General features: G+C 37.3%; 2 protein-coding genes across 4 annotated transcripts; one reads left to right on the top strand and one right to left on the bottom strand.

Moving 5' to 3' along the window:
• The first annotated feature begins 31,514 nt into the window (after window positions 1-31,514).
• Window positions 31,515-37,083, top strand: LOC145123928 (methyl-CpG-binding domain-containing protein 2-like). 3 transcript variants are annotated; one of them, XM_079059111.1, is made up of 8 exons: window positions 31,515-31,721; window positions 32,975-33,031; window positions 33,103-33,185; window positions 34,018-34,676; window positions 35,099-35,152; window positions 35,912-36,033; window positions 36,490-36,540; window positions 36,636-37,083. In XM_079059111.1, the coding sequence occupies exons 4-8, from the start codon at window positions 34,039-34,041 to the stop codon at window positions 36,722-36,724; spliced, it is 954 nt and encodes a 317-aa protein (XP_078915237.1). In that variant the 5' UTR covers window positions 31,515-31,721; window positions 32,975-33,031; window positions 33,103-33,185; window positions 34,018-34,038; the 3' UTR covers window positions 36,725-37,083. The 3 variants fall into 3 exon arrangements, with proteins under 3 accessions (XP_078915237.1, XP_078915238.1, XP_078915239.1); XM_079059112.1 differs by having other exon boundaries at window positions 31,515-31,743; XM_079059113.1 differs by having other exon boundaries at window positions 31,516-31,721; window positions 36,639-37,083.
• Window positions 37,084-40,670: 3,587 nt separating this feature from the next.
• On the bottom strand, window positions 40,671-43,026 carry LOC145123927 (uncharacterized). The gene is made up of 4 exons (XM_079059110.1): window positions 42,809-43,026; window positions 42,676-42,717; window positions 41,912-42,445; window positions 40,671-41,804 (listed from the first exon to the last, which is right to left on the bottom strand). The coding sequence occupies exons 1-4, from the start codon at window positions 42,830-42,832 to the stop codon at window positions 40,797-40,799; spliced, it is 1,608 nt and encodes a 535-aa protein (XP_078915236.1). The 5' UTR covers window positions 42,833-43,026; the 3' UTR covers window positions 40,671-40,796.
• Window positions 43,027-72,089: the final 29,063 nt, after the last annotated feature.

The raw sequence follows: 72,089 nt of genomic DNA, 5'->3' as shown, positions 1-72,089 counted from the left end.
TATTCAAATCTAATATTAACCCGCTACTAAGCAATAAAGAATAAACTCCAATCTTGGTGACAGGTGAAGCTTTCATATTCCCCATGATCAAGTTTATCTTCCCGTGATCCACATCCTCACTTCTTTTTAGGCCCTGCAAATCAGAACAAATGTGAATTCCACACCCTGTATCAAGGACCCAATAATTAGTATGTGGTGAGTTATTAGACAATGTAGTGTAAATACCTGCATGGGTGGGTTTTACTTTCCCATCCTTTACATCCTGCAAATACTTGGGGCAACTTCGCTTCCAGTGCCCTTTTTCCTGACAGTAGAAGCATTGTGCATCCTTTGGGTTGGAAGAAGGAGTGGCAGAACCAACTTTGGTTCCACTCGAAGAGGAGCCATCAAAAGACTTTACATTGGTACCCTTTGAAGGGGTCTTCCTCTTCTTCCCTTTACCTTTCCCGATTGCCAGAACAGGGGCGGTGGTAGGAGTAGTAACAACGACTTTACCTTTGAGACTAGTTTCGGCTGTCCTCAAAAGTCCTTGAAGTTTGCTAAGTGTGACCTCCTCCTTGTTCATATAATAGGTCATACAGAACTGATCATAACATGGATGTAAGGAGTGCAATATCATATCAATAGCCAACTCCTTAGGGAAGTTCACATTCAAATTTAGCAATCGGTCCACAAACATTTGCATCTTCTGCAAGTGGCCCATGATGGGTTCACCATCCTTCATCCTGGTTGTTATCATGGAAGAGATGATTTCATACCTCTCTTGACGAGCACTCTGATGGTATCTTTCCATCTGAACCTGGTGCATCTCATAAGGGTAGAAATCTTCATAGGATTTCTGGAGTTCTGCTGTCATGGTAGCCAACATGATACAAGACACCTTAGTAGCATCCTTCTCATGGCTAGTGTACTCAACAATCTCCTCTGGAGTAGCAGAAGACTCATCGATTTCCTTTAGCTCCTTGTCTAGGACATATTCCTTATCCTCATAACGAGTGACCGTCCTGATGTTCCTATTCCAATCATTGAAGTTGGAACCATCAAAGATGACTCTCCCATAAAGGTTCATGAGAGAGAAGGAGCCAGAAGGGTTTGAGCCAGAAGCATTGTTGGAAGACATCTGAATAGGAAGAAAGACAAGTTTAGATTAGATAAAGAGTCCTTAATAAGACACCCAAATGAAATATTAAGGCTAGGACCCAACACAATATTTTATAACTTGGAAGAGGGATGTCGTAATCCAAGCTACAAAATATTTGAAGGTAGGTAAATGACGATTTACCAATTTCCACCATGAAAAACGAAATAGATTATTAGGTTTTAATTGGATTGAAACTCCTAGATCTTTTGAGATTCATTGAACAATTCAATGGCATGTTTAAATCTCGATTATGCCCTTCAAGTTTGTGACTGGGATACCGAGGATCACAAACAAGGTGTGAATAACCATGCAAATTAACTTGGTACTCTTAATTTTATCACCTAATCGATGTGCCGGTTAACCACACATGCTCCACCGATCTATGATAAACCTTAAGCCACCCTTTGCCACCCTTGTTAGTCCAAGTTAGTGTGCCGGTTAACCACATACGCTCCACTAACGACTTAGCAAGGTGCAAAGTGTAATTTCATGGGTTAGCATCAATTTCACATTTTCCTAAAGTAACTAAGATTGGGAATTTGTAAAATGTTTAGTTACTTTATATTTATCATTATACTTTTAATGAGAATTATAGTCTTTGTCCTACCCGTTCGGCTAACGACCCTCCACCAGTCAAGGAAGCGGTGGGTGAGAGTGGACACCCATTAAGCTGCCATTTTATAGGCAACAACCTTATAGCCCCTTATAGACCGGCTTCGTGAATGAGGCCTACTAACGGTAAGACTGACTTGATCTTATACATATATATATTATTAACTTATAATACTATAAAGTATAAGGGTTGAATTTTAAACTTTTAAAATTCTAGGGTTTGGAATTAAAGTTTTCTAAAGTGACTTTACAAATTCCAAAACTTGAGGGCAAGTTTTGAAACTATTCAAAACCTTTCATTTCTATAACTTATGAGTTTTAATGATTTTAATGGAAAAGACTCTTGGAATTCCATAACTTGAGGACAAGTTATGAAGTCCATTATAAATCATTTAGATCAACAATTAAACTAACAAGCATGTCAAATAATTTCTATGATCTAACAAAACTCATAAGCATGCATAATTCATATCAACAATTTTCAAGAATCATATGAACTTAATATAAAACTTGAAACTTTGACAATTATCTTTGAAATTGGATAAGCACAATCATTACCACATCAAAAACAGGTCTAACAATCTAAAAACAGTTTAGGGTAATGATCCTAGTCCAATTCCAGCATTGAAACTCGAAATTCTGCACTCTGGGCCTCCAACTCGTCGAGTGCATGAACCAACTCGACGAGTTGGATGAATTTCAACATGGACTCGTCGAGTCCCCCCAATGGACTCGGCGAGTTCACTGAATAGTGAGCAGAAAATCGATTTTAAAGCAAGTAGCATCAAGTATAATTGAAAACAAGCCTAGTCTCTGATACCACTGTTGGGATTTGAGCATTCTAACACTCCTATGGTGTGCATGCAACCCTAGAAACCTTCGATCTATGTTTTCTCTATTATACATGAAAACTTTCATTTTTCCCAAAGTTCCATCCTAACTAGCATATCATGAGGTATATGTAATATAAAAACTAGTAGAATGACATACCTTTGTTGTAGCTTGGATTCCTTAAGACCTTGTGAGCCTAGCACCCCTAATGTGATGCCTTAAATGCTTCACACAACACCACCAACAGATTGGAATAACTTGAGAGAAGATTATATTGCACCAAAATCGGCTAGCCCTCACTTGTGTATCTTTAAGTGCCAATTTCCAAGCTTATGGGGTCCTTTATATAGTGTAATGCAATTAGGGTTACACCATGTAACTCATGCATTTCCACATTCCTCATGATCCATAGGTTTTAACCTCCATGGAATGTCCATGGGTCACCACATGGGTTTAGCCCATCATGAAGAACTATGGATCATAAGCCCACTATACAAGAATGAATGATTTACCAAATTAATCCCCATTTATTCAATTAGTCTCTTTTGATCACAAAATTAATTCAAACTAATTCTTGATCAATACTAATTGATGAGAATAAATCTCAGATCGATTAGATCTTTCACAGGTAAAAGATAAAGATCAAACAAAACAAACACAATAACAGAATCAACAATATGCTTATGATTCAAATATAGTCACGCCTCAACAGAGCTCTATGAAGAACTTCCACTGTAGAGGCGGGCTAGGGTTTACAATACTCAAAAAGAATAAAAAGCAAAGCGTATTTACAAAGACTGCATGCATGCAGCTTAAATACTAAACCCTAGAGAAAACATGCACGGTTGGACAGGCCCAAACCGGAAATCAAAATTGGGCTAAGGAGCGAGCCCATGACGCAACACTATAAGCCCAACAATCTCCCCCTTTGCGTCGAATGAGGCGAGAGATCAATTTCTTTGAGTAGGCTTCACAGTCTTGACAACCTTGAACAGCCGAGGGATGACTGCAAGAAGTGTTTGCCGAAACTGAATGTACCATCGTATCATGTCAGTAAACAGCTTCTTATCGGCTGTAGAATTCTGATTGCACTTGTGGATAATCTCCAAGATATGTTCCAAGCAAGCAGTTGAGAATAAGTGCTTATCACACAGAGCGAAGATACATTTTTGCTTTTCGCCTCTGACAAACATTACTGTGTGAGACAGTGGGTCGATTCTACCCTTGACCATAACATTCACATCGCCCATTCTGCCGGAAGGTTTGATCGTTGGACGCTTGTGAATGGCAGCGCCGATCTCTTGGTCCATTTTCGCCACTTCGTGAATGTAGCATACAAGCATTCGCTTGATATGGTCTATGATCGGCTGGTACTCCTGTGGATTTGACATCAGGATGTTGTTGAGAAGTATCCAGTCGTGGGGATTGAGGTTCGGTAGATCAGCAAGGGGGAAGTTATGAACCGAGCCTTCAGAGCCTCGAGTCACTTTGAATTTCACATTGACAAACTTCCCTGCTGAGTAAGGCTTCAGAACCTTGACAGTAGTAATCTTCTGTAAGCTCCATGTCAGGTGTTGTGGCTGAGCAAACTCCAGATAGAACTCCAAAAGATCCCGATCAACCTTCGGGTCTGGAGAGGGAATAGAAACAGTTGAGTTAAAGCAGTGAAAGATGAATGCCTTTCGCGTGATCGGCATGTCAAACTGTGCATCCTTGGAGTTTTCAAGCCCAAACGACATCACAGGCTCAAGCCACAGTGTACAAGGTTCATCGATAACACACTTTTGAAGCGAATCAAGAGTCCACACAGGAAAAATGGACTTCTTCTTTTCCAGGAGCTCTTTTTCTTTAAGCTCTTTTTCAAGCTCTATCGATTCCTTCATCAATTTTTCTTCAAGTTCCTTATCAGATGCCTTTGTTTTCTGAAAAGGATTAGAGGGATCTGGTTTAAAAATATCTTCAATATCATCATCAGTATCATCATCTTCACCAATTTTCTTCTTCTTCTTGCATCTATCACTGACCGAAGCTTCATTAACCTTCTTCTTCTCTCCCCTTGTTTCGGTTGGACACCAGGCACCGGAACACCCTCAATACGACTAAGAATGGCCAGTGCAGGTCGAAGTTTATCAGCCAAATGCCTGCGAGTGGTGATGGTGATGATAGGATCATGGGCTTCAAGGAGGTGAAGTAAGATGGAGTGAACATCAACAGCTGAGCCTCGAAGAACTTCCCTCTCAGACTTCAAGTCATTGAGTTCAGCTATTGCAGTGCGAAGTTTGAGATTCTGGATTTTTAGTTGAGAGGTTCGCTTGTCGAGTTCATCCATGACTCGATTTTCAACTGCCAATTCTGCCTCCAGTTGAGTTAAGCGATCATTGACTTTATCATGCAGATTGACATTTGCAGCTTCAATGGCTTTTCGGGCAACTTCAAGATTAGCTCGTTCGAGTACTAGAGAACGCTGAAGATTTGCAACCGAATCATTTACTGTCTTAGCATTCTTTTGAGCAGCAGCCTGCAATGAATCTAGAAATAGGTTAGCCTCAGAAATTAGTTTGTCGACTTTTGCGGTCGCCTCTCTGCATTCTTTAGAGGAGGACTCGACTGCAAGCGAGGCCTTTTGACACTGGGAAGTAGAGGCGTCGATAGCCTTGGCTGCAGCAGAAAGGGATGCGCCATGTTCTTTTACAATAGAAGAAAATAATGCTTTGAGAGCAGCATATGAATAAGCCCCAGAGGAAGAAGAGGAAATAAGTTGATCAAGTTTATCATTGACTGCTTTGAGATGACGCTTGGTTACAGGTGCATCTTCATCTTCATCACTCTGGACACGGTAAGGACTGAAATAGGTGGAATCAAATTCCAAGTCCTCACCTCCAAGAACAGGGGTGGTGTCTGTAGATGGGGTAGGTGATAAGGGTTTGGTTGTGACAGGAGGTTCAGTGGTAACATGTGGGATAGGAGCTGAAGAATGAGCTTGTGTAGTAGTGGTGGTAGTGGTAGTGTTGGTAAAGATTGGATTAGGGATGGGAGTAGTGTTAGATGGTTGAGATGTAGAGATGGGAAATATAGGAGGTATGGATACTGGGACAGAAACGGGTGGAGGAGAAGGAGGGAGGGAGCGAACTGGAATTTCGGGGGTAGGAGAGCGAGGCGGGGTATTACAACGACCCGAAGCTTCCTCGTCAGAGCTTTCGCTTTCAGATTCAGAAGGAGGAGCAGATGTGTGTTTGGGAGGGACATACTCTGAGTCTGAATCACTTGAAGATTGGAGTATGAGTCTCCGAGCGGGCTTTTTCTGCTTCTTGGGTTCAGGCTGGGACAGAGCGGCCTTGTCTGACCTTCGCTTCGTAGGGGTTTGCCCCTTGGTTGTTTTAGCAACCTTCGTCTCCTTCTGAGTCGCAGCTTTCTTTCCCCTCTTGACTGGCTTGTCAGCTTCTTCAATGGATCGAACCATGGCTAGGGTTAGTTCCCGTGGACCCGAAGAAGGAAACTCCCTGTATTGTTGCAGAAGTTTACTTGCTTCAGGCAGACAAGCAAGCATGGTGTCAGGGATGGATCCAGTGAAAGAATACTTGGTGGGATCCGTGACAATTATCTTCGTTGTGTGAAAAGTAGCAATAGAGGAGAGAAGAGAGTCTGCCATGATTGGAACGTGAAGGCGATCCATTACCCACTTGGTGATGATTGACCAGTACCGTCCACACGAGATTTCGGAGTGTCTTGAGGAATAACTCAAGCTTTGGATCAGTTGTTGCCAGATGATTGTACCATAGTCCAGATCAATCCCGTGATATAGACCGTAAAGCACAGTCATAAAGGACTTGCTTGATCCATCTGAGTCGGCGCTGCGCTCAGAGAGTCCTTTGAACAGTAGAGTGAATAAGCCATTCCATGGATGAGGAAGGCAAGACTTCTTGAACTTGGTGATGGTGGTTAGGGTTTCAGTGTACCCCATTTGATAAAACATGGAGAACAACTGACCAGTAGTGATCGATTCAGGGTTTACTTTGGTTGGTTCTTGAGAGAGACCAATTAGGGCACATAAGCGGTTCTTGGAGATGGAGGACTTCTCATTGTGGAGTTCAAAGTGAATCCTTTCAGCGGCTTTGTCGTAGTAAGCAGTGGAGTAGATTAGTGAGAGGCATGCCATGGGAACAACTTCGACTCTTGACAGAGCGTCGACTAAAGGCCAGTATTTAAGACACTCAACAACATACATCATGTAGGGTTCATAGACAAAGGGTGTGAGATCGATGATCAGGTTTTGTTGAGGTTTGATAGTGAGAAGGATTGGGTGAACAGAGGTATCTTGAACTGAAGAAGATTCTGCCATTGTAGAAACTTGGAGAAGAAGATGAACAGTAAGATGAATCGCCTTTGTTCTTCGAGAGTTTTGAAAGTGATAAAAGGGTAAAGAGCAGCGTGCCAAATCCTTTTATACGTACAAGTAGGAGAGAGAAAAATTCGGCTGATATCTTGGAGTTATTTGAACTGGCGCCTGATTTGACGGATGAACAGTAGTCATACCCAGTGATGACGCATGAAAGAGAAAGGACGTTTCCTTTGTACACGCCATTCCATAAAAAGCACTTTTGCAAATTATCTTAACGGTTGGAGAAATGCTGAGTCAGCCTTAACTCTATCCCAATCGTCACCCCATATTTCACATGAATCGTCATCGCTTTTTAAGTTTATCGATCATTGAAGCACCATTAATAGAACTAGTTTTTGGAAAAAAAATTCGTGCATAGAGTGTAAAAGATAAAGAAATAAAGCGACTTGTGCAAGATAATTTGTGATGTCTTAAAAAAAACATAAAACAACTGATTTTGGGCACGAATCTCTTCCTTCAAAGTCAAGAGAGACCTTAAAGTGTTTGTATGGCTTCCCATTAAATAACGATCAAATACTTGTTAAGAAGTATTGAAAGGCATCTTTTAAATCTAAGGCTCATAACAGGTGGCTTTCGCTTCAATTCATGAATTCGAGACTTGATATAAGACTGAAACTGAATGAAGTACTTGTTAGATCAATGTAATCTATTGAACAAGTAGGTAGGGAACATATTCAGTGACTTGTTGAAATCGTAATTGGAAGAAAAAAAATTAAAACATGGATCCATTTGGAAGAAAAGCTTTGGTAATAAGCACTTTCATTAGGATCGCGCAAAACGAAAAATGAGATTTCATAGAAGTGCATAATATAGATCAAACGTTAAAGTATTCACCGTCAATTCAGTAAGGGAGTTGGATTTTGGGTTTTACTTAAGTCGTGGTGAACGAACTTAAGATCATCAACACAGAATTGGTATAACCATAAACCTCAGTGGTTATGGCTGAGAGTCTCAAGGGTTACAAAATGTGAAACGAATCAGTGATGGAGAAAAATATGGTGGGTAAAAGAAACGAAAGTGCCTCTGCTAGAACTGATTGACAAAGCAGAAAACCTCTTAACTCAATTTGAGAGGAGTATGGCAGCTCATGATTAGAGTAAATGTTATAGCCTGATTGGTGAGACAAGATTTGTATTTATCAAGTCCTTAAGGCTTTACTCAGAATCGTTCGAGGCTTTGGTCAACATACAACAGCATGCTTCTAGGGACACTTAACTAGTACTGAAGGAAAGAAATATACCTGCCTTAGTTCCATATTCTAATTTACTGGTTCTCTTATTACCTAATAAGAACAAAGAAACACACCACACAAACCAACAAACAAAGAAACAGAAATATTTTTGAATTTTTGGAAGGTTTCTGAAAAGAAATAAAAACAGAAAGATAAAATATTTTTGGAATTTTTAAAAAAATAGTATACAAAAGAATACAAACAAAACGCCTTGATATGAGAAGAAGCAGACGAGTTCAGATGGACCGAACCCGAAATAGACCGAACGCTCGGTTCATTTCGGTTCATGGTCGACCCGAACCCGAAATAGACCGAACCCGAAATAGACCGAACGCTCGGTTCATTTCGGTTCACTCTATTTCGCCTCTTACCTTTATTGAAGCGAAGGCGATTTTGGTACTGACTCCGATTCCATCATGCCTAGGCCTTGCAAAATCTTGTTGAAACTTGCTTCAGGAAGAGCCTTAGTGAATATATCTGCCAGTTGATCAGTTGTCCTTACAAAGTGAATTTCGACGTTGCCATCTTCCACGTGATCTTTAATGAAGTGATACCTCAGTGCGATATGTTTAGTCTTTGAGTGTTGCACTGGGTTGTGACAGATCCTAATTGCACTTTCAGAGTCGCAATATAGTGGGATTTTCTTCATATTTAGCCCGTAATCTCTAAGCTGACTCTGTATCCATATCACCTGAGATGTGCATGAGGCAGCAGCGATGTATTCAGCTTCAGCCGTGGAAAGAGAAACACAGGTTTGTTTCTTCGATTGCCAGCTGACCAATTTACCGTCTAGAAATTGGCATCCTCCAGTGGTGCTTTTACGATCTAATCCACATCCGCCCAAGTCAGCGTCTGAGAACGCTTGAACAAAGAATCCTGAATTGGCCGGATACCAAAGACCGAGAAAGGAGGTTCGCTTCAGATATCGAAAGATATTTTTCACAGCTTGCAAATGAGGTTCGCGTGGGTTAGCTTGAAATCTGGCACAATAGCAAACTGAGAACATGATGTCAGGTCTGCTGGCCGTGAGATACATCAGTGAGCCAATCATTTGTCGATAAAGCGTCATGTGAGCGGCTGGCTTCTCCAATGAAGGTGTAAGCTTTGTCCCAAAAGCCATTGGAACTTTAACTCTGGAGTCTCCTATCATTCCAAACTTAGCAAGCAGTGTCTTGGTGTATGCCTCCTGGTTAATAAAGATGCCTTCGGGTCCCTGTCTAATGTTTAAGCCAAGGAAAAAGTTAATTGGACCCATTGAGCTCATCTCAAATTTAGTTTCCATCAACTTCCTGAATTCAGCTGTTAAGCTAGGATTCGTGGAGTCGAAGATGATGTCATCAACATAAATTTGGACTATCATAAGGTGGTTACCCGCTTTCTTTCGAAAGAAGGTTGGGTCAACCGAGCCTTGTTTGAATCTAGACATTTTTAAGAACCGAGTGAGAGTTTCATACCATGCTCTGGGAGCCTGCTTTAAGCCATATACCGCTTTGTCAAGTATGTAGCAGTGACCTGGATACTTGTCGTTCACGAAGCCCGGCGGTTGTTCAACATACACAGTTTCTTCAAGTTCACCGTTGAGAAAGGCACACTTGACGTCCATCTGATAGACTTCAAAGTTTTTGTGTGCAGCATAGGCAAGAAAGATACGAACATACTCTAATCTAGCAACTGGAGCGAAAGTCTCTTCATAATCGATACCTTCTTCTTGACAGTAGCCTTTCACCACTAAACGAGCTTTGTTGCGAATCACGTTCCCCTCCTTATCCATCTTATTTCTGAATACCCATTTGAGACCGACAACCGAAGCATCCTTTGGAGTTGGAATAAGACGCCATACTTTGTTTCTTTCAAACTCATTCAACTCATCTTGCATGGCTTGAACCCAGTCAGAATGATCAAGTGCTGAGCAAACGGTCTTCGGTTCAACTTTGGAAACAAAGGAGTTGAACATGCAAAACTCTACTTGAGAAAAGAGTGCAGCTTGTTTCGCTTTGATCTGTGATCGAGTTAACACCGTTTCTGAAGATTCTCCAATAATTTGACTCTGAGGATGATCTTTGGTCCATTTAATAAGTGGAGGATAATTTGGATCACAAGAGGGATCCAATTCTGCATTGATTTCTTCTTCCAATTCTGATAAAGTATCATCATTGACATGTGTACTCTCCCCCTCGAATGATGACACGAATTCTGGATCAGAATGCTCCCCTTCGTTTGGACTTTCGGTTAAGCCAAATGATTGTGACGTTGAATTCTCCCCTGGAATGAAGGACCTTGATCTTGTTGTGGATTCGGACCCTCCCCCTGGACTGAAGGGCGGTCATTTGAAGGTTCACCTTCGACTGGCCTCTCGGTTGCTTTAGGATGATCAGCAGCCATCTTTTGAGTAGCATCATCAATGATTTGCTTTAGACTGTCAACCTTGTTGTCTTTCGCTGTTGATTCAGAATTAATTGTCGTTTGAGGCTCATCAAAAAGAAGCATGTATTGCTCGAAAAGATTTGAAATTGGGGCTGTTACGTGACCAGTCTTTGGAAAGATTTCCTGAGTTGTACTTTCGGTTGCCTTCATCTTCTTAACGTATCTATCGTCAAAAGTGACATAGTATGTTTCTTCAATCTTCTTAGAACACTTGTTCAGAACTCTGTATGCCTTAGAATTCAGGGAGTAACCTAGGAATATACCTTCATCAGCCTTAGCATCGAACTTATTTCACTTCTCTTTAGAATTGAAGACGAAGCACCTGGAACCAAACACATGGAAGAATTTCACATTCGGTTTGCGATGGTTTAAGATCTCGTAAGGAGTGTGAGAGAATCGCTTGTTTAGATATGATCGGTTCTGAGTGTAACAAGCGGCAGCGATAGCATCAGCCCAGAAATACAGAGGCAATGAAGCGAAGCTTAGCATAGTGCGAGCTACTTCGCACAGAGATCGGTTTCTTCTTTCAACAATTCCATTCTGCTGTGGAGTATATGGGGCTGAAAAATTATGAGTCGTTCCCTTCTCAGCAATAAAATCTTCGAAATCTTTGTTTTTGAATTCCAAGCCGTTGTCGCTTCTTACGTTTCGAACAACTTTCCTTAGTTGAATTTCAGCCTGCTTTATGAAGAGCTTGAGCCTTGGAGTAGCCTCAGATTTTTGCTTCAAGAAAAATACCCATGTGAAGCGAGAGAAGTCGTCGACAATGACCAAAATGTACTTATTTCCACCAATGCTTTCAATGGAAGAGGGACCACACAGATCGATGTGCAATAATTCCAATGGCTCTATCACTTTTGTATTGATAATGGAGGGATGACTTTGTCTACTCTGTTTTCCCAATTCACAGGTTGCACATAAATGTTCTTTGTCGAATTTGAGAACTGGAAGACCTCGAACATGATCTCCTAAAACCAGTTTGTTTATATCCTTGAAATTAAGATGAGAGAGACGTCGATGCCATAACCAGCTTTCATCTGAATGAGCCTTCGTGAGTAAGCAAACTGCTGGTTTACCTCGAATTGGATTGAGGTTTAAAGGGTACATTTCCCCTTTTCGCTTCGATTTCAGTAGAATGTTATTTGACTTCTTCTCGACTATCTCTGAGCCTTCATCATCAAATGATACCTTCAATCCAGTCCCAACGACTAGCTGTGATACGCTGATAAGGTTATGTTGAAGCCCTTCAACATATGCGACCTTTCTAATTGAGAAATCACCATTCGTAATCATTCCATAGCCTTTAATAGTTCCAAACGAGTTTTTGCCGTACTTCACAATACCACCATCCTTGAGAGACCGAAACTCCCTCAGTTCTTCCTTCCTGCCTGTCATGTGACGTGAGCAGCCACTGTCAATATACCATTCTTCGTCAAACTGCTCGTCACGCATAACCTGCAAAATATTAAGCAGATTTAGGAACCCAAAGTTTCTTGGGTCCTTGTGAGCCTTTTACAGGAAAGGGAATAGTAAGAGAAATATCAACCAAATAAGTACGTTTAATTAAAGTTGTTTCATCTTTTCTTTTTATAGTGAAAACTTTAATTTTGTTTGACTTAAATTCGACAGGCGTACGATTTGAGGTGTTGACGTCTGCATTCTTTTGGATTTCTTTTGGACGTCTGTCATCTTCTGGAAAGAGATTTCCTTTCCCCTTTAAATCCTTGAAAGAATTAGAACGAGAAGAGTTAGGTTTAGAAGTGACATCGGATCTTCTGTTCATTTGATTGGTCTTGCAGGGTTGAGAAACGTAACCGCTCTTTCGGTTGCTATTGAGTTGAGGACCGAAACCGTTCTTTCGGTTGTTATTGGGTTGAGGACCGAAACCGTTCTTTCGGTTGATGTGGTTCTGAGAACCGAAGCTCTCCCTTCGGTTCATTTCAGTCGAGGGACCGAAACCACCCTTTCGGTTCCTTACTTCCTGCGAACCGGTGCTTTCCTTTTTGTTCCTTACCTCTTTTTGTTTAGAAGGTTTTTCATAGCGAACATAATTAGGATTTTGAGATCTCCAGAACAGCTTCCTTTCGGTAAGGTTTTTCTTGTACCTCACATTTCTTTGATGCTTTCTGTCTCTCACCTGTTTTGGGTTTCTGTGAATGTTAGCCTTTTTCTCAGAACTTTGAATATTAGCTTTGCACTTAGGTGAATTGGTTTCGCTTGAAATAACCACTTGCTCATCTGAAGACTTTTTAGTCCCACTTGTGCTCGGCTCATCAAAACGAGTAGGATCATTAAGTGGTTCGGCTATATATCTGCCTCTCACTCTCCATGTGGTCTTCTGTGACAAACCTACTGTTTTATCAGCATTGTCAATAGGTGCTGACCAGAAGAATTCATCACATCCGTCAACATTCTCTTCTGCTACTATCGCCGTCAGTTCGGCTGTTTGTTGCTGAGTTACTCCATTAACCTTGTATACTTGATTTGGAGTTGATTGTAGCTTTTGATACACAACCGCTTTTTCTTTAAGGACTTTGGTCGTGTCTTTGGATAGTCGAGCGTATTCAACTGAATTTTCAGAAATCAGATTTTTGTGGGTTTTAGGTTCGCTCTTGACAAACTCAGAACAGTCCACCACATCCTCTACAGAGATTTCACTCAGATCATCGTCCTCATTAAGTTCAGATGCACTTTCAACATTAATTTTATTTTCTGAACTTAATTTGGCATTCAACGAGTCAAATTTCTGTACAGTTTCGGCTCTTAACTTCAATCTATCATTCTCATCTAACAGATTTTTGAGCATGTCCTTATGGTCCTTGGACTTTATGTAGGATTCAATTTTGTCAAGACCGATTTTGTATGTAGGTGAGATCTCATCAGAGGATACAACACTTTCACAGATGTAAGCTTCAGCATCGATTTCATCCTCCTTTAACTCAAGGAAGGGCAAAATCATGCGATGTATCTGTTGGGTTATGAGCATTCTAACACTCCTAAGTGTACATGCAACCCTAAATACCTTGGATCTATGTTTTCTCTATTATACATACAATTATGAACATCCAAGGTATTATCCTAATCTAGCATACAAAATAATAAATGTAACAAGATAGAATACATACCTCTTTGATGTAGAATGTCTTCATGAAGCTTGAGTGCCTAGTGCCCCAAGTGTGATACCTCAAATGGTTCACACAACACCAAATACACTTGGAATAACTTGAGAGAAACTTGAACACTCCTTGAAATCGTCTAGCCCTCACACTCACACACTAGTGCACGATTTCTTGAGCCATGGGATTCTTTTATATGGTGGCTATTAGGGTTACACCATGTAACTCATAACTTTACCCATTCCTTATGCTCCATGGATTTTAACCTCCATGGAGTATCCATGGGTCACCCCATGGACTTAGTCCAACATAAGGAATCTTGGATCACAAGCCCACATATATAAGAATGAATGATTTACACAATCAACCCATATATTTAATTAGTCTCCTTTTGATCACTTAATTAATTCCAAATTAATTCTTGATCAATACTAATTAAATAACCTTATTAATATATTAGAACTTATAATATATTAACCAACCTTAAGTGTTATTTCTCTCATTATAGTCTATCCAAATGCATGATGCCATGCAACCCAAATGGACCATGTCGGGTCGGGTCAAGTCTTACCAATTATAGTTATGGACTTAGACATTAATCCAACAGTCTCCCACTTGGATAAGTCTAAAACTATTATTGCGTATGACTTCAGGAACCGATCAGCAATCGTAGCTCTCAAAAGCTTCTGTCGAACTCTGACCTTGTCGATGAACTCTGACCTTTATCAATGACTTGTCCATTAGATAAGGGATCATATATTCCTCCATTCTAGATATCATATGGACTGAGACATGGATTATCAATCATTCTCTCTGTCCATTTGTTGTTTCCCGATTTCCGATTCATGATGACTGACTGATTGAACAAATCAAATCAGTCCTGGCTTGGCCAAGCACTCACATGTGTCATCTTTAAATCATCGAGGGGCCCACAGATATCACTTTTATCCTGAAGGTAAAAGGAATGGATAAACTTCGACTCATATGGCTTGTTCTACTACTTGTTGAATCATACACAAAGGCACGTTTTATAACATCGAGTTACCAATGCGTTTTCGTGCAATCAATGTATAACCAACTCATAGTAACAACTCATATCTCTAGGTTTGAAGAATATAAGATATTATCGTCTCATGATCACTCGTGATAAAATCCATGAAGTGATTCAAATGAGCGCAGGTTGAATCCAATACTCAGAACTTATAAGCACTCATGAGTGTTGTAGAACCACTTTGTCCACCAACTTGGACCTCTACAAACCAACCCATGACAGTCTTGATTCATATCTACTTCCAACATATGACCGACTGTGGATGGTTTGAATAACTTAATCATTCAGGAAGAGTGACTTAGTTATTCTGGAAGTCAAAACATGCAAAGTGAAACACAAGAATAAATGAATCAAATATGGTATCAAACCCTATGAATATAAATAAACACTTTTATTTATCACCATACTGATTACTCATTATTCATTGTTTCGGTTTTATCAACTTTATACTTGAATTTAAAACAATAGTTGTCCCATGCTCCAAGCATGTACACTATGTTTTCTAAACACTAGTCATGCCATACACCAAGTATGCATACTATGTTTGTCTATGATCTTTACTTTGTAAAATAGATCAATTGAACATCACTCCAATGATCCTCTTTTCACAGTCCCAAATCCTTACTGCAAATGCAAGAATTCCAAATTCATGCCATTTACTGAAATCTGTTAGATTCTAAACTTACATGCATTGATCCTCTTAATGATTATGCACAAAGTCAGAAAGACTTGACAACAATCATTACAGAGCATTCCAAAGGAGATCAGCTCCTTGGAAACATCCTTCTTTCATTAAGTTTCCTAATCTTACACAGATTGAATAATTTCTAACTTTGAAACATTTCCATATTCCATTTTGACTATCACTTCTGAACAAGAGTTGCCTCCTTACAGATTATGTCAATATGGTCCTTCCAGAATTAACATTATACTTCCAACTGTCCTTGAGCAACCAATCTTTGGTAAACCTTAGATTGTCCTCGACAATTGCTTAATCATTTTAGTCATATCCAATTCTAGACCTTTTCCCTTCATAATGCCCCAGGCATTTGGAAAATTTTAGAAAGGATGAATATAGCACATGTAATCGATCCTATATCCGAAGCATATGGGACACGATTCATGATGTCTCACATAAAGACTAAACCAATCTTTTGCTATAATATTTCCATTTCAATTTGCCAAGTTCTCAAAATTCAGATTATGAAAAGGGATGTCGTAATCATAATCGAATTTTAGAACGCAAATAATGGACCCATATATAGAATTTCCTTATGTTGAGCCATTCCAACATGAAATTCATATATATATATATATATATATATATATATATATCCTTGATTAAATACGATTAAAATCTCAATCTAAGCTTTTAGAATTGAAATGAAGTATAATTTCCTCTCCCTTAATTATAGCAAAACAACTTTTTCAACCCCTGCAACCTCACGAATTGAAACTTTTGTTTTCTATAATTAACATTGCTAACTTGCAACCTTTGTCATAATTATCATGCTCCCACTAACATGATGATTATTAGCATAACACTTATGCTCCCACTAGCTTTGACATGTACTCAGAAATCAGCTGACTTTCTTACCAAAGTTCAGATTTCTGATACTAGATTGTTTTGATAAAACTTTATCAAAATCATACACCTCTCTTAGATAGCTCACATGTGTGTCTAAACAATTTTAGAACTATGAAAAGGGATGCCGTAATCATAGTCTCAATTTTTTAGACCTTTGCCACTTCTCACAAGTCCATGTTAGTGTGCCGGTAAACCATACACGCTCCACTAACGACTTTGAGAATGCAAATATCACAATTGCTATGTAGCTAAAATCTACTTAGTGAAAGTGTTTCCTCACCATCATTTTCATGAATCGGAGAGAAACCTTATGACACTTAGATTTAATAGTGTATGTGTTCTTATCCATGTGAATTTGTCAAAACCATAATCACAAGACAAGGTTAGTGACAAATCCAAACTCATATTGATTAAACTTGTGCAATCTTAAATTCTTGCCATTTGGCAGCTCAGGTTCCTGCCATTGCTTCCAAGTAGTTGTGCAACCAATTGAGAACTCTCAGAACTCCTATGCAAAGCCAACTTGAATAGGCACAAAAATTTCAACACGATAGGTTATAAACCTCAAGTCGTGTGCTAGTGAAGGACTTTAGGTTTTATTCTTGATTAAGTCTTGAAACTTTCAAGAGCTTTAAGACTCCCACTGTCCTCTTGACATATAAGACTCCCTTGTCAAATATTCAAGAGATAGTGCGGATTCTTTATCAAGATTAACACTTTACACAATTGGCCTAAGTTGGTCTCTGTTTTATCCAAAACATCACAACTTACCAATTTCAAATGTACAAGAGTAGATAACCTTTTACTCTTACATTTGACTAGTGTTAACAAACCCTCTTTAAGATATGTCACTCAAGTTACAATCTTGGAGTATGACTCTAAGAATTGTTTTGGAACGAAGTATGACTCATCTTTTTTATTTAACCATTTCAACAATTCATGACTCCTCTTCTTAGTCATAAGAATGCACTAAGATGACTTTAGAGGACCAATTGTGATATAGTATCTTAATCATTAAGATGATCATAAACATGATACTAAAGTACTCTCCCATCTTTTCAGATTTGAGAAACTTTTATCTTTCTGCCATACTTTGATTCTTCTTATTCGTTCTGTCTCATATTGAAACTTCTCCAATGCTACAGACTTATACTTAAACTTATAAGTATAACCATATTTACTGAACTTAAGTAAATCATGACGAATAGTCTTCTTGATCTTTTGTGGTGGACTTGACCAGTGCACAAGAATGTGTACTCGATCCCTTAGTCCTTTCCTTATTCACATAAGGAATTAGTCTTAATTTTCCAAGCTGAAAGTTCTCATTCATCATACTATACAACTTGCATGATTCCAAGTTTCGGTCCAATTGAACCTTGGGTGATGAGAATCTTTCCTTATTTGGTAATATTAGACACTACCACAACCGAAAGAATCAAATCCATTTTCCAATATTGCTATCAATGGAATCTTATAAGCAACAACTTTTCACAAATGCCATTTTTAGGATACTTAAAATAAATAAAATCAAAGCCTTTTTCTTTTATTATAAACTTTGCGGAAAAACTTATCCTTACAATCCATATGAAAACCTTGTTGTTATCTATTCCTAAGCAATATAAATATCATAACTCTTAAGTAATAGCCCAAAATTCTGATCACCGAACCATGCGATTGAAATCCATCTTCGCGATCAGAATCAACATGTACTTAATAGAGTTAGACAATGGACTTTACCTGAAGTAGAGCCAAACTTATTGACTTTAACATCCTTAGGTAAATTTGGCAGCTTCGTAACCAATGCCCCTTCCTTTGGCAATAGTTACCTATGGACCCTTGATAATGGGACTATCTCAGACTTCGCCTCTCTCTTTACCATTGGGTCAACCGAGTTGACTATGGCCGATCCCTTTCCATTGGGAAGAGAGAGCTTTACTGGATATCCAATGTCATCATTGTCAATGTCCATAGCGTTTTAGGAAGTTGATCTTAGCAATAGATAAGATCATTAAGGGTCTTGTCTTAGTCTGTTTCATAGGATTCCCAAAAGAACTCACTATGTGACTTAGAAAGTAGTTGAGCCACCAACTTTCTCAAGACTTTGACACCCAACTCTCCCGGCTTGTCAATATGTGACTACATCTCCAAGATATGATCACACCTGGACCTTGCCTTGCCAATAGGGCTTGAGTGACCTTAAACTTTTTAGGAACTTGTGGGTTAGGGAGAATAATTGGAGGAGGTGAAAGAAGTATGATATCCATGGGACATCATCTTCATTTAGGAAAGTTTGTTTCAAGAGATTTGGGAAGATCATAAATGTCTAGACCAGACATCTTTTTGGGAGATATTCAAGATAGTTGATTTAAAGTCCTTAATATAACACCCAATATGAAATATTAAGGCTAGGATCCAACAACCTATTTATAACTGGAAGAGGGATGCCGTAATCCGAGTTATAAAATAGTTGAAGGTAGGTAAATGACGATTTACCAATTTCCACCATGAAAAACGAAATAATGTAATTAGGTTTTTAATTGGATTTGAAACTCCTAGATCTTTTGAGATTCATTGAACTTTTCAATGGCATGTTTCAATCTCGAGTGTGCCCTTCAGGTTTTGTGACTGGGATGTCGAGGATCACAAAACAAGGTGTGAAGTAACCATGCAAATATACTTGGTACCCTTAATATTTACCCCTCAATCGATGTGCCGGTTAACCACACGAGCTCCACCGATACTATGATAAATATTAAGTTACCCTTTGCCTACTTTGTTAAATCCAGGTTAGTGTGCCGGTTAACCACACACGCTCCACTAACGGCTTAAACAAAGTGCAAAGTGTAATTTCATGGATTAGCACCTTATTCACATTTTCCTAAGTAACTAAGATTGGGAATTTATAAGTGTTTAGTTACTTAGTATTTATCATTAATACTTTTAATGAAGGGAGAATTATAGTCCTTGTCCTACCCGTTCGGCTAACGACCCTCCACCAGTCAAGGAAGCGGTGGGTGAGAGTGGACACCCATTAAACTGCCATTTTATAGGCAGTAACCTTATACCCCCCTTATAGACCGGCTTCGTGAATGAGGCCTACTAACGGTAAGACTGACTTGCTCTTATACATATATTTATTATTAACTTATAATACTATAAAGTATAAGGGTTGAATTTTAACTTTTAAAATTCTAAGGGCTAACTTGGAATTAAAGTATTCATGGGGAAAACTTTACAAATTCCAAAACTTGAAGGCAAGTTTTGAAAATATTCAAAACTAATTAATTCCATAACTTATGTGTTTAAAGTAGTTTTAATTAAAAAAAAACTCTCCAAGTTCCATAACTTGAGGACAAGTTATGGAAGACTTTAAACTAATAAAAGAATGTAACTTTTCTTTATTTTTGTAACTTATGGAACTAATTAAGGTTACACATTTTATCATTTAATGAAGTGACTCTTGAACCTCCATAACTTGAGGACAAGTTATGGAGTCATAAAACCATTTAATGAGGACAAGACTCTTCATTTTTGTAACCATTGCCAACTTTTTATGAGTTTTATGAAACTTAAATGTGACTTTTCATATAACTTGAGGACAAGTTACAAAAACACATTTTAGAATCAACTCTTAGATTAAAATGGATTGAAAACACATAATCAATTAACTTTTCTATTAATCTAATAAACTCATATGAACAAAGATAATTCACATCAAATTTTTTTCAAGTAATTAGCATAACTTTTAAACTAATACAATTCGATTTTTCAGCTAATTTTGCAAGTATAACAAGAAAACAAGCCTTGGCTCTGATACCACTGATGGGTTATGAGCATTCTAACACTCCTAAGTGTACATGCAACCCTAAATACCTTGGATCTATGTTTTCTCTATTATACATACAATTATGAACATCCAAGGTATTATCCTAATCTAGCATACAAATAATAAATGTAACAAGATAGAATACATACCTCTTTGATGTAGAATGTCTTCATGAAGCTTGAGTGCCTAGTGCCCCAAGTGTGATACCTCAAATGGTTCACACAACACCAAATACACTTGGAATAACTTGAGAGAAACTTGAACACTCCTTGAAATCGTCTAGCCCTCACACTCACACACTAGTGCACGATTTCTTGATCCATGGGATTCTTTTATATGGTGGCTATTAGGGTTACACCATGTAACTCATAACTTTACCCATTCCTTATGCTCCATGGATTTTAACCTCCATGGAGTATCCATGGGTCACCCCATGGACTTAGTCCAACATAAGGAATCTTGGATCACAAGCCCACATATATAAGAATGAATGATTTACACAATCAACCCATATATTTAATTAGTCTCCTTTTGATCACTTAATTAATTCCAAATTAATTCTTGATCAATACTAATTAAATAACCTTATTAATATATTAGAACTTATAATATATTAACCAATCTTAAGTGTTATTTCTCTCATTATAGTCTATCCAAATGCATGATGCCATGCAACCCAAATGGACCATGTCGGGTCGGGTCAAGTCTTACCAATTATAGTTATGGACTTAGACATTAATCCAACAGTATCTTCTTTCCTATTTCACAATCGAGATGCAACTGTGTGATATTAAAATAAAGTCTTTTAGCAATCAAACAAACACATTTTGTTGTTTTAACAGTTTAAGATTGTCTCTTTGCAAATAAATCGACTCATCCTTAGACCTAATCAACTCTTTTTCCTTCAGCTCAATCCACATCCTCCTTTCCTCACTCTTCGACGATACCCTGCTAATTTGATCAGTCAGGTTAGAGTTTGTGACACGGGTTTGGGAAAGACTACTACTTATACTAGAAAATTTAGATTTTAAGCTATTCAGTTCCTTTTCATAGTTAGTAACAGGTATTTTTAGAGAAGCAAGAATATTTTGTACCTTCTTGATCAACTCATCACATTCATTGATCTGTGTACTAACAGGTTTTGTAGCAAAACACCTGTCCTCTCGCTCCTTCTCACCTTCTATTCCTCCATCAGTTGTATATCCTCTCATCTGGGATACACCTTCGGTCACCATGAAACACCTTCCAGCAGTGTGTTCTTCTTTTACCAGCATCGCCTTGCCATGAGTGGGTTTTCTTACTTCTTCGTCCTCTGAGTTTGTGGACCATACTTCCACGCCACCGAATTCATCACGGTAGTCTGTATCCTGTACAATCAAAGCATTCATAGATTTATTGTTAGCAGCAGACTTTCTTTTCTTGATATCCTCCAGTCGTCTCATGAGGCTCGCTTCCTCATCATCATCATCCGTCTTTTCTGCCCTCTTTTTCAGCATGCAGTCCTTGGCAAAGTGATTCTTGCCTCCATAGTAATGGCAATCAAATCCTGAGTCTCCACCAATTTTCACTTCTTTCTTGGACTCTTCTGACTTCGACGCTATCTTCGGTTCCTCCTTAACCTTTTCAGCGCTGTAACTTCCCTGCCAATTTCGGTTTTTGTTGGCTGGGAACTTCCTTTTAATGAACTTTCTAGGATTAGAGACCATCAGGGCATACTATTCACTGGTTAGATCATAGTCAGAAAGATCTAATTCCTCCTCTTCTTCAACAGAACTTTTTCCTTTAGAAACAAGGGCTAACGAACCCAAGCTAGACACCACACTCGTTTCCTTAGTCAGAGCACTTTCATGGGATTTCAGAATTCCCACCAGTTTCGCCAGAGAATACGATTTAAACTGTTCATGTGCCTTTACTGTTGACACAACTGCCATCCATTCGGGTCTAAGACCGTTCATGAAGGTAACTTTCTGTTCAATAACTTTCCTTTCGATCCCATGCTTTATCATCTTACTCAAGAGATGATTAAAACGATCAAAAGCCTGAACCAGTTTCTCTTCGGGCTTTTGTTTGAAATCACCAAACTCTGAAAGCAAAAGAGTTTGAATCGAATGTTCCAGATCTGCGTCGGTGGAATACAATTCTTTTAGCCTGTCCCATATCTCTTTAGCTGTAGTGCAAGAATTCACCAACCGAAATGTATCTGACTGCAATGCAAACCTAATCATTCTTAAGGCTTTAATGTTACATTTAAACTTATCTTTCTTGTCTTGAGGAATGTCTTTCACATCACTCACAAGCTGATTGTACTCCTTTTGAGTTTTGACAATCCTTGAGCTGTTTGTATGAGCAAACGGGCCAACAGTGATAGCTTCCCAGATCAAGTACCCATCATCTTCTGAGCCAATCACATAATCTTCGAAGTGATGTGTCCAAACCTCATAATCTTGAGTGTACAAGATTGGAATCCTAGTCGTTGATCCGATACTATTGGAGATGTTGATTGGATTGGTTTGCGAATCATCCATGGACATTGTGATGAAGTTTGATCGATAACCTGTTTAAGATCAGACTTGTAATTTATCGTTAGGGTAAGATCGACAATTAATGAGACACGCCAATATGGAATGACGGCTCAATTAATATCAATCAATGCGGAAAAACCCTGATAACTTCTTCAACAGAAGAGATGTGTATGAATTACACAGTCTCCTGCTCTGATACCAATTGATGAGAATAAATCTCAGATCGATTAGATCTTTCACAGGTAAAAGATAAAGATCAAACAAAACAAACACAATAACAGAATCAACAATATGCTTATGATTCAAATATAGTCACGCCTCAGCAGAGCTCTATGAAGAACTTCCACTGTAGAGGCGAGCTAGGGTTTACAATACTCAAAAAGAATAAAAAGCAAAGCGTATTTACAAAGACTGCATGCATGTAGCTTAAATACTAAACCCTAGAGAAAACATGCACGGTTGGACAGGCCCAAACCGGCAATCAAAATTGGGCTAAGGACCGAGCCCATGACGCAACACTATAAGCCCAACACTAATTAAATAATTCATATTAATATATTAGAACTTATAATATATTAATAAACCATAAATATCCTCTTCTCACAAAAGTCTATCAAAATTGTTCCGATGCCATGCAACCCAAATGGACCATGCTAAATCGGGTCAAGTACATACCAAATATAGTTATGGACTTAGACACCTTATACAACAATTTTGTCCATAGAAAACCCTAATCTCTTGCATGTTCATTTTGAGCTTGAAAGTGTGTGGTTTGGTGTCCTTGAAGCAAAGAGAAGATTGAAGAACCACCTTGGAAGATCATGACTATTTAGATCTAGAAACACCTCACCTCCAAGGTTCATTTTTGAGGTATAAAGCTCTGAACTTGGTCCAGGATCTTGTTGCTATCTCACCCATCGAACCGAGACCACCAGCTGTAGCTTGGGACTTCATACTTGGGATCAGATGCTGGAAGCTTAAAGGGGTATGTGATCAAGGCCAGGTAGTTTTCATGAAGAATTATGCATGCAATACTAACAACTGTAGGATATACTATAGCAATGGATGTTCTTAGCCTTGCGGTCACTACCACCGAGAGGATCACACTTGATCATGTTTGAACCGTTAGGATGAAGCACTGGTGCTTGTCCCCGAGTAGAATCCATATCCGGTCTCTTTACATCACCATGTTCTTTTTGCGATTTACTTAGGATTTTAGAGAGTCTTTTAGCCCACATTTGGGCATTTTCTTTATTTTTGAAAAATCACAAGTTTAAAAAGGAGCTTGCATATTTATGCTCCACACATGGTCATTTTCACACTTAGACCATTCGATTATTATCGTTACTCCCTCGGTTCCACTTACATAATTTTGGGAACCAAATTTTGAGTCAAAAAGTTTTCTTGATAAAAGCAAAAATTCAATATGTTAGTGCATTACATTCAAGTTCTAGTTAAAAAAAAAAGGCTGCAATAATCTTAGATAGGTGACCGGTTCAATTATTGAACAAATTTTCCTACATTTTGGTCACCCGACGTTTCATATTCATTTATTTAGGTTTGTCTTATTGTATATAGATCGAGTTGTTTCTTTTCGCAAATTGGTGATGTTAGAGAGACTGTTGAGTGGGATACTACGGGAGGTTTGGGCCAACACTAAGTGAACTGATTCCTACAACGATGCCCAAGCGATGAAACCCAATCACATTTGAGAGTGACCGACAGACGTGAGATCACACAACTTTTGTGATAAGAGTGTACACTTAAAGAAGAGCTCCACACGAGCCCATCCAGCTGCTTTCTCCCTACTACAGATGTTCTTCATTGTATGCATGTTCCATTGGGGATGTGAAAGAACCCCTTTCTAAACTTTCATATTTCTGAAAGACCCAAAGTTTCATACTTGACAATATAGTTACTCCAAAACATGCTATTTGCATATTCATAAAAACAATATTTACATTGATAAAGTGATTACAAACGACTGGATACAAACCGACTATTACAAAGTGTTATATATTACACAACTACCCAGGATATTATACTTTTATACATACATGATCCCTAAATACAAAAGTAATATTACAACTATTCTAAACCTTTCAACAGTATATGACTACACTGGTTACTTATCTCCTGCAAATTTGTTAAACAATGAGAGGGTACGCGGTGACGCTTAGTGAGTTCAATAATAGATACAATATAAAGTTATGCCATATATATACTTCAATATGGCAGAAGCAAAGAGGAACAAGGAACAACAAAGGCATATGTGAATCATGTGACAAACTTTCCATACTTGATATATAATCAATAAAGTTTCAGCACAAGTGGCACAGAAAATACTCAGGAATATCATTTTGCTAGAATATTCAGGCTTTCAGCCTTATCTTAGCATACTGCCGAAGCCAAAGTGATGCATATGTCATACACTTCATGGTCAACGGTACATACCAATACCCAAGTGATGCCTATGTCATACACTTCGTGGTCAGAGGTATAGCCTTGCTATAAAAATAGCGGAAATAATAACACGAGATGATAACATGGAAAAGCACATAGCACATATAACACATAACATACAATTGTTCCTATATATTAAACTCACCTTGAATTAACCGGGGGTCAAAATAATAATTTGTGCAGCATTTCGGCTCTAAATATGACTTTATTTGTTGAAAACCGGGAGATTTATTAAAAAAAACCGGACTCTGTGAAGGTAGAGCTTCAAACCGAAAAGATAAATTTTTCGGGCTTCTCGGGAACTTCGGAACGTATTTCGGGCTTTAAAAATGATACCGGGGCTTCGGGGGAAGTCAAAATAATAAAAATATTGAAAAATGGGTGAAAAATGACAATTTTGGAATTCTACCCGGGAGATCTCGCAGGTCTTCTATTTATAGGGGCGAAGGTCGGCCGAGATCAGACGCGTGGCAGCAGGAGAGGCGAGGCGTGTGGCAGCAGCGAGGGGCTCCGGGTGGCTTCGCATGCGAGGGGCCAGTGAGGCTCGGATGGACACGCGGCTCGTGCGAGAGCTCGCCACCGAAGCTATACGTGTAGTCAGCAGATTGGACCGCAACTCGGACTCAGAAGGATCGCGACACGCGTCGGACACGAAGCAGGTGACTCACCGAGATCGGATGACGTGGCCTATTCCGGGTCTTATCCATGCGAAAATTCTCGGAAATTGTGCCCAAACTTGTAAAATCCATAACTTTCTCATACAGACTCCGTTTTTTACGTTCTTTATATGCACGCGTAGGGAAAATTATGTTCTACAACTTTCGTTTAGACTTCGTCGGATAATTTTGACTTTATTTTAATATTATTATTTTTAACAGACCGGGACTGGTAAATCCGTTAAAAATTCATAACTTCTTCATCTGACGTCCGTTTTCGTCAGACTTTTTACCGTTGTACTGCTAATGACGAGACCTTTAATTCTCGTTTAGGTTGTGTTGGCTAAAAATCACTCGATCTAAAATTCGAGTTTTTAGCTGTCTACTGCTAAGCTGAAACTTAGAAAAATCATAACTTCCTCATACGAAGTCAGATTTTGGCATTTTTTTATGAAAATTCTCGGTTTAACAAATACTACGACTTTCATTTAGATCACTAAGGCTAAAAAGTAGTTTATCAAAAACTTACTTTTTACGTCATTCGGCGCCGTGCCGGTTTTGTCGCGGATCTTCGATTGGTCATAACTTCTTCGTTATAACTCGGATTTCGACGAGGTTTTCGCCTAAATGTTTCTAACGAGATTATTTACAACTTTAAATAATAAAATTTTACTTATTTCAAATTTTATATTTTCTCTAAATTTCACTATTTGGCTTTTAATTGGAATCTCATAAGACTTCCAATATTTTATGAGTGATTCTAAACATAGTTTTACTTCATTTCTAGTAAAAACTATCTGTTAGAACTCAACACTCAATTTCACATAATATTTCATAATATAATTAACTTTTCAAATTACATAACATGATTTCAAAACATGTATGTTACAAACTTTATGAGTGCTTAATAACAACAATCTTAAGTGCTTAATACCATTGAGAGTCATAAAGTTTCCAACTTTATGACTTTGCATGCCCATTAAGTGCTTAGTAACAACAATCTTAACTTCTTAACACCAAAATACCTTCTAGAGCATGCATAGGGAAGAACTAAGCATCAAGATCTCATTTTTATGACTAAAGACCCCTCATTGGGTCTGAAAGGACGACTTATTTGGTTAAGAGCATGCCATGCTCAAGAATCACAAAGGTTGGGACCAAAAATGCGCTAAATAAAGGAATATCTAGATCTATAAGAAAATATGATCAAGGTTGGAGCTTTTTACCTCCTGAAGGTTACGAGCAAGGTGAGAATCCCAAATCCAAACTTCTTCCAAGCTCCAATGTCCTTCTTCTTCTTCTTCTTCAAGAACACCACCAAAACACACATATGAACTCAAGGTGTACTCTTCACACTTAACGTTAGCTAGAGAGACAATTTTTAGGTGGAGGCTAATGATGGTGAAGGTCTTGGGGCTATAAATGGGATTATATAGGGTGAAAACCCTCAAAACTAGGGTTTTGGCTGAACAACGTACGTGCGGTGTACCTGCTGAGTACGCCCGATGTACGCGTGTGAGTCCCGTTTTTCTCATGCATGAGTACGTCATGTGTACACACCGAGTACGCACGACGTACGGACCAGAAACGCAACTTAAACAAATTTAAGTTTAGAAATAAACCTTCTCGGAACGGGTGCTACAATTTCTCTAAAGAAAACTATCAAAAAGTCCTTAAACTTTGATTTTATTTACGAAAAAGCTATGTTTATTTTTTTGATAGTAAATAGGGAAATCTACAGAAAAGCCCCAAACTTTTGGATAAATTTTAAAAAAGTCCTTTTTTTAACAGAAAAATCCTATTATTTTGAGAAGATCATATAATATGTCTTTGATGTTCAAATATAAAAAATGACTTTTTCGTTAATTTGGGCAAAATGTTAAATAATCGAGACTTTTCTGTTTAATTTTTTTTAGGACTTTATTGAAACTTTTCCAAAAAGTTTGGAACTTTTCTATAGATTTCCCTAGTAAATATCATAATTTGTTGAAATTTTTGTAGAATTAAGATTTTGACCTGAAATAGCAGCAGGTCATAGGGGTGTGTATGGGGCGGTTTGATTCGATTTTCAACTAAAACCGAACCATAATCATTATAAGTGGTTAATGCATTTTTATAGCCATTAGGTATTGGTTAATATTGGTTTTGGTTAATGGTTTTTATCGGTTAATGGTTATGGTTAATGGTTAATATTGGTTAATCATAATGGTCAAAATTGAGATAAAAAAATACTTTGCTATAAAAACTGAAAAATATAAAGTACATTGTTATAAAAAATAAACGATTCGGTTCTTATAACCTTATTAATATGATAGAAGATTAGATATCCTATTTAACTTCAAATAATTACTCTTTAAATTTTCAATTCCAAATATAATTACATACCATATATTTAATATTATATTATATTAAAAACATTTATTAATATTATTGGTTCGATTCGGTTTTTAGTGGTTCGGTTTTGGATGAAAACCATAACCGAACCATATGTATTTGGTTAATCAAAAATAGAAACCACACCATCCTTTTTAATAATGGTTTGGTTAAAATGGTTCGGTTATTTTGGTTAATTTGGTTTTGGTTCGATTTTTTGGTTAATATGCTCACCCGTCAACTGATTTTAGTGGTTTTAATTCTTCATTCTTTTGCAAACAAAAGACAAAGAATTAATAAAAGTCATGATCAAAATTTAAAGGTATTTCTAAGGCTAACTATTTTATATTTATATTTATATTTATATTTATATTTTATTTTATTATTTTATTGTAATTAGTAAAAACCTCCATACTATGTTGCAGGTTTGAAACATTTTAGCGTGTTACTGTAACATTTTTTTTTTGCAAATTATTGGTTGTTTTGTAATTTTTTCTTCTACCTATGTATGATGTTGGTTGTTAATTTTTACACTTTCTGTTTGTAGGGTTGTCGAAATAACAAAATCTTACTACATGTGAGAATAAAAGTTGATAAAAGTGGATTACTAAACAAATTGAGGTTAAAAAAAAATAGAAAAGTTGGTTGAGTCAGCCGAAGTTGATAAATGTTAGGACAAAAAGGCAAAAAATAAATATTTATTATTTTAGGGACTCAAACTGTTAAAACAGGCAAAGAAATATGATAAAAGTCTTGAACCATAAAAATTCTACTATTTCTAAGGTCATTCAAAATTATATATATATATATATATATATATATATATATATATATATATATATTAATTATTTTATTTTTGTTTAATATTATTATATTATTCTATTGTAGTCTCATTTTATTTTCACTACCTAAGAAAAAAAATATTATTTATTTTTTTATTTCTAATCAAGATAATCTGGAACAGAGATAATATCATTTTATTGTGTTTTATTGTAATCTTATATGATTTAGAGTTTTATCATATCAATTTTATTTTAATGTTATTCTATTAATTCAAAGATATTATTGTATTCTTAGTGTAATATTTTTGCACCTTTATTGTCCATGTTGTTCTTATGGTTTGATAATTGGGGTTGAGGTTGTTTTTTCGAATTTTCGTTTTTGTTGTGTAGTTTTTATCTAGTTTATTATATTATATATTTGCAAAATTCCTGTTGATTATTTTGATTTTATTAAAATCTAATACTATTCAAATAATCTTGATGGTGCAACAATTACTCATTCTAGTACATCTTGTTTTGTATGACCATTAAAGTTTGTGTTTAAGTAAATGATCCAATCTACAAATTAGTAGTTGGAATGAAAAAATATTGAACAAAATAAAAGATATTTACAAATTAGATTTTAGAATATAAGTATATACATATGCATAGTATGTATATATAAAAAAATGTTTTTGTGTTTATCGAATCATATAAAGACCATTTGTTTTATATAATTTTTGTGGTGTTTTTCTAATAATATTGTAAAGGAAAAAGTTCTTTTTATATTCATTATATTTTTAAAAACAATGTATTTTGTTTTCGAAAAGATTACTCTAAAGTCATTTTATTTTCAAAAACGCCAATACAAGTCATTTTATTTTTGAAAAAATCGCCGAAAAACATTAAAAAGCTTCTACAGGATGAGAATTTTTTACCGGCTAAAATATCAAATATGTATAGATTCCTATGTATTTTTTATCTTAAAAAAATAAAATCATAATTTTTTATTTAATAAAACTAAATTTTAAAGATTTTTTTTTGAAGATTTTTATTTCTTAAAACATTTTCAGAGAATCTGGTTAAGATTTATTTAGATTTTAGTTTTTAGTAGGGGTGTGTATGAGACGGTTTGGTTCGATTATTAGTCAAAACCGAACCATAACCATTACAATTGGTTAATGTATTTCGATAACAATTGGATATCAGTTAATATTGGTTTTGGTTAATGATTTTAGGTGGTTAATGGTTATTGTTTATGGTTAATATCTGTTAACCAAAATGATCCAAGATGATATAAAAATAAAAATATTTTTCTATAAACATTTAAAAACACAAAGTCTATCGTTATAAAAAATAAATGATTGTGTAAATATAATTGTATTAATAAAATATTACTTATTCTATCTAACTTCAAATAAATTTCTAGGGGTGTATGTACATAGTGTTAAAGGTATAGTGTTAAAGGTGGGTCCTAGAACCCACCTTATTTGCAACTTATATTATAAATTATATCTACAAAAAAATTAGGAATTATCTTATAAATTTTAAAGGACATATCTCCGGCTTCCACGCACAACTCATAACTTTGTGATATTTCTCTATTTCCAAGTTTATACAATTAGTTGAGATTTAAAAATATTCGATTGGTAATAAAACATACGTTAGTTCTAGAATTCTAAATTGATATTTTCATTATTTAGCCTTTAGAATCGATGTCCCAACTCATCCATCACAAGTGAAGATAATTACAAAACAATATATTACTTAATTACTTATCCTATGAATTTGTTTATGCATTATAAGTATTAAACATAAGCATATTAAATTGTTATATTGCTATCGAAAAATGGTCTAGATATAAAATTAATGTTATGTTTGCTAGTTGCGGTTAGTGAGTATTTTGATATCAATATTTTTGTTAGTTACAATTAACATGGTTAGTTCAATAATTATTGAAAAAATATGTTTTTGAAAGTATCGATAATGATATAATGAATATATTTCAAGATATAAGACACCGTCATATATAATTATAATAAATTTAATATAATTATTGAAGTTATGTTTATTTTTTTTATACGACTCGGCCAACCATTAGTATTTTTTTTTTTACTATTTTATTTTTTTCGGTGTAACTTAAATTGGGAACCACGTGGTTTTCGGTTCTAGATTCGCAACTGATAATTACCCTTAAAATTTTTAATTCCCAATATAATTACATATCATATATTAATATTATATTATTCTAATAGTTTATAATGATTCAGTTTTTTATAAAAACCATAACCGAACCATATATTCGATTAATCAAAATTAAAAATTGAACCATATCTTTAATGGTTCAATTAAAATGGTTTGGTTATATCGGTTAATTTGGTTATGATTCGGTTTTTTCTCACCTCTAGTTTTTAATTTGTTTGTTTATTTTTTTTATTTTTTTTTAATGTAAAAATTAGTTTAAAATCTTTCGGTAATTAATGATACTTTTGTCAAGTTGTGTCTATTTCTTCATATCCATGTAGATTTCCTGAACCCAATTCATGTAATCTGTAAATTTCTTGAAATGTTTGTTGAAGTGCATTTATAGATCAGATATCTGTTCTTACCCTTCCTTCCAATCCCAACCTCAACTCATAAAATCACATCAAGACTACATAAATCATTTGTCTTGTGATAATCGGCCCAATTTCAATCTTCAGTTCAGATCTCCTGTTTTACTCTTTAGTAAGTAATCTATCTGAAAAAAGTAAGCATCTTCATCTAATCATGTACTTCAATTGCTGAAGTCCTTTGTTTTCTCAAATCTAGTTGACAATTTCATATCTTTGCTTATTAAAATTCATTATTTTCATCCAATTTTGGGGTTTTAAGCTGCCCAATTACAACTTTTGATCGAGTCGTTCTATCTTCGTTTAGTAATTTGTAGGGTTTACTGATTTCTGCAAGTGAATTGTAGAGTTCTCGACACTTTGATACCGATCTAGCATTATTTGTCGTGTATGAGCATCCTGTTTGGGATTTCTTTCGATTTTCCTTTCTCTTTTGTGTTCGCTCTCATCAATTTTATCACGTAACTCTCAAATCTGTTTTGTTGTAAGAGGAATAAAGCAAACATTTGTTCAATTGCACCATCTTCACATGGGTATCTGAAAAGAATGTTAATCGCTTCGTTTTTAATCTCTTTTTTGTGTGTTTGATTGTGTTTCTAATTGGGATTTGATGTTTTTGCTAGTGGGTTTTATTAGTTTTAACACATTGATCGGGATCCAACACGAGTCTTTATGTACAAGCTTCATTTCTCCATAAATTTGTTTTGAATGACAGCTTCTGGTTTCATTATAAATTTGGAATTTATGTGTTATAAGAACAGATTCAGGTGCATAGAGATGCATAAACCTGTTTCTTGGCTTAATCGCCTAAAAAGTTGTCTGATTTGTAGCTGATTGATTTTTTTTTTTAAAATCTATTTTGGTATTGTTTATAAGGTAGGATTTTGGTCTTCTTTCTTGATACTTTGATATAGATCTTACATGAATCTATATACATGAGCTTTCTATCCAGAAGCTTAATTTATATACTTTTCAAGATTTTCTTTCTAAATTTTTTGATTATGAGTTTGATATCAGTTAGTTAATACATGTATTATATCTTTTTCGCAAGCATATGCAAAAAGATCATTTTTTTACATATTTTATTAACCACATTGTAATCTACTGTGTTCAAGGTGAAGTTAATTTTATTTTATACGAGTTTCTAATTCATATAACAAACATGTTTGTGGTTGCTTCATATTTTCTAATCATGTAATAAAGCACAAAGATTATTTAACTATAATCAGAGTTCAAACGGTTTGCATAAATTTAATCATTTTAACCAGAATATATTATAATCAATGCATATGTATTTGTAGATAGAGTTTTGGGCTAATCTAAACTTATATGTATGATTTTAACTTCTTGAATTATTATTCTTTTCAGTAATTTCCAACTCGAACATGTGATGTGTTTTATGTGTTTCGCAACTACATAAAAGAGGTAAATGCATACACTTCTATTCATTATAATTTAAATTTGTATTTTAGATACTAATTATTAATTTATTGCAGAATTTGGAGTAAGAAATCATGGAGCTCGAGTAGTAACATTTACCTATCAAAGTTAATTTTTTAGAAAATTCGAGCTTTAAGAGGTAAGAGTTCTTTATTTTCAAGTTGTACTAAAACTTCCATTCATGCATTTCAATCACGCCTTTTTAGGTCGTGGATTAAGTTTTGTCTCCTTTAAGTTAAAAAGATTGCTTGTATTTTGTAAAGATTGTGATTTTATCGAAAGAATTTTTTTTCTTTAATATAAGACTCTACAATATAAACAACTATAATTTAGTAGATTTTACAAAGTATCATGTCTTAATAAGAAAAATATGGGAGTTGTAAAAAAAAAGAAAGAAATGTAAGTCAGATGATGTTACTATTTCTTGCATTTAGCCCTATGACTAACCCTATGATTAGGGTTGCATCTTCAATTATTATAACTCCACAAAAAGCATCTATTTTTTTCCTTTCCTCATTTTCTTCTGTTTTTGTAAGTTGACATGTGGGATATTACCAAATTAGGATATATCAAAATTAACGATAAAAATACGTTTTTTTAGGCTACGCATAAAAAGGGAAAGAGGCTACTTAGTGTGAGACGGAAGGAGTAATATGCAATCAAAACATTAACTACCGATAATTTGATCATGGATTATAAATTATATACTAAAATGAGTCGAGTTTTCATTATTTGAAGTTTGCATAAAGTCACAAACTCTTCGGTTACAACTTATAAGTTGCCCTATAAGAAAGGATTAAATGCAAGAAAAAGCGACATACTTTCTTTTATTTGTTTATTATAAGCATTCCACTTTCATTTCTTCCTATTACAACATTGTACTATGAAAAATCTATCAAATTATATCAATATCCTCTTACTTTCATTAATCTTTTTTTTTGTTTCCTCATTTTCTTTTCTTTTTCCATTAGGGAACTCTCCGATTTGCACCAATGCAATCCCGACCCACAAAATTCACCATAAAAATGGGCGGAAAAGTGCATGAGATCACGCCATGCACCAATCAAAACCGCCAAAAGACAATAGAAAATGACCAAAACGCCCTTGAAGGCCCAACCATCCCATCCAACAACGATAGCAAAGGAACGGATCACATCCCAAACGTTTCTTCTTCCTCCGAATATTCCACCGAAGATGACGAAAATGCCCCTCCACCATATCCCGACTCCCAAAAACAAATGGTTATTTACAACCCTTCTTCAAATCATTCAAATGCAATCACATCCATCCAAAACAAGCCCCGATCTTTTCCTAAAAAACATTTAGATCCCAAAAGAGTAGTGCCGGAAGTCGGTGCTTTCACTGTCCAATGTGCTAATTGCTTTAAATGGAGATTGATCCCTGATCAAGAGAAATACGAGGTGATCCGTGAACATATCACGGATCACCCGTTTCTGTGTGCTACCACACGTCAGTGGGATCGTCACATTTCATGTGACGATCCCACTGACATCGAGCAGGATGGCTCACGAATTTGGGCTATTGATAAGCCCAATATCGCAAAGCCTCCTCCAGGGTGGAAGAGGCTTTTGAGGCTTAGAAGCGAAGGGAGCTCGAAATTTGCTGACGTGTAAGAATCTTTTTCCCAAATTTTATATTTTTGTGTTGTTTCTAGGATTTTAATCTCGTAAAAGACCTTATATTTTGTGTTTTTTCCGGAATAAACCTCAACTTTATTTTTTTCATGAAAAAGACCTTGCATTTTCTTCATTTTTTCCGATCTGGCCCTTTTAGTCATTTTTCGGAAAAATAAAGAAGTTGAGGATTTTTTCGGAAACGGTTTGAAAGTTGAGGGTTCTTTTTTGGAAAAAAAAAGGCAAAGTTGAGGGTTTTTTCTTTTTCGTGAAAAAAATAAAAATAAAGATGAGGTTTAATCCGGAAAAAACACAAAATATAAGGTTTTTTATGAGATTAACCCTTGTTTTTATGCACTTTTTTATGATGGATGTTGATTTATTTGATGTTGGTTTTGTATGTTTTTATTGTTTTTAGATATTATGCTTCACCAACGGGTACTAAACTTCGCTCGACACCTGAAGTTGAAAAGTATGTTCTTCACTCTTTAATTTTTAATTTGATGATTTTGTTGATTTGGTATCTTAACTATTTTCTGTAATTATATATATTATACATTTTTTTTTAGTAAAGTACATTTTAGTTGGTGTTTTTGGTTTTAGTTCAGAGAGAAATCTTTTTTTTTTTTTTTTTTTTTTTTTCCATTTTTGGTCCCTATTTCATTCTCCATAATGTTTTTGGTCACTTTTCGTGAATGGTTAACTTACAAAGTGACAGTGTCAATGAGAGGGACCAAAAATGTAAAAAAGATTCCTTTCTGGACCAAAACCAAAAAAATCAACTAATCACACGGACTAAAAATGTAATTTGCTCTACTTAATTTGACCATTTAAAGAAAACGTTTTTAACATTTTATGGTTTTATATAGGCAAAGTATAGAAAAGCATGTTGTATTTTCATCATTTTATCGATTTAGTCACTGAACTCATATTTTGAACTATTATTATGCTAATTATACAAAAAAAAAACAATATTTTAGTGACTAAAACATGAAATTCCATTGTGTTTTTCTGTAAATTGACATCATCAAAACCGGGAAAACAGTTTTTTTCCAAACGGTGAAAATAGCATAATGGTTTAATCTTTATAGAAAATAGTTAGTCATTAAATCAATAAAATGGTGAAATTACTCAATTAGTAAATTACAAATGTTTTTCTGTATTTTGTCCTTTTGGTATTATATATTTATATTACAAAATAAAATGGTTCCTAAATATATTTATTAAGCAGATATTTGGCTAGCCATCCAGAACATGCAGAAGGAGTTGCAATAAACCGATTTTCATTTCAAATCCCAAAACCTTTACGCGATGATTATGTGAAAAAACGTCCTTCTCAGAATCCAGAACGAGGTATTTTAGGGTTCAAATTTAAAAATATCTTTTGTTAATTCTTATAGGAAACAAATATATAATTTGCAAAAATTAGCAATGTACTTTTTTCTCTTAACCAATCTTTACCATTATAAGCAATGTATTTTAATTTTTTACCTATAATAGCAACTTACATTTTTTTTTTTACAAAATATAACAACGAAATTATATTTCTTTATCACTTATAACAATATCCAACAAATAAGTTACATTGTTCATATTTGTAGTGAAATGCAAGTACATTGTAGTTATAGGTTAAAACATATATATATATATATATATATATATATATATATATATATATATATATATATATATATATACACACGTCAACATATGAGTAAAAATTAAAAAATAAGGTAAATTGTTATTATCATTAAAGTATATGTAAGTATGTTGCTATTATCGACTAAAGTGATTTTTTACATCTTGCAGTTCAACCGATAGCATGGGCGGGCCCGGTAGACAACTTGAATTTGCAAATAGGTAAGTTCTATTATGAAAAAAAAAAAACTAAATTAAAGTAATTATTACTACGTGTAAAGAAAAATGTAAATTTGGATTTTACGTGTTTTTTGTAGCAGAACCGTTAGCGTGGGCGGGTCCCGCGGAGAACCGAAATGGTATGCCGGAAGCTAAGAAGAGAAAGTATGATTTTGATTGTTTATAGAAAGGGGGTTTTAAAAAAAATGGTATTTTGCATTATGGTCTTTTGTTGATATGTCTTATTAGACTTTTTTTTTTATTCACATAGGGCCTCAGGATGAGGCCCTACAGTTTGTTTGTTGATGTCTTGTTGTAAAGATGTGTAAAAGACTGGGTCTGAGGTTTAGACCCGATCTTGATTAGGTACTACATCTGGTCCTTTGGACCAGACTTTTGATATGGTGGTAGGACTAAAATGAGCTGGCAATCTGGACTTATAGCATTATAGGTTGGTTAGGTCGTTTCGGTTTAGAAGTTTTATTGTTGTTGTTATGGTTACTATCATTTAGTATGATATAAAAAGTTGGAAACTTCACATTTAAATAGTGCCTCTATAAGACATACATATTCACTTGAAATGCGGATTTGTATAATAAAAATGAAAAAGAGTAAAATTGGACTTGTTTTTCAACACAATATTCATGTTGTATTTTGCATGAACCACATCAATACCGATCTAATGGAAAATGGAAAGTGTTTATCTACTAATATTCCAATTAGGAAATATATTCTTAAACTCGATTTGAATTAAATTTTCATATCGCTCTATTGAATTCCGGGAGCAACAAATATTTTGAGACATTCCTAGCTTTGGGAATTCAATGTCGATCTTTCAAAAACTTAAAACTTACTAATAATATTCTTACAAGATGGAATGAGATTTTTTGGATGGATGTTCATAAGAAAACCCTAAGTTTTTTGAGTTTTAATGGTTTTACCTATTTTTTTAATTTTTTTTAGGGTTTATTCAATAATTATCATGCAACTTCTTAATTTTACTATTTTCCTTTTATCATTTTCACCGGTTTCTCCGCTCCTTTAAAGTCAAACTTGCTAGAAAACCTTAAACTTGTATAGTTTTTACGATTCTACCCTGGGCATATATGCATGCTTATTCCTATTTTTAAACATATATAGTAGTAACGACACGTATTGGTCCCACATACGCAAGACCTGTAAGAACTCCTCAACTTAATATTTGATCTATATGATTCATATCAAATTTAATAAGTTATTTGCTAAATCATTTTAGTTATCACCTTTTTTGGTATTAGTTATTTATTTTTTATGGATTGCTATTTTAAGAAACAACTTATAAATTGTAGTAAAATATTGAATCTCATTTCTTATGTGAAAGAGTTGAGAAAAATAAACATAATATAAAGTCTATCTCGGGTGTAAGATAGAAGCCTTACCTTAACCAACGTTATTGTATGCATTGAGCTAATTATATAAATTGTGTTAATTACATTTTTGTAATTGAAGTAGTTTATGGATTGCTGTTTTATTAAACGATTTATAAATTTGCTGTAAAATATTGAATCTCATTTTTTGTGTACACGAGTTAAAGAAAATTAAACATAAGTATAAAGACTACATTGGGCGTAAGACATGCACCCTTACCCTAAGTAGCATTACTTGTATAAATTAACCCTGGGTAAATGACTTATGAGGGTAAACAAATGTTCATTTTGTTCGCATTTGGTATTTTTTTTTTAATACCATTTAACTTGTTGTAGGTGTTCACAAAAACAACCTGCTATTGAAGGTTTCTGGCGGCTTTCTCAGCTCCGGCGACTCTCCGGTCGTCTTCTCCGGTGAGCCTCGGGCCAACATGAGTTTTCCGACGATTTCAAAACCATGAATCTGCAAGCTCCACCGTGAAGCACTCCTCCATCACCACCACCTGTTACAGTGGAGCATCATCACAACCCGCTGCCATCTTCCCATATGCCACATTTTCCATATTTTCCAGATCTGAAGAACAGATTCCATATCCAAAATCGAGTTTCAAAATCCAAGATCCAAAATCGAGCTTCAAATCCAAGATCGAAATCGAAAAATGAAGAGCATTTTCCAGATATTGTTTTCATATCTTAAGAAAACACACAAAGAACACAGTCCATATCGAAACCTGAAAAAATCGGGCTTCATTATTACTGTTCTTCAAAATCGAAACCCTAGTCATGTTTCAAATCGAAACCTGAAAAAATCTGATTTGTTTTGAGTTCACGTGTTCCAGATTTCGCCGGAAATTCATGTGGTTAAGATGAAGAAAAATATCCTGAGAAGGTGAAGGTGTAAAAGGTGGTGTTCAGCTCAAGTTGGTTAAGATGGTGATGGTTCATGGTGGTGGGTCGCCGGAAAACTCACGTTGGCCGGAGGCTCGCTGGATAAAACTACCGGAGAGTCGCCAAAGATGAGAAAGTCGCCAGAAACCTTCATGATTTTTGTGAGCACCTACAACAAGTTAAATGGTACATGAAGTATAAAAAAAAGTGAAAATTACAAAATACGAACAAAAAACGAAAATTACAAAATACGAACAAGATGAACAAGTGGTTACCCTTATACGTCATTTTCTCTGTTAACTGTATACATTACCATAATTACAAAAATATAATTAAAGTGGTCACAGAATTGCTATTTCAGGAAACGACATATAAATTTACAGTAAAAAATTAAATCTCAATTTCTATATACAAGAGTTAAAGAAAAATAAACATAAGTAAAAAGACTCTGGTGCGTAAGTCAAGCGTCACACCCTAAGTTGCGTTAATTATATATTACACGTAACTAAAGTAGTGTTAAATATATTTACTTTTTGCAATCATTGGTAAATTATGAGTTTAATTACCTAATTATATTAAAATTATGGTAAACTAAAAAAATAAAACGTAATTAGGATAAAAAATTTACAAGCTCAACGGTTTCGTGCGAAAGTGTTTGCCACGAGATTAGAAAACAATTCCCGAAGGATTGTGCTATAAATATCTCCTTAACCAATTTTACCCCCATAACATCAATCAAATCAATTTTTTATTTTTGATTTGACATTATTTTTTATTTATTTTTATTTATTTTTTTTTCCTTTTATTTTATATTATTATTATTATTATTAGTATTATAAATTTCAATAATCAGAAAAATTCGGACAACATTTTAAATTTCGGATGACATTTTAAAATTCGGTAAACATTATAAATTCGCGCGACATTATAAAATTCGAACGACTTTTTTGTCCGTAATTAAAAAATACAAAAAAAATATTTAAAAACCGATTTTATATAACCGTTTGAATTTATAATGTTGTCCGAATGATAAAATTTTGTACGAAATTTATAATAATAATAATAATTAAAAAAGAATTAAAAACAAAAAAAACAAAATAAGAAAAAAAAAACAACAAAAGACAAAAAATCAAATCAATAGGTGGAATTGAAAAAGAAATGGGTAATTACATAAAAACCACTTACCGAAACTCTATTCTGATTATAAATTCCATTGAAATACGAAAGCAACATGCATTTCAAGACAAATTCCCATCATTGGAAAATGGAAACTGAATGTTGGATCCTTCGGATACTTCAAATTTAGTATAAATCGCAAAAATGGTCCCTATATTTGCAATTTTCTACGGATCAAGTTCCTGATTTTTTTTTCCTTCCAAAAAGAGTCATAATGGCAGAAATTTCATTGTGGATTTTGTTTGCTGTATAAGGTTTTTAAGATTTAATTTAATACTTGTAATAAAAATGAATTTGGGCCCACACAACCTACATGGCTCTATTCTTAAATCTTCATGGAGGCATTTGCTTTTAGCACTGTTTCATCTCATCTGAACAACAATATTTGATTAGATGATGCTCATATTATGGTATCACATTCTTGTTAATAATTTACACATTGAAAATTGTACACAGATTTAAAAAAAATGGATCTTGAGCCAAGTTTAAAGCTTTGAAGAAATTACAGAAAAATGAAGAGCATGAAGAAGATGATGTTAAAGTTAATGAAACAAGGTCATTTTTTAAGATTTTGAAAGTTATTTGTTTATTTATTAATCATTGGTCATTCACAATTTTAATTTATAACAATTCTTAAATAAATTGTTAAATTTTTATTCGGTATCACTTCTAAACATCCATTCACTAAAAAAAGAATCAATGTTTATTTTCCAAAGATACATCCTTTATCCATTTAATATTTTATCTATACAACACTAAATTAAATAAAGTACATTGCTATTCACAGAATCAACTGCAAACAACAATGGTGGAGAGACTGGAATCAGCAGCTCCACTAATAAATCCACCATTACTTTTCACCTCCATCAAATACCTCAACACCACCTCCGTAATCACTTCCCCCGGAATCAGCAATGGAATTCCGGGCGGATACGGACACACCAATTCCCCACATATTTCACCAACACTTTCTCTAAAACTCACTTTCTTTTTACTTGCAAAAAACGCCTCTCGAGGGCTCAATCTCATCTCACTACACATCCCCATAAAAACCCGTACATCATTCGGAATCGGAATTGGAATCGGAATCGGAATCCGTGATTCCGACAAATACTTTAACCCCGACACAAGCCTAACAACATCGTCTCTCCTCGTTCCAAGATTTATCGCAAACGTAATCGAACGGGTCCCAACAAGTTCCGAAACCACACCATAATTTTCATACAAAATATCGTCAGCTTCAAATCCCGATATCCCAAGCTCCCAAACTCCGACTGTAATCCGTAAAGGATCGATTCCGATGTTGACACCGGAATCGAGGATTCCGATTCCGGGGATTTTTTTAATGAGGGACTTTGCTTCGGTGGCTATTTCAACAGCTTTATCGAAAATTTTAGGGTTTTCGCTAATTTGAGCCCTGGAGGCATCTAAAGAAGCTAAAAGGAGATAACTTGGACTAGTGGTTTGAAGGGTTTGTAGACATTGACATATTTTTTCTCGATTTATAATATTTCCTGACACGTGTAACATTGATGATTGTGTGAGAGATGATAGCACTTTGTGGGTTGATTGAATGGCGAGATCGGCGCCTTGCTGGAGAGCTGAGAGAGGGAAGGAGTTGTGAAAGGCGAAGTGGGCCCCATGAGCTTCGTCCACTATGAGAGGGGTATTTTGGGAATGACATAATGAGGAGATTTGTTGGAGATTGGTGCAGATTCCGTGGTATGTAGGGGAGGTTATGAGAACTGCAGATGGTTTTTGACCTTTTGTTTCCAATTCTTTCATTGCCTTCTCCACCTGAAAAGGGCAATTTGGTCATAAGTAAAAATATGTAGAATTTTTGAGTTTTCTAAAAAGCTTGTGTAGTCGAGTCCAGTTTATGAAAAAATTAGGTCTAAACATACCTGTGAAGGAGTAACACCAGAAGCAATGTCCCAATCAGAATCATACTCAGGGGTAATGTACTTTGGTATAACACCAGATAACACCATGGAAGAAAAAGCTGAGATATGAGAGTTTCTTGGAAGAATTAGTGTATCTCCTGGTGAACAAGTAGCCATAACTGATGCTTGGATTCCACATGTTGTTCCCCCAACTAAGAACCATGTTTCTGTAGCTCCGAACAATTCAGCTGCTTGCTTTTGAGCATCTAAAATGGGTCCCACAGGTGTGAATAAGTTGTCAAGTTCTGGAAGCTCAGGTAAGTCATGGAGGAAAGGTTGTAGTCCAATGAGATTAGACAATGAAGAAGGAGCTGCTCTACCCCTGTTATGTCCAGGAAAGTGAAAACTTGCAACTTTTTGCTCGGATGAAGCTTTTAGCGCGCTAACTAGTGGAGGAAGTTTATGGTGTTTTGATTCTTGGGAATTGGAAATGACCGTTTTGTCCTTGATGGATTTTATGTTGTCTAAGAGCTTCACCTTCTCTTGGTTTCTTTCCTGCAAGATTATACAAGGAAAGCAACATGATTGTGATATTTAGGGTTCAATACCAAAAATACACCCGATTTTCCTGATTTCAGCACAAAAATTCTGCGACCAAATTCTAATTTCTACTCAACTTGTCATTGTATTCGAAAACACAGAAGAATTGAACTAAAATTAGTAAGAAAATACAAAAAACAAACTGTAATAACGAATTCAAAGACAGAGGGTTTTTAGTTTTTTACCTCAGAAATACAAGCCCTTGTTGTACTGCTACACCCAAGGCTCTGGAAGAGCACAATTTACAGAGATGATTTGAGCTTACTCGATAAATGAAAAACAAACAAGTATTTAATAGAACGTGTATGGATTACGTACCAAATGTAGAATGGCAGGCGCCATTGTTGATGTATGTACAAAGGCGGAACAGCGAAGCTGATCTTCAGGCTCTAATTAATCATATGGACCGGAGTACCGGACCGAACTTTACTAAATCTGCTTTTGAAGTTATAAGCCCATTAGAACATTGAGAAAAAAGAAAAATCTAACTCTGCACAGGATTGAAATTAGAGGAACAATGATTTCTATTCCCTTCAATTCGGAGTTTGGTTCGATTTTAAAGAGGAAAAATGAATCCTAAATAAGAAAACATCTAACAAAAACTTCTAACCCCCTGCGGTATCTGGTGTTGCCCTCCCTCCTTGAGGTTGAGGGTTCAAGTCCCGTCGTGGACATATGTGGATTTAAGGTGTAGTTTAGGAGTAAGTTAGATTTGCCGTTTAAAAAAAAATAATAATAAGAAAACATCTACTCTAATAAATGAAAGTTTTTTTTTGTCACATGTCACCTCTCATTCAATTTGTGTAATGTTATTTTATGATTTTTTTTGAATTAATTTTTATTCCACATGTCATTTTATGGGTTTTTCTATTTTAATAAATTCAACATAATAATTTAATGTAATAATTACAATAAATATATTAATAAATGAATATCAATTTCATTAATGAATTTGCCTTCTAATTTTCCCAAATTAAAGTTCATTAGTTTATTTTGTTTATTTATTTAAATTTAAAAGATAAAAAAAATCAATTTTAATAATTCATTATTTTTCTTATTTTTTTATAATTCCAAAGTTCTTAACATTTAGACCTTTATATTTTTTTTTTTTTAAATTAACCCATGTAATACATGTCTTATACCTAGTTCATTTATATGGAGGAAAATACTTTCCTTCAAACAAAATGATGGAAATAATTCTATATCATCAAGGAAAGTGAAAAATTACCATTATACCCTTTTTATTTTAACAAAACCGTTTAAAAACCAAAACCATATCTCATGTATTCGTCAAAATCGAATTGCAGCCGACATCACACTCAACTAATATTCTCCATCTCTTCATCAAAATCGAATTGCAGCCGACATCACACTCAACTCATCTTCTCCATCTCTTCGCCAGGTATGTGTATCGCTACAGTTATCGATCTAAATCTCGATGTCTCTCAATCTCGCTCTCTGGCGCTCTCTTTCCCCCTCTTAAATTATTGTGAAAATCGATGGTTTTCTACTGACTGAACCTCGTTTCTTGCTGTGAAAATCCATATATGTGAAAATCAAATATGTGAAAGTCGAAATTGTGTTGTTTATCTTCCTGAAAATTGATTTCAGTGAAAATCGAGTTTGTTATTTATCAATTTTATGTTAAAATCGAGCATCTTGTTGTTTTCTATGAAGATCGATGATTATGCAAAATCGTTTTTGTGTTGGTTCTGTGAAAACCATGTTGTTTATCTTCCTGAAAATCAAATTGTTCTTCGTTAATCAATTAGAATAGCGTGTAACAGCAACAAATGCTTCATGTTTTTGTTCATCTATTTTTAACATCAACATTTGTGAAAATGAATGGTGTTGTTTACATTACTGAAAATTATATTTACTTGCTGCAAATTACATTACACTCTCAATGTGATAGTTACTAGCTGGAAATTACATTACACTCTCAATGTGATATAAATTTGTATGAATAGGAAAATGTCCTAACCTAGTTTAACAACATATAATCATAGACAAAGGCAAACTTCATTGATTTTGAAATGGTGGAATGTGGTTTTGAACATTTTTGTACTCCTCCTGTTAATATTGTTCAAAAACCATATAGATAAACGACGTATTAAGCGGATTTTTTCAAATATAGATTGATACACAATACTACATAAAATAGTTTATGAGAGTGACACCATGTCTATATCACAAATTAGGATGTCTCGAACGCGCTTAAACAGTTATGTCATATGCTTGGAACATTTGGAGGACTAAAACGAAGTAGGGATATGGATATTCACGAAACATTCATCACCAAGAAATGTTATTGAAACATTCAGCAGCAAGAAATGTTATTGAACGATGTTTTGGCATTTTGAAGGGAAGATGGGGAATATTGAAGGACAGTTCATATTATCCAATTGAATGAAAAATAATATCATAATGACATGTTGTATACTACATAACTGATGGGATTTAGGTAAACAAACAAAAATAAAATCCTTAAGTTTGCATGCAACCTAAATAGGATCTATGTTTTCTCTATTGAACCAATAACTAAGAACGTCAAAAAGAAACCTGCAAACCCTAGGGTATTTTTGAAATCATGATTAAAGGATTTTAGGAATACATACCTTTTAGTTGTTGTAGTAAACAACTAGAATTCCTCTTTATTGATCTCTTGGAAGCAAGCACCACAAGTGTCGTGCCTCTAATGGAATCATACCCACGCTAACAAGAGAATGATTTAGGAGAGAGGATGGAAATTTCATCCAAGGATAGTGGAGGGAAGCATGGGACGAAATCAAGGACACGGATGCTCCTTAAATAGTTTAGGAAACTTGGTGCCAAAGCTAGGGTTAATGGGAAATCCCTTAGATCCTTTGCTTGGTGACCAAGTAGCCCATAACCCCTTGCCCAAGAGGCCCTAGACGAAATCTTCTAGGGATTCCCTAGATATTTTCTTCCATCTCCTCCATAGGGTTCCAAAGCCTTCTTTTCTCAACTATTAATAAATAACAAAACAGTCCCTGTACTTTTAATTAATCCAATTAATCCCAAAATTAATTCTAATTAATTTATGATTAATTATTAATTAAATAATATTATTTATAATTAATATATATTATTTTCATAACACATGAATAAACCATTTATTTAATTTATTACTCACATAATAAATTAATCTCTCTCTCTAAAATCATTATGTCCAATTGTTAGGTTTAAGGGCAACCCAAAATGACCGTGTTACTATCAATTCAAGTATATACCAATTTTAGTTATAGGCTTAGACACCTAATCCAATAGTCTCCCACTTGGATAAGTCTATAACTATAATTTCCAATATAACTTCCGAATCGATCAGCAAATTGTAACTTCCAAAAGTCGTTGTCGAATTCTGACCCAGTTAGTTACGTGTCCTAAGATAAGTGATCATACAATCCTCCATTTTGCAAGATATCATTCGGACATGAGACATGGAATATAATCAATCTCATTGTCCAAGACTTTGTTTCCCGATTTTCTTATTTGTGATGATATAGGACTTCTAATTGAACACATCAATTTAGTCCTAGCTGGGCCCAACACTATAAGTCAACATGTAACACCCCATTTATTAAATAAATAAATAAGATCAAATTTACTAAATAAATAATATGAACCCCGGGATGAGAAATGTATTTTTATATTATTTTATTCGAGCCCTAAATCCATAATAATTAAGGGATGTTAGCCACGGGAGTTAATTGTGATAATTTTTGGAAATTATTAGGACTTATTATGAAGGAAATTATGAAGGCAAGGGTTAAAAGGTGATTTTCGGATCAGTCTTGCAAATAATTCTCAAAATGGAGGGCTGTATGGTAACTTTTGGACTTCAATTGAAGAAGATCTTATGGGGAGGGGCTAATATTGGAAAAATGACGAAATGTTTGAATGAAGGCACGGGATTAGACCGATACCATCTTTCCCTCCCATTCTCATAACGCAACCCTAACCCTAGAAAATATCCTCAGCCGCCATGTGAGCTTTCACAGCCGCCGCCTCCCTTTTCTTTTTCGTCCGTGTTTCGATCAGTCAAGCCCGCTGCCGCCACTCCTCGCCATCGGAACGCCACCGCTGTTGACAACGTTGTGAACAACCGAGAGGTGCGTTGAAGACCGAAGGAGGGCTGTGTTCGTCGTGTGAGGGTCGGGAGCCACTAGAAACGCATGGTTAGTTCGCTTGTAACTCATCTTTTCTCCCTCTCTCGTTCTTTTCAGTGGGTGTGACGCCGGAAATCGTCATTGCCGTCGTCGGTGGCCGTGGGGCTGTTGTTTCGACTTTTCCGGCGACGCCTGTCGCCTATGCGGTGGCTACATAGGTGTATATTCGAGTGTTCATGAGGCTTTTGTATTTGGGAGGTTTATATGTGTATTTTTATGGCCGGAAACCCACCACCACCACCTCAAGGTGGTGGCTGCCGCCACTGCCACCCTTTTCTGCCGCCACCAGCCACCGTGAAGGGTGGTTGTGTGTGTGTTTTCATTTATTTTAGGGGTGGGAAGTTGTATATGCATTTTTGGGCATGAACCACCACCTCAAGGTGGTGGTTACCGCCGCCTGCCGCCGTGAACCGCCACCGACCACCACTGCCCGAGGTGGCAGTAGGTGGTGCCCAGCCTAGTGGAACCCTAATGGACCTAAACACTTAACCTTGGACTGGGCTAGTTCGTTATTGGGCTAGAAACCCTAATTAAGGTTTAGAAAACCCTAATTTTAGAAAATGTTGGTTTGGACCTATCGGGACCCGCGTGTGGACCAGTGGACTGAAGTTATGACATATGTTGATTCCTTTGTATGATGGCTTAGTGGAATAATGGACTTAATGGGTTAAGTCCTTAATGGGTTAAGTGAGAACACTTAACCCTAATCATCATTTCATGTGAAAACCCTAATTGTATTGGGTTTTGAGTTGGGCCTCCTGTTGGGCCTAGATGTCTGGACTCTGGATGGGCCATCCAAGAACAAGTATGGACTAGAATATTGAATTGGGCTTAGGATAAGGCCCATTGGAAAGGCTTGGGCCCAATTTGGAAAATTGGGCAATAGATGGGCCATATTTGGGCTCTGAAGATTATGAGGTATTGGACTATTGTATTGCCAAGTGTTTGGACCAAAATAAATGGTTGGGCCTTTAAAGTAAGACCATGTGAGGGATTTGGGCCCAATTTAGAAAATTGGGCCATAGTTGGCCTTTGGTTGACTAATGGTATTTTGGGCTTTTCAGAGTATGAGTTTGGGCCTCAATCTTGGACCAAACTAGGATAGGGGTAAGATGGTCCTTTTACCATAAATGGGGTTTTTAGAGTTGTGCATTGGAAACCCAAATGGTTAATTGGGTTTTATTTTGATGTTGACAGTCTATGGATCTGTCAACTAGCATCCAGAGAATTATTCGCGGGACTCCAACAGTGTGAGGTGAGTTTCCATCAGTAGGAACGGGTCTAAGGCACCAAGGTCGGCTCGTATATGTGATATGTTAGTAGTTGAGTGTGGGTGGGGCCCTTATCTCATTATTATCAGAGTATAGATATCAGTCAGATTGTTGGATTGCTATACTTGTTGTCTGTGTGATACTTGTATGTGTTTGTTTATGTATGTGAGTGTGGGCGGGGCCCGTAACTCATTATTATTCGAGTGTGGGCGGGGCCCGAATCTCATAGTAGCCGAGTGTGGGCGGGGCCCGAATCTCGTAGTATTATTTGAGTATAGATATGTGACTGCTTGATAGGAGTAGATATACTTGTTGTCTATGTGATACGTGTATGCTTGTTAGTAGTGGAGTGTGGGCGGGGCCCGAATCTCCTAGACAGCGAAGTGTGGGCGGGGCCCGAATCTCCTAGACAACAGAGTGTGGGCGGGGCCCGAATCTCCTAGACAGCGGAGTGTGGGCGGGGCCCGAATCTCCTAGATAGTGGAGTGAGGGCGGGGCCCGAATCTCCATTAGAGTGGGTGGGGCCCGTATCTCCTAGTTGCATGATATGTGTATGGTATGTGTGTTGGATAAGGTGTCTAAGTCCGTAACTATATTTGGTATAACTTGACCCGACCCGGCATGATCCATTTGGGTTGCACTTCACCTAACAATTTGTATGGATATATTTTTGAGAATAAGATGTTTATGATCCATTAATATATTATTTGTTATAATATATTAATATTATTTAATTAGTGTTGATCAAGAATTGATTTTTGGAATTAATTTAATGATCAAATGGAACTAATTAAATATGGACTCTTGCATATATATGGAATGGGCTAAGATTTATTTAGGATGGGCTAAGAGTATATGGAAGTCCATGGAGCTTTTAACCCATGGATCCTAGGTAAATGAAGAGTCATGGGTATTAGGGTGTAACCCTAATCCTCCATAGTATATAAAGAGGTCCTTGGTTCTAGAATTGACACTAGGGTGTGTGAGAAACAAGGGTGGGCCGATTTTAGCAAGCATCATATTCTTTCAAGTATTTCCAAGTTGTTTTGGGTGATTTGTGACACCACTTGAGGCATCCACACTATTGGTGCTAGGCTCTAAAACTCCAAGCAATCAACCACAAAAAGAAAGGTATGTTATTCTACTTAAAGTTTTGTATTACAAGTACCACATAACATGCTAGTTAGGTTGTAAACCTTGGAAATCAAATTTGCATGTATTTTAGAGAGAACATAGATCCAAGGTTTCTAGGGTTGCATGTACACCATAGGAGTGTTAGAATGCTCAAAACCCAACAGTGGTATCAGAGCCTAGGCTTCTTTTCTTGATACTTGATGCAAACTTGTTGAAAAAGCTCAAAAATCTGCTATCTGCTGCATGAACTTGCCGAGTCCATGGGGGGACTCGCCGAGTCCATGTGATAATTCATCCTACTCGTCGAGTAGGTTCTTGCACTCGACAAGTAGGAGCCCCTGAATGCAGATTTTCGAGTTTTGCTGCTGGAAATGGACTAGAAACATTACCCTAAACTGTTTTGGTGTTTTAAAACTTGTTTTAGATGGTGTAATGCTTATGCTAATCCATTTACAATGGCTAATATCAAAATTCCATGTTTTATATGTGTTAATAGGATTCTTGAAATTTTGATATGAATGTTCATGTTCTTATGAGTTATGGTTAGATCTTAGGAATTATTTGCTGAATTGTTTGATAATTGATTGTTGATCTTAATGCCTAATGATGGAGTCCGTAACTTGTCCTCAAGTTATGGATAACCAAAAGTCACTTATTTAAAAGTGTCATTAAAGAATTAGAGGTTACATAAAGTGAGGAGTCTTTACTTTAATGGACCATTAAACTCATAAGTTATGAAATGAAAAGTCTTGAATAGTTTCAATACTTGCCCTCAAGTTTGGAATTTGTAAAGTCTCACACATTAATACTTTAAATTCCAAATTGAACCTTAGAATTTTAAAAGTTTAAAATTCAACCCTTATACTTCTATAATGCTAAAAGTTTAATTATTATATATATGTATAAAAATAAGTCAGTCTTACCGTTAGTAGGTCTCATTCACGAAGCCGGTCTATAAGGGGGGTATAAGGTTGTTGCCTATAAAATGGCAGCTTAATGGGTGTCCACTCTCACCCACCGCTTCCTTTACTGGTGGAGGGTCGTTAGCCGAACGGGTAGGACAAGGACTTTAAATCCTCATTAAAAGTATAATGAAATTATAAAGTAACTATACTTTAATAATTCTCAATCTTAGTTACTTTAAGAAAATGTGAAATAGGTGCTAACCCATGAAATTACACTTTGTACCTTACCAAGTCGTTAGTGGAGCGCGTGTGGTTAGCCGGCACACTAACTAGGACTAGTAAGAGTGGAAAAGGGTGACTTAAGTTTTATCATAGATCGGTGGAGCGCGTGTGGTTAACCGGCACATCGATTAGGTGATAAAATTAAGGGTACCAAGTCAATTTGCATGGTTATTCACACCTTGTTTATGATCCTCGGCATCCCAATCACAAACTTGAGAGGGCACAATCGAGAGTTAAACATGCCATTGAAAGTTCAATGTATCTCAAAATATCTAGGAGTTTCAAATCCAATTAAAACTTAATAATTTATTTCGTTTATAATGGTGGAAATTGGTAAATCGTCATTTACCTACCTTCAAATATTTTATAGCTTGGATTACGGCATCCCTCTTCCAAGTTATGAAATAGTTTTTAGGATCCTAACCTTAATACTTCATTTGGGTGACTTATTAAGGACTCTTTATCTAATAAAACTTATCTTTCTTTTCAGATGTCTTCCAACACTACTACTGGCTCAAACCCTACAGGCTCCTTTTCCCTAATGAACTTGTATGGGAAAGTCACTTTTGATGGTTCTAACTTCAATGAATGGATTAGGAACATCAGAATGATTACCCGCTATGAGGACAAGGAATATGTCCTTGACAAGGAGCTTAAGGTTATGAATGAGTCCACTGCTACTCCTGAGGAGATTGCGGAGTATGATGCACATGAGAGGGATGCTACTAAAGTGTCCTGCATTATGTTGGCTACTATGACTCCCGAACTCCAGAAATCCTATGAAGATATCTACCCCTATGAGATGCACCTGGATCTGATGGAAATGTACCATCAGAGCGCGCATCAAAAGAGGTATGAAATAATCTCCTCCATGATAACAGCCAGGATGAAGGATAGTGAACCCATCAACGGTCACTTGCAGAAAATGCAGAGGTTCATGGACCGGTTGCTGAAGCTTAATGTGGACTTCCCTGAGGACATGGCGATTGATATCATTCTCCATTCCTTACCTCCAAGTTATGATCAGTTTCGTATGAATTATCATATGAACAAGGAGGAAGTTACACTTAGCAAGCTTCAAGGACTTTTAAGGACCACTGAAAGTGGCCTTAAAGGTAAATCGGTTGTTACTTCTACTCCTACTCCTACAACAGCCCCTGTTCTGGCAATTGGGCAGGGAAAGGGGAAGAAGAGGAAGACCCCTTCGAAGGGTAACAAGGGAAAGTCCCTTGATGGCTCCTCTTCAAGTGGGATCAAGAAAGGTCCCATTCCTCCTTCTTCAAATCAAAAGGAAGCACAGGGCTTCTACTGCCATGAAAAGGGGCACTGGAAGCGAAGCTGCCCTAAGTACTTGCAGGATGTAAAGGATGGGAAAGTTAAACCCACCCATGCAGGTATTTATACCATATTGTCTAATAACTCATTGCATACTAACTCTTGGGTGCTTGATACAAGTTGTGGTATTCACATTTGTACTGATTTGTAGGGCCTAAGAAGTAGTGAAGAAGTGGAGCACGGGAAGATAAATTTAATCATGGGCAATAGGAAAGCATCACCAGTGACCAAGATTGGAGTTTATTCTTTATTGCTTAATAATGGGTTAACTTTAGATTTGAATAAATGTTGTTACTCGTCAGAAATGGCGAGAAACATTATTTCCCTTCATAGTTTGTACAAGCAAGGATTCACATTTTCATTTGATAATAAAATTGGTGTTATTGATGCTTTTTATAATGATTTGTTTTATTTTAAAGCATTACCTTGTGATGGTGTATATGAAACTGTGTCGATTGTAGACAACTTAGGAAATAATGTATTTCATATTGATTCTTCTATTACTTTGGATAAAGCATCCTTGTGGCATTGTCGTCTTGGACATGTCAACAAGAAGCGCATAGGCCAACTCCAAAAGGCTGGAGTTTTGGAATCATTTGACCTAAAATCAGATGATAGTTGCGAGTCTTGTTTACTTGAAAAAATGACAAAGTCACCCTTCACTGGTTCTTGTGAGAGGGGTGAAGGTTTGCTGGATATCATACACACAGATGTGTGTGGACCCTTCAAAACCGCCACTAGGGATGCTAATCGCTACTATGTGACTTTTACTGATGATTATAGTAGATATGGATATATATACTTAATCAAGCATAAGTCAGAAATCTTTGAAAAATTCAAAGAGTTCAAGCAGGAACTGGAGAATCAACTGGGCAGGAACATCAAGATGCTCCGATCCGATCGGGGAGGAGAGTATCTTAGTATTGAGTTCCTTGACCATCTTAAGGAATGTGGGATTGCCTCACAATTGACACCTCTTAGGACACCACAGTTGAATGGTGTGGCTGAGAGGCGCAATCGAACCTTGATGGACATGGTTCATTCCATGATGAGTCGAGCTTCGTTACCAATCTCATTCTGGTGGTATGCCTTAGAGACTGCCGCCCATATCCATAATCTAGTCCCTACAAAGAAGGTTGCCAAAACACCTCATGAGATGTGGACCGGAAAAGTTCCCAATCTAGACCACATCAAAATTTAGGGTTGCGAGGCTTTCGTGAGGCGCGAGTCTCACGGCAAGCTCGAACCTCGAAGCGAGAGGTGTATTTTCATCGGCTACCCACAGAAATCCTTTGGTTACCTCTTCTACAGACCCAGTGAGAATGTGGTGTTTGTGGAAAGGAGAGGAGTCTTTCGTGAGAGAGAATTTATAAGCCAAGGAGACAGTGGGAGGCAAATTGACCTTGAAGAGCTTCAAGAGTCAAGCGGTGAAGGAACCTCAAACACTAGCGACTAACCTGAGGAGGAAACTCCTGTTGAGCCGATAGATGAGTCCGTACCTCCGAGGCGTTCCACTAGGGTTAAGAACACACCTAATTTTTATTATGGTTATCACATCACTACTGAAGGTGATACATTTATCAGTGACAGTACACTGATAGATTTGGATGAACCTAATAATTACAAGGAAGCCATGGCAGGCCCCGAGTCTGCTAAATGGATGGAGGCTATGGACAGCGAGATTCAATCCATGTATGACAATCAAGTTTGGAACTTGGTTGACAATGTACCAGGTCGTAATACAGTTTGGTGCAAATGGATCTTCAAGAAGAAGACCGACATGGATGGGAAGATGCACACTTACAAAGCGCGACTGGTGGCGAAGGGCTTTACTCAAACTCCGGGAGTTAACTATGATGAGACCTTCTCACCAGTAGCAAATATTAAGTCTATTAGGGTTCTGCTAGCCATAGCTGCATTTCATGATTATGAAATATGACAAATGAATGTCAAAACCGCTTTCCTTAATGGAAAGTTAGCTGAGGATATTTACATGGCTCAGCCAGAGGGTTTTGTCGATGCAAAGTACCCTAATAGAGTGTGTAAGCTTGAGAAATCCATTTATGGATTGAAACAAGCATCTCGTAGATGGAATCTTTGCTTCGATGAGAAAGTCAAGGAGTTTTGTTTTTCGAGGAGCGAGGATGAGTCCTGTGTATATGTTAGGGCTAGTGGGAGTATAGTTAGCTTTTTGGTACTGTATGTGGATGACATACTACTCATAGGAAATGACATCCCGAATTTGCAGGAGGTTAAGTCCTGGCTTGGGAAGTGTTTCGCTATGAAGGACCTTGGAGAAGCTGCCTATATCCTAGGGATAAGGATACTGAGAGACAGGAGTAAAAGACTAATTGGACTTAGTCAGAGTACCTACTTGGATAAAGTGTTGAAGAGGTTCAACATGGAGAATTCCAAGAAAGGAGAGTTACCGATCCAGCACAATGCCAGACTGAGTAAAACTCAGAGTCCGAGTACAGAAGCTGAGATAGCTGAGATGAGTCGATTACCATATGCTTCCGTTGTTGGCTCGATCATGTATGCTATGACTTGTACTCGTCCTGATGTGGCCTTTGCTTTGAGCATGGTCAACAGATATCAGGGAAACCCTAGAAAGGCTCACTGGACTACGGTAAAGAACATTCTCAAGTACCTACGGAGGACTAAGAACTGGGTTCTTACCCTCGGTGGGAGTGATGACTTGAGAGTAGCAGGGTATAGTGATGCTAGCTTTCACACTGATAGGGATAATTTCCGCTCTCAGTCAGGCTGGGTCTTTACCCTAAATGGAGAAGCAATTTCTTGGAAAAGTTCCAAGCAGGAGACAGTAGCTGATTCTACCTGTGAATCAGAGTACATAGCAGCAAGTGAAGTGGCAAAGGAGGCGATATGGCTGAAGAACTTCATTGGAGACCTTGGAGTTGTACCAGCTATACAGGAGCCTATGGAGATTTTCTGTGACAGCAATAGTGCGGTTGCCTTAGCCAAGGAACCAAGAGATCATAGTAGATCCAGACACATTGACAGAAAATATCACTTCATAAGACACAAAATAGAGGAAGGACTCCTCATGGCAAAGAGGGTATCGTCGGAAGAGAATCCTGCAGATCCCCTCACGAAGGGACTGACTAGGGTTAGGCATTTGCAGCATGCGAGAAGCATCGGGCTGAGAGACGATATTAGTTTTAATAATTAGATAGTTTTCTGAAACTTGTAAAATGTAATTAACATTTGATGATTAAATAAAGTTGTTATTTATTTATGAGTAAAGTGTTACTATCCTATGTTGATCGTTTACTATTGTTTCAATTTTGCATGTTTTGACTTCCAGAATAATTATTTTATTCAGACTCTCCACAGTCGGTCATACGTTGGAAGTAGGTATTGAATTAAGACTGTCATGAATCTGGCTTGTAAGATTTGTCTAAGGTGCATTAGACATAGCAATGGTTGCTACAACATTCATGAGTGCTCATAAGTTTTGAGTATTGGATTAAACCCACGCTCACTTGTATCACTTCATGGAATTTGTCTCGAGTGATCGTGAGACGGTAATATCATATATATCTTCAAACCTAGAGATATGAGTCGTTGACTATGAGTTGGTTATCCATTGATTGTACGAAAACGCATCAGTAACTTGATGTCATAAAACGTGCTTTTGTGCATAATTCAACTGGTAGTTAGTACAAGCATATAATTCGAAGTTTATGTGTTCCTTCTAGAAATAGAAGCGATATCTGGGCCCCTCAATGATTTGGTTTTGACTTATGTGTCGGGCCCGGTCAGAACCTAATTGATGTGTTCAATATAGTTCTATGTCAAACAAATCAGAGATCGAGAAACAACTGCTGGACAATAAGTACGACATTGTTCCATGTATTTGTCCGGCTGATATCTTGAGAACAGAGGATTATATGATCACTTATCTAAAATGGCGATTCATAGTTCAACAGAGTTTTAAAAGAGCTATGATTGCTGGTTGGTTCATGAAGTTATACTTGCAGCTATAGTTATCAGACTTATCCAAGTGGGAGACTGTTGGATAAGGTGTCTAAGTCCGTAACTATATTTGGTATAACTTGACCCGACCCGGCATGGTCCATTTGGGTTGCACTTCACCTAACAATTTGTATGGATATATTTTTGAGAATAAGATGTTTATGATCCATTAATATATTATTTGTTATAATATATAAATATTATTTAATTAGTGTTGATCAAGAATTGATTTTTGGAATTAATTTAATGATCAAATGGAACTAATTAAATATGGACTCTTGCATATATATGGAATGGGCTAAGATTTATTAAGGATGGGCTAAGAGTATATGGAAGTCCATGGATAGTCCATGGAGCTTTTAACCCATGGATTCTAGGTAAATGAAAAGTCATGGGTATTAGGGTGTAACCCTAATCCTCCATAGTATATAAAGAGGTCCTTGGTTCTAGAATTGACACTAGGGTGTGTGAGAAACAAGAGTGGGCCAATTTAGCAAGCATCATATTCTTTCAAGTATTTCCAAGTTGTTTTGGGTGATTTGTGACACCACTTGAGGCATCCACACTATTGGTGCTAGGCTCTAAAACTCCAAGCAATCAACCACAAAAAGAAAGGTATGTTATTCTACATAAAGTTTTGTATTACAAGTACCCCATAACATGCTAGTTAGGTTGTAAACCTTGGAAATCAGTTTTGCATGTATTTTAGAGAAAACATAGATCCAAGGTTTCTAGGGTTGCATGTACACCATAGGAGTGTTACAATGCTCAAAACCCAACAATGTGGTAGTTTGGGGAGACTCGCTAAGCTTCGTGCTTACAATTTTCAGTTTTGGTTTCAGGTACTTTGGTTTTCAAACGAGGAGCTTGGGGTGATTGCAGCACACACACACCATTTATGTTATAGCATGGGATGTTTACTCTGATATATTTTTGACAGCTGTTATGATATTTGAGATACACTATTTATGATTTTTATATGATGATGATATTTATGGTTTTAATGATTTAATAACGAAATTTTTGGCCTTGTATTTTTGGGATGTTTCAAGTTGGTATCAGAGCCTTGGTTTGAGGGATCCAGGCACACTTTCGGGTATGTCTGAAGTCAAACTAAGGAATTGGTATAGAAGATTTCAAAAGAAAAACCATGTTTATAAAAGGATTTTGAGAAAAGAAAAGAGTTTTAGAATAAGCAAAAAGAATTTTGAAAAAGAGAAAAGGGTGTGGTGCATGCAATCAGCCGAGCTCAAGTAAGTACTCCCAAATTACCCATACAAGTTTATGTTATGATATGATTATCAGCTTTATGAGAACAGCATGCTAAATGAGGACTAAGGATCTAGAAAGGATACCTTATGTGCCTGTTATATGTGTATCAGCTTTATGAACTGCATGCTAGTACATATTAGTTAGTATGATAGCCTGATTAGTATATGCTTGATTATGTGTACTCAATGCTCGAATGCTGCTTACTTTGTGATTTTAGGAGTTCTAGCTATCTTTTACTAACTAGTAAACAAATATGTTAAATTACATATTGCAAGGACTAAATAATTTCAGAAGCTTAGGTCTAGCTCTATTTCGCAGCTCTTGTTTGAGTCCAACCGTTGTAGGGTAGGATCTCTCATTCGAAGAATTATCTAGTCTGAGTGATATGTAATAGTATTCACGAGCTAGTTAGGGGAAGAAAGCAAGGACTTCTTATGCAGCTGATGGCGGAGAGTGGGATGGTGATTATCCTAGGGCAAGCCTAGGTTGAGAGTAGCAGAGAGCAGTAGTAGTAGAAGGGACTTGGTGGAGTCAAGGCAGTTCTCGAGGAAAGTACGGATAGATGTGGAAGGTAGTATGGGCCCGTACTACTGAAAGCAGAGGATCCGTACTCGAATCAAGGAAGGCTGAGATAAGACCAGGGAACTTGTAGTGTGTGAAATCCCTTGACTTTTGACGAGTATTATGGTGATAGTGAAGGTATATTTCCGAGTATGGTGACGCTACGAGGTAGACCAGAAGGCAGTTCTGGTGTCGACGAGGGATCAGGCTCGAACTCTGGAGTCGGGCTGCTTGATGGTCAGATGAGGCAGTTCATTCCATCTGAGAATACGCGCAGTATCACTTATCAGATTCATGTGATCTTCGGTATGATCAAGGAGGGCATTTTAGAGATTTGTGATGAGAGGTTGAGTGCATTCTGAACTGAGATAACAGTCATGATAGGAGCGCGTACGTTGATGTTTCGGGAGTTCAGAGCTTGTGAAGCTCCAAATTATCATGGGGCTAGGGACCCCATTGCTAGCAGCAGATGGTTGGCAGATGTCGCCAATGCTTTCCGTACCAGCCGTTGTCTCGAAAGGGGACAATATCCGACTTACTTCCTGTCTCCTGAAGGACAGAGCACTTGATTTATGGAAAGAGGTTGGTAGCGAGTTGGGTGATGATGCGGTCGATGTTATGTTATGGGATGACTTTTCGACCAGATTCCAGGGAGATTTTGCCCAAGCGAGTGAGGCGCAGCAGTTGGCGCGAGAGTTGTTAGATCTCCGCCAGACTACTGAGACTGTGGCAGAGATCACTGCCAAGTCTCGGGAGAGAGCTTAGTTGGTACCGCCGTATGCAGTAGATGAGGAATTGAAGAAGATAAAGTATTAGGACATACTGCATAATGATACCAGGGAGATCGTGAGTATCTCGAGGTGTGAGACCCTGAATGATAAGACTTCTAGAGCCCGAGAATGAGATATTGACTTGGAGCACAGTGGGAAGAGGAAACCAGATCAGTTGGTTATATTGAAGGGTCTCGGGAGGAGACCCAAGATTTAGGATTAGATTTTAAGAGGCCAGCAGGGCCAGATTCGGTGCAACACTTGCGGGAAACTGCACGAGGGAGTCTTTCGTTCCAAGGGTTTGAGTAAGTGTAACTCTAGGTTATCCTCTGTTTGTGTTTGAATTATATTTTCAAGAGATGTCATATACCAATTGCATACCGAGAATTATTAGCGGATAGCGATAGATCATTTCCCAAATTGCGGGATTGGGAGAGTACATCGTCATCTTGGTTTATTCCAAGACTGAGGAGCAACACGAGAAGCACCTGAGGGAGGTGCTAGAGACTTTGAGGAGGGAGAGACTTTTTGCAAGGTTCTCCAAATGTGAGTTCTGGTTGCGCGAGGTGCAATTTCTTGGGCACATTGTCAACCAGAAGGGTATTCTGGTCGATCCGGCCAAGATAGAGGCCGTGATGTAGTGGGAGATTCCGATGTCTCCAACTGAGATTCGGAGCTTCCTGGGTCTAGCGGGTTATTACCGGAGATTTATTCGGGACTTCTCCAAGATTGCAGTTTCATTGACTCGACTGACCATGAAGTTGATGGCCTTTTGCTGGGGGCCTGAGCAGCAGCCATCCTTCGAGACTCTCAGACAGCGGTTGTGCGAGGCACCGATTCTCACCCTGCCAGAGGGTGTAGATGGTTTCATGGTTTACTGCGACGCATCGATCACGACATGGGTGCAGTACTGATGCAACAGTGTCACGTGATAGCAGGCCTTAGGGAATCAGGTTGGGGATTCCAATCAGGACATGAGTTCAGTTTGGGATGGTAGATCGTGTGTATGCTCGATGTTGGATGTGTTCGGATTAGTAATCAGCAATCGAGATAGTGTGAGAAAGTGTTCTAAGTCTGCGGGTGTAGCCGTTGTTGAATAAGGTGTCTAAGTCCATAACTATTTCTGGTATGTACTTGACCCGACCCGGCATGGTCCATTTGGGTTGCATGGCACCATGCAATTGGATAAACTAAAATGAGAGAAATAACACTTATGGTTTATTAATATATTATAAGTTCTAATATATTAATAATATTATTTAATTAGTTTGATCAAGAATTAATTTAGAATTAATTAAGTGATCAAAAGATAACTAATTAAATATATGGGTAGATTATGTAAATCTTCCATATCTTATATAGTGGGCTAAGAGGCTCCATGGATTATCAAGTTGGGTTCCACCCATAGGATGCTCCATGGATGCTCCATGGGAGTTACAAACCCATGGGTCATGGAAATGAAGAGTCATGACACATTAGGGTTTACATGGTGTAACCCTAGATGTGTCAACACTATATAAGAAACCCATTCTCCACCAAAATTGGCTACACACTAAGAAACAAGAGGGCTAGAGTCGATTTTGCAAGTGTAAGATTCTCTCAAAGTTTACTCCTTTGCATTTGGTGTTGTGTGAAGCATTTGAGGCATCACACTTGGGGTGCTAGGCTCACAAGGTTTCAAGGATCATAATCAACAACAAGGTAAGTTATTCTATCTTTCATTCAAGTTAAAAATGTTCCCCATGTATGCTAGATAGGAATATAACCTTGGAATTCAACTTTGCATGATTATTAGACAAACATGGATCCAAGGTTATTAGGGTTGCATGTACACTTAGGAAGTGTTAGAATGCTCAAAACCCATCAGTGGTATCAGAGCCAGGTTTGTTTGTTGTTTTTTTTTTGTGTGCAAACAGCTTGAAAAAAAAATCGTTTTTCTGTTTTCTGCTCGTATGAAATTTTGCACATTTGTTGCTGGAAATGGACTAGAAACATTACCCTAAACTGTTTTGATGTTTTAAAGTTTGTTTTAGATGGTGTAATGTTTATGCTAATCCATTTACAATGGCAATTATTAAAATTACAAGTTTTTTTTAAGTGTAATTTTTGATTCTTGAAAGTGTTCATATTCATGTTCTTGAACTTATGAAGATTAGATGATCATAGGAATTGTTTGTAACCTTCATGGTAGTTTAATTCATGATCATAATGTGTTTTAATGGAGTCCATAACTTGTCCTCAAGTTATGGAAAACCAAAAGTCTCACTTTTATTAAAGCCATTAAAAGAACACAAGAGTTATAAAAATGAAGAGTCTTCATTTTTATTACTCAATTAATTCATAAGTTATAAGAAATGAAAAGTTTTGGAAGTTTATAAAACTTGCCCTCAAGTTTTGGAACATGTAAAGTCTTGATTAAAACTTTAGTTCCAACCCTTAGAATTTTAAAAGTTAAAATTCAACCCTTATACTTTATAATATTATAAGTTACTAATATATATATGTATAACAACAAGTCGTCTTACCGCTAGTACGCCTCATTCACGAAGCCGGTCTATAAGGGGGGTGTAAGGTTGTTGCCTATAAAATGACAACTTAATGGGTGTCCACTCTCACCCACCGCTTCCTTGATCGCTGGAGGGTCGTTAGCCGAACGGGTAAGACAAGGACTTATAAATTCTCATTAAAAGTATGATGAATATTATAAAGTAACTAAATGCTTTTATTAAATTCCCAATCTTAGTTACTTTAGGAAAATGTGAATAAGGTGCTAATCCATGAAATTACACTTTACACTTTGTTTAAGTCGTTGGTGGAGCGTGTGTGGTTAACCGGCACACTAACTTGGACTTAACAAGGTAGGTAAAGGGTGACTTAAGGTTTACCATAGCATCGGTGGAGCGTGTGTGGTTTACCGGCACATCGATTGAGTGATAAACCTTGAGGGTACCAAGTGATTTGCATGGTTACTTCACACCTCGTTTTGTGATCCTCGGTATCCCAGTCACAAAACTTGGAGGGCACACTCGAGATTGAAACATGCCTTTGAAAAGTTCATTGAATCTCAAAAGAATCTAGGAATTTCTAAGAACCAATTAAAAACCTAATATTTATATTTCGTTTTTCATGGTGGAAATTGGTGAATCGTCATTCACCTACCTTTTAAATATGTTATAGCTTGGATTACGGCATACCTCTTCTAAGTTATAATATATTATGATTGGATCCTAGCCTTAATATTACATTTGGGTGTTTTATTAAGGACTCCCTTAATATCTAAACTAATCTTGTTCTCTTCTTTCAGATGTCTTCAAACAATGCTGCTTCTGGCTCTAATCCTAATGGCTCCTTTACCCTTATGAACTTGTGTGGGAAAGTCACTTTTGATGGATCCAACTTCAATGAATGGATCAGAAACATCAGGATGATTACCCGCTACGAGGACAAAGAATATGTCCTTGACAAGGAGCTTAAGGAGATTGATGAGACCACTGCAACTCCCCAGGAGATCGCTGACTTCCGGGCACATGAAAGGGATGCTATAAAAGTGGCATGCATCATGTTGGCCACCATGACAGCGGAACTCCAAAAGTCCTATGAGGACTTCTACCCTTTTGAAATGCACCAAGATCTGATGGAAAGATACTATCAAAGTGCACGACAAGAGAGGTATGAAATCATATGCTCTATCATAACAACCATGATGAAGGACGGGGAATCCATCACGAGCCACATGCAGAAAATGCAAAGGTATGTGGATCGGTTGCTGAAGCTTAATGTGAACTTCCCTGAGGAGCTTGCAATAGATATCATTTTGCACTCCTTACCATCGTGCTATGATCAATTCCGCATGACATATCACATGAATAAGGAAGAGGTCACACTCAGCAAACTTCAGGGACTCCTCAAGACCGCATAAACAGGTCTTAAGGGTAAGTCGGTTGTTAACACTCCTACTCCAAACTCCGCCCCGGTTTTGGCAATCGGGAAAGGTAGAGGGAAGAAGAGGAAGAGCTCTTCGAAGGGTACCAAGGCTAGGACCCTTGATGGCTCTTCTTCAAGTGAAACCAAGAAAGGTTTTGTCACTCCTTCTTCTGACCCTAAAGAGGCTGAATGCTTCTATTGCCATGAAAAGTCACATTGGAAGCGGAACTGCCCAAAGTACCAGCAAGATGTGAAGGATGGGAAAGTTAAACCCAACCATGCAGGTATTTACACTATCTTATCTAATAACTCACCCCATTCTAACTCTTGGGTCCTTGATACCGGTTGTGGTATTCATATATGTTCTGATTTGCAGGGACTAAGAAGAAGTGAGAATGTGGAGCATGGAAGAATAAACTTAATCATGGGGAATAGGAAAGCTTTACCTGTCACCAAGATTGGAGTTTATACTTTATCGCTAAGTAGTGGGTTTAGTTTAGATTTGAATAAATGTTGTTATTCGCCAGAAATGGCAAGAAATATTATTTCCTTTCATGCATTGTATAAACAAGGTTTCACCTTTTCATTTGATAATGAAGTTGGTTCGATTAATGCTTTCTTTAATAATGTTCTTTATTTTAAAGCATTACCTTTTGATGGTGTGTATGAAACTGTATATGTGGTTGATAACTTAGGAAATAATGCATTGTGTATTGATTCTGTTAATGATAATAACTTGGATAAAGCATCATTATGGCATTGTCGTCTTGGACATATAAGCAAGAAACGCATAGGCCAACTCCAAAAGGATGGAGTATTGGAGTCATTTGACCTAAAGTCAGATGATAGTTGCGAATCATGCTTACTTGGAAAAATCACAAAGTCACCCTTCACAGGTTCTTGTGAGAGGGGTGAAGGTTTGTTGGACCTTATACATACGGATGTGTGTGGGCCCTTCAAACATGCCACAAGGGATGCTAATCGTTATTATTTGACTTTTACTGATGATTACAGTAGATATGGATATGTCTACTTAATCAAGCATAAGTCAGAGACTTTTGAGAGGTTTAAAGAGTTTAAACAGGAAGTCGAGAATCAATTGGGCAGGAACATTAAGATGCTTCGATCCGATCGAGGTGGTGAGTATCTTAGTTCAGAGTTCCTCGACTATCTTAGGGAATGTGGGATTGTCTCACAATTGACACCTCCCACGACACCGCAGTTGAATGGTGTAGCTGAGAGGCGTAATCGGACCTTGTTGGATATGGTTCGTTCCATGATGAGTCGAGCTTCGCTACCAATCTCATTTTGGGGGTATGCCTTAGAGACTGCCGCCCATATCCTTAATCTAGTTCCCACAAAGAAAGTTGCCAAAACTCCTCATGATATGTGGACTGGTAAAGTACCCAAACTAGACCACACTAAGATTTGGGGTTGCGAGGCTTTCGTGAGACGCGAGACTCATGATAAGCTCGAACCTCGAAGTGAGAGGTGTATTTTAATCGGCTACCCACATAAATCCTTTGGTTACCTCTTCTACAGACCTAGTGAGAATGTGGTCTTTGTAGCTAGGAGGGCTTTCTTTCGAGAGAGAGAGAGAGTTCATAAGCCAAGGAGACAGTGGGAGGCAAGTTGACCTTGAAGAAATTCAAGAGTCAAGTGGTGAAGGAACTTCAAACCCTAGCACTCAACTTGAGGAGGAAACTTCTGTTGAGCCAATTGACAAGTCTGTACCTCTGAGGCGTTCCACAAGGGTTAGGAATGCACCTGAGCATTACTATGGATTCCATATTACTGCGGAAGGTGATACACTTATCAGTGATGAGACGCTAATAGGTCTGGATGAACCTAACAGTTACGCGGAAGCCATGGCAGGCCCTGAGTCAGCCAAGTGGAAAGAGGCAATGGACAGCGAGATACAGTCCATGTATGACAATCAAGTTTGGAACTTGGTTGAGAATGTACCAGGTCGTAAGACTGTAGGGTGCAAATGGATCTTCAAGAAGAAGACCGACATGGATGGTAATGTACACACTTATAAGGCACAACTGGTTGCAAAGGGTTTCTCACAAACTCCGGGAGTTGATTATGATGAGACCTTTTCTCCAGTGGCCAAGATTAAGTCTATTAGGGTTCTGTTAGCCATAGCCGCATTTCATGACTATGAAATATGGCAAATGGATGTCAAAACCGCTTTCCTTAATGGAAAGTTGGCTGAGGATGTTTACATGAGTCAGTCAGAGGGTTTTGTCAACACAGAGTACCCTAATAGAGTGTGTAAGCTTGAGAAATCCATTTATGGGTTAAAGCAAGCACCTCGCAGATCGAATCTTTGCTTTGATGAGAAAGTCAAGGAATTTGGCTTTTCTAGGAGTGAAGATGAATCTTGTGTATATGTCAAGGCTAGTGGGAGTATAGTTAGCTTTTTGGTATTGTATGTGGATGACATACTACTCATAGGAAATGACATCCCAACTCTGCAGGAAGTTAAGTCCTGGCTTGGGAAGTGTTTCTCTATGAAGGACCTAGGAGAAGCTGCCTATATTCTAGGGATAAGGATCTTGAGAGACCGGAGTAAAAGACTAATTGGACTTAGTCAGAGTACTTACTTGGATAAGGTGTTGAAGAGATTCGGCATGCAGGACTCCAAGAAAGGAGAGTTACCCATCCAGAGTAATGCCAGATTGAGTAAGACACAAAGCCCTAGTACTGAGGCTGAGATAGCAGAAATGAGTCGAATACCTTATGCTTCGGCTGTAGGATCGATCATGTATGCTATGACGTGTACTCGACCTGATGTAGCCTTTGCTTTGAGCATGGTTAGCAGGTATCAGGGGAACCCTGGCAAGGCACACTGGACTGCGGTAAAGAATATCCTCAAGTACCTACGGAGGACTAAGGACTGGGTCCTTACCCTCGGTGGGAGTGAAGACTTGAGAGTTGTAGGGTATAGTGATGCTAGCTTTCAGACTGATAGGGATAATTTCCGCTCTCAGTCAGGCTGGGTCTTTACCTTAAATGGAGGAGCAATTTCTTGGAAGAGTTCCAAGCAAGAGACAGTGGCTGATTCAACTTGCGAATCAGAGTATATAGCAGCTAGCGAGGCAGCAAAGGAGGCGATATGGCTGAAGAACTTCATTGGAGACCTTGGAGTTGTACCAGCTATTAAAGAGCCAAAATGAAATTTTCTGTGATAGTGAAAGTGCAGTTGCCTTAGCCAAGGAACCAAGGGATCACGGGAGATCCAGACACATCGACAGAATATACCATTTCATCAGACATCGAATAGAAGAAGGACTCCTCGTGGCAAAGAGGGTATCATCGGATGAGAATCCAGCAGATCCCCTCACGAAGGGACTGACTCGGGTTAAGCATCTCCAGCATGCTCGGAGCATAGGGCTGAAGGATGATATTAGATTTAGTAGTTAGATAACCTTGAAATTTGTAAAGTGTAATTGACATTAGATGATGAATAAAAGGTGTTTTATTTATGAGTAAAGTGTTGCTATCTCTTGTCGATCGTTTACTATATTTCTTTTGCATGTTTTGACTTCCAGAATAATTATGTTTGGTATATCATATTATTCGAACCTCCACAGTCGGTCATATGTCGGAAGTAGGTATGAATCAAGACTGTCATGATTGGTTGCAGAGGTCTAAGTTGTTGGACATGGCTACAACACTCATGAGTGCTCATAAGTTTTGAGCATTGGACTCAACCCACGCTCACTGGAATCACTTCATGGAATTTATCTCGAGTGATCGTGAGACGGTAATATCATATAAGTCTTCAAACCTAGAGATATGATTTGTTACTTATGAGTTGGTTATGCATTGATTGTACGTTAACGCATTGGTAACTCGATGTTATAAAACATGCTTTTGTGTATAATTCAATGAGTGGTAGAACAAACATATGAGTCGAAGTTTATCTGTTCCTTCTTGGATTAGAAGCTGATATCTGGGCCCCTCGATGATTTTGTTTTGACCTATGTACCGGGCCCGTTCAGAACTAAGTTGATGTGTTCAATTAAGTTCTTTGTCAAACAAATCGGAAATCGGGAAACAAACTGCTGGACAATAAGTAAGACATTGTTCCATGTATTTGTCCGGCTGATATCTAGAACAGAGGATTATATGATCACTTATCTTAAATGGCGTATCATCATCTTCTCAGTTCCGAGAGACCTTGAAAGAGCTACGATTTCCGATCGGTTCCTGAAGTATTGCAGTTATAGTTATTAGACTTATCCAAGTGGGAGACTGTTGGATAAGGTGTCTAAGTCCATAACTATTTCTGGTATGTACTTGACCCGACCCGGCATGGTCCATTTGGGTTGCATGGCACCATGCTATTGGATAAACTAAAATGAGAGAAATAACACTTATGGCTTATTAATATATTATAAGTTCTAATATATTAATAATATTATTTAATTAGTTTGATCAAGAATTAATTTAGAATTAATTAAGTGATCAAAAGACAACTAATTAAATATATGGGTATATTATGTAAATCTTCCATATCTTATATAGTGGGCTAAGAGGCTCCACGGATTATCAAGTTGGGTTCCACCCATAGGATGCTCCATGGATGCTCCATGGGAGTTACAAACCCATGGGTCATGGAAATGAAGAGTCATGACACATTAGGGTTTACATGGTGTAACCCTAGATGTGTCAACACTATATAAGAAGCCCATTCTCCACCAAAATTGGCTACACACTAAGAAACAAGAGGGCTAGAGCCGATTTTGCAAGTGTAAGATTCTCTCAAAGTTTACTCCTTTGCATTTGGTGTTGTGTGAAGCATTTGAGGCATCACACTTGGGGTGCTAGGCTCACAAGGTTTCAAGGATCATAATCAACAACAAGGTAAGTTATTCTATCTTTCATTCAAGTTAAAAATGTTCCCCATGTATGATAGATAGGAATATAACCTTGGAATTCAACTTTGCATGATTATTAGACAAACATAGATCCAAGGTTATTAGGGTTTCATGTACACTTAGGAAGTGTTAGAATGCTCAAAACCCATCAGCCGTAGCATTCACTAGCAGCCAGATAGTGTGAGAAAGTGTTGTAATTCTGCGGGTGTAGCCGTAGCATTCACTAGCAGCCAGATAGTGTTAGAGTGTTGTAAGTCTGTGGGTGTAGCCGTAGCATTCACTAGCAGCCAGATAGTGTTTGAGTGTTGTAAGTCTGCGGGTGTAGCCGTAGCATTCACTAGCAGCCAGATAGTGCTAGAGTGTTGTAAGTCTGCGGGTGTAGTCGTAGCATTCACAAGGTTGGTAGATAGTGCTAGAGTGTTGTAAGTCTGCAGGTGTAGCCGTAGCACTCCCTAGGTTAGTAGATAGCATGAGCGTGTTGTTAGAACGCGGAAGGAATAGTGGTACCCATCAGTTCGTGTGAAACAGTGAGGGCGTGGCAAATCCACAGATTGATTTACGAATTTCCCCAAATGAATTAGACATGTTTGAGCCACTGATAAGACCGTAGGAACGCCATTACAGTTATGGGATAAGGGAAGCAATGGACTGTATGAGGTCGTTTGTGATATAAGGCTACCATTGGTCAGGTAGCAATCACTTTTAGCTTTGGATTGGTGACATCAGGACTTGACGTATGGATCTGATCAGTTAGATAAGAAGGTCGTTAGAGCCTTAGTGGCAAGATAACTAATGGTAACTGTTGACAGACAAGGATTTCGTTTAGAAGTCGTGTGAAGCGACCGCGTGGGAGTCTTTTGGCTCCACAAGCGGGCCGGAACCAGGTATTTTAGATGACTGGTGAACGAATTGAGACCAGGAAGGTCTCTATATATTTTGGATGCAGCCAAGTGGCAACATGCTGCTCCAGGCCATTCCAGTGTTTTGACAGTATTAGTATTAGTGTATTGGAATTTCAGGTATGTATGTGTAACAGATTGCTTGGGTTATGCTAAGTCACTCACAGCGGGATTCAGCTATAATGATTCTATATGGGCGTCTGTTAGGGAGTCATACCATCTCAAGACTACATATTTCAAAATGAGTAATGTGATCATAATGCAAAGAATTCACTTATCTTCGGTTTTTAGAACCCTGCGAGAGATAGATTTGGTTGCCTTGGGAAGGCCGGGGTTATGTTCGGGATTGTGGCCAAGTTGCTCAAGTTGTCTGGCGTATCAGGAATGGTAAGGAAGGATTTCGAGGACGAAATCTAATTTAAGTGGGGAGAGTTGTAACACCCCGTTTATTAAATAAATAAATAGGATCAAATTTACTAAATAAATAATATGAACTCCGGGATGAGAAATGTATTTTTATATTATTTTATTCGAGCCCTAAATCCATACTAATTTAGGGATGTTAGCCACGGGAGTTAATTGTGATAATTTTTGGAAATTATTAGGACTTATTATGAAGGAAATTATGAAGGCAAGGGTTAAAAGGTAATTTTCGGATCAGTCTTGCAAATAATTCACAAAATGGAGGGCTGTATGGTAACTTTTGGACTTCAATTGAAGAAGATCTTATGGGGAGGGCTAATATTGGAAAAATGACCAAATGTTTGAATGAAGGCACGGGATTAGACCGATACCATCTTTCCCTCCCATTATCATAACTCAACCCTAACCCTAGCAAATATCCTCAGCCGCCATGTGAGGTTTCACAGCCGCCGCCTCCCTTTTCTTTTTCGTCCATGTTCCGATCAGTCAAGCCCGCTGCCGCCGCTCCTCGCCATCAGAACGCCACCGCTGCCGGCAACGTTGTGAACAAACGAGAGGTGCGTTGAAGACCGAAGGAGGGCTGTGTTCGTCGTGTGAGGGTCGGGAGCCACTGGAAACGCATGGTTAGTTCGCTTGCAACTCATCTTTTCTCCCTCTCTCGTTCTTTTCAGTGGGTGTGATGCCAAAAATCATCATTGCCGTCGTCGGTGGCCGTGGGGCTGTTGTTTCGACTTTTCCAGCGACGCATGCCGCCTATGCGGTGGCTACATAGGTGTGTATTAGAGTGTTCATGAGGATTTTGTATTTGGGAGGTTTATGTGTGTATTTTTCTGGCCGAAAACCCACCACCACCACCTCAAGGTGGTGGCTGCCGCCACTGCCACCGTTTTCTGCCGCCACCAGCCATCGTGAAGGGTGGCTGTGTGTGTGTGTTTTCGTGTATTTTAGGGGTGGGAAGTTGTATATGCATTTTTGGGCATGAACCACCACCTCAAGGTGGTGGTTGCCGCCGCCGACCACCACTGCTGGAGGTGGCAGTGGGTGGTGCCCGGCCTAGTGGAACCCTAATGGACCTAAACACTTAACCTTGGACTGGGCCGGTTTGTTATTGGGCTAGAAACCCTAATTAGGGTTTAGAAAACCCTAATTTTAGAAAATGTTGGTTTGGACCTATCGGGACCCGCGTGTGGACCAGTGGACTGAAGTTATGACCTATGTTGATTCATTTGTATGATGGCTTAGTGGAATAATGGACTTAATGGGTTAAGTGAGAACACTTAACCCTAATCATCATTTCATGTGAAAACCCTAATTGTATTGGGTTTTGAGTTGGGCCTCCTGTTGGGCCTAGATGTTTGGACTCTGGATGGGTCATCCAAGAACAAGTATGGACTAGAATATTGAATTGGGCTTAGGATAAGGCCCATTGGAAAGACTTGGGCCTAATTTGGAAAATTGGGCCATAGATGGGCCATATTTGGGCCTTGAAGATTATGAGGTATTGGACTATTGGATTGCCAAGTGTTTGGACCAAAATAAATGGTTGGGACTTTAAAGTAAGACCATGTGAGGGATTAGGGCCCAATTTAGAAAATTGGGCCATAGTTGGGCTTTGGTTGACTAATGGTATTTTTGGCTTTCAGAGTATGAGTTTGGGCCTCAATATTGGACCAAACTAGGATAGGGGTAAAATGGTCCTTTTACCCTAAGTGGGGATTTTAGAGTTATGCATTGGAAACCCAAATGGTTAATTAGGTTTTATTTTGATGTTGACAGTCTATGGATCTGTCAGCTAGCAGCCAGAGAATTATTCACAGGACTCCAGCAGTGCGAGGTGAGTTTCCTTTAGTAGGAACGGGTCTAAGGCACCAAGGTTGGCCCGTATATGTGATATGTTAGTAGTTGAGTGTGGGCGGGGCCCGTATCTCATTATTAATATATTATAGATATTAGTCAGATTGTTGGATTGTTATACTTGTTGTCTGTGTGATACTTTTATGTGTTTGTTTATGTATGTGAGTGTGGGCGGAGCCTGTAACTCATTATTATTCGAGTGTGGGCGGGGCCCGAATCTCATAGTAGCCGAGTATGGGCGGGGCCCGAATCTTGTAGTATTATTTGAGTATAGATATGTGACTGCTTGATAGGAGTAGATATACTTGTTAGTAGTGGAGTGTGGGCGGGGCCCGAATCTCCTAGACAGCGGAGTGTGGGCGGGGCCCGAATCTCCATGAGAGTGGGCGGGGCCCCTATCTCCTAGTTGCATGATATGTGTATGGTATGTGGTAGTTTGGGGAGACTCACTAAGCTTCGTGCTTACAGTTTTCAGTTTTGGTTTTAGGTACTTCGGTTTTCAAAAGAGGAGCTCGGGATGATTGCAACGTACACACACACACCATTTATGTTATAGCCTGGGATGTTTACTCTGATATATTTTTCACAACTGTTATGATTTTTTGAGATACACTATTTATGCTTTTTATATGATGATGATATTTATGGTTTTATTAATGATTTAAAAACGAAATTTCTGGCCTTGTATTTTTGGTATGTTTCACAACACCAAATCACCTAGGGGCCCAAATATATCGTTTTCCCATTAGGGCAAAAGGAACGAATAAAATTTCACACATATGCTTGCATCTTTTACTTATCAAATCATGCATAATAATACATTTTATAACATCAAGTTACTGATGCGTTTACGCATTACCAATGTACAACCGACTTGTAAATTACAACTCATATATCTCCGTTTCAAGATCATACGATATTATCGTCTCAGAATTACTCATGATAAATTCCATGAAGTAATTCTATGAGCATGGGTTTATCCAGTACTCAAAACTCCATTTTCTAAGTACTCATGAACATTATAGCAATCTTATTGCAATGTCTAATCTCCATAGACAATCTACAGTTCAATTCATGACAATCTTAATTCACTACTTACTTCCAAAAGTATGAGCGACTGTGGAATTTTGAATAATCGAATTTGTAATGTCTCAAAAATAAGACCAAAAATTTTCAATTTTTGAAATTAATAAAATGGTAATCCAAAACATCATCATGAAACCAAGGTGGAACAAAGTGTATCAATATATCATAAAACATCATAGTAAATCACAAAATGCAGAATAAGGTGGTGTGTGCTCTACAATCATCATGGGCTCTTCCCCTTCGAACCAGAAGTACCTGAAACATAAACTGAAAACCTTAAGCACAAAGCTTAGTGAGTTCCCCAAAATACTACATACCATACATAATAAACACATAATGGGTCCCGCCCGTCATCGGGCCCCTCCAGGCATCGGGCCCCGCCCGACATTGAGCCCCGCTCGGTATATAGATATGTCAGTCATCAGGCCCCGCCGATATACATATAACATATAAACATATAATCATACTACACATGCGATAATCACAAAGATGATAGCATACAGGATAGTCATCGGGCCTTGCCCGATAAGCATACAAGCACATAACACATGCAAGAGTCATGCAGACATCTAACATCCTAACATAATAAACCATGGTCCAGCATTGGTGCCTTAGACCCGCTAAACACAATAAGGAAACTCACCTCTAGCTGCTGAATCACTCGAATGAACCTCTGACTGTTGGCCCGGAAAATCCATGCGTTATCAAATCAATAACATCCAATTATTAATTGAATTCTGGCCCATAACCAAGAGTCTAAGCTATTTGGCCCATAACCAGGATAAAAGACCATTTTACCCTTTAT

The sequence above is a fragment of the Lactuca virosa genome, chromosome 7 (genome assembly GCF_052849685.1).
Source record: "Lactuca virosa cultivar CGN04683 chromosome 7, Lactuca_virosa_CGN04683_v6, whole genome shotgun sequence".
NCBI lineage: Eukaryota > Viridiplantae > Streptophyta > Magnoliopsida > Asterales > Asteraceae > Lactuca > Lactuca virosa.
The sequence above is the reverse complement of the archived record's forward strand: the minus strand, read 5'-3'. Positions and strand labels throughout refer to the sequence as shown.

Excerpts from the sequence above, each read along its gene's own strand:
- LOC145123927 (XM_079059110.1), bottom strand. The coding sequence starts at position 42,832 with ATGGCGCCTGCCATTCTACATTTG. Across the intron at positions 42,446-42,675 it reads CAAGGGCTTGTATTTCTGAG|GAAAGAAACCAAGAGAAGGT; the intron begins GTAAAAAACTAA and ends ATAATCTTGCAG. Across the intron at positions 41,805-41,911 it reads CTGGTGTTACTCCTTCACAG|GTGGAGAAGGCAATGAAAGA; the intron begins GTATGTTTAGAC and ends TGCCCTTTTCAG.
- LOC145123928 (XM_079059111.1), top strand. The coding sequence starts at position 34,039 with ATGCAATCCCGACCCACAAAATTCACCATAAAAATGGGCGGAAAAGTG. Across the intron at positions 35,153-35,911 it reads TCGACACCTGAAGTTGAAAA|ATATTTGGCTAGCCATCCAG; the intron begins GTATGTTCTTCA and ends TTTATTAAGCAG. Across the intron at positions 36,034-36,489 it reads TTCTCAGAATCCAGAACGAG|TTCAACCGATAGCATGGGCG; the intron begins GTATTTTAGGGT and ends TACATCTTGCAG.